This window comes from Pteronotus mesoamericanus, unplaced genomic scaffold, assembly GCF_021234165.1.
Source record: "Pteronotus mesoamericanus isolate MK-2021 breed Mesoamerican mustached bat unplaced genomic scaffold, CSHL_Meso_final contig_74, whole genome shotgun sequence".
Classification (NCBI taxonomy): Eukaryota; Metazoa; Chordata; class Mammalia; order Chiroptera; family Mormoopidae; genus Pteronotus; species Pteronotus mesoamericanus.
This window is the reverse complement of record NW_026555247.1, coordinates 28,125,256-28,197,344: the sequence shown is the minus strand read 5'-3', so window position 1 is coordinate 28,197,344 and position 72,089 is coordinate 28,125,256. Positions and strand designations below refer to the sequence as shown.

At 42.7% G+C, this 72,089-nt stretch overlaps 1 protein-coding gene across 1 annotated transcript; it reads left to right on the top strand.

Moving 5' to 3' along the window:
* The first annotated feature begins 25,765 nt into the window (after positions 1 to 25,765).
* On the top strand, positions 25,766 to 46,742 carry MEX3C (mex-3 RNA binding family member C). The gene is made up of 2 exons (XM_054583673.1): positions 25,766 to 26,486; positions 43,784 to 46,742. The coding sequence occupies exons 1-2, from the start codon at positions 25,766 to 25,768 to the stop codon at positions 45,004 to 45,006; spliced, it is 1,944 nt and encodes a 647-aa protein (XP_054439648.1). The 3' UTR covers positions 45,007 to 46,742.
* The last annotated feature ends 25,347 nt before the right edge of the window (positions 46,743 to 72,089 follow it).

Sequence of the window (72,089 nt, the reverse complement as noted above, 5' to 3'; positions counted from 1 at the left end):
TCTTCTGAGACCTTTCAGAGAAATTCAACCATGTTCAACATGGTTGAATTTCTTCCAAAAAAATCAAATGATTTGTCACTCCAACCAAGCTGTCCCACCTCCTTTGAAGAGTCCGTGCCGGGAGGCAGAAGCCTACCGTCCACAAAATTAGCATCTCCAGTGCAAGGCAGGGTCTTGGGCAGGAGGACATCCTGTGGAATGAGGCGGAGGCAAATGACCAGGAGGACCTTGTTGGAGAAAAGGAGGAGAGGGTCCCACGAAGGACCGGCAGGGCGTGGCCCTGGTTTATTCTTTCACATGAGGTGCCAGGAGACTTTTTGACACAGCGAACATTCCCCTTCTTGTCTTGAAACCACCCAGAAGCCTGCTCCCTGCCAAGAGGCACACAGCGTGCTCCGTCACCACCAGCACGCCACCCCATGCCACCCTGCGCCATGGCCAGGTAAGGCCTCGTTCGCTGTTGCTAAGGCACAGCTACTACACCGACCAGGCTGTAGGCATCTTAACTTCAGAGAGCTAGAAACATACTGAAACCTCATTAAATTCATAGGTTTTATCATTGTTGCCCCTAAAAATTGGACCCTTCAGATAAATAGTGGGGCAAAGTAGAAATCTGTTGATACTCAAGGCAAAGAGTTCCCTATGGCTACTCCGCTCTGTTGTTAGAGTACACACTGTTCCATTGACTGTCTCATGAATTAAACATTTGTGGGGCATCTGCTAAGAAGCACCAGACAATATGCTAAGTGACGCAAAGGTGAGAAAAATCCCTTTTCAATGGGTATGTTACCAACAGAAATAACAAGGTGGGCCACATATACAATTCCAAATTTTCTAGTAGCCATATTATTAACAGGTAAAAAGGAAACAGGCAAAATTGACTCTAATAATGTGTTTTATCTAACTCAGTAGATCTAAAACATTATCATTTCAACATGTAATCAATATTCTAAAATTATTAATGATATGTTTTACGTTCTTTTTATACTAAGCCTTTGAAATCTGTGCATATTAAACACTCACAGCCATTTTCTATTCAGACACTAAATTTTGACGAGAAAGATTTTACCTGTATTTAAATTTCATAAATTGTACAGTTGATAGATTCACATGCCCAAGTTGTTCCAAACATACCTAAAAGTTTTCTGCTAAACTTTATTAATTAGAATGAAATGAAATTCAACATTTCATCAGTCAGTTCAACAAGCCACAGGTGAAGCGCTCAATAGCCACATGCGGTGACCGGCTACTGTATGGAATCAATGCAGCTCTGGAAGGAAAGATAAACAGCAGTCAAATGAATTCATAAACACTGTGAGGCTCTAAGCGTGATAAGGGATGTGGAGTATAGGTATATAGTGTTGTAAGGATGCATAGTACTTAATTTTGCCTTGGGGAAGCAAAGACTTCCTTGAGGAAGTGCTTTTTAAGAATCTGAGCATTAATACACAAAGAGGGCACAGAGCAGAAAAGGGGCTTTCCTGGCCAAGGCAGCAGCATGTACCAAGGTCCAGAGGCAGAAGGGAAAATAATGAGGCCTGTGTTAGTCAGCATCCTGTGGGGAAGCAGATGGCCTTTTCCATCTGGGTCATTTGAGGAGTGTTTAATCAAGAGACTGGTGAACAAGATGAGGCCAGGGTACGGAGGAAGCAGGGCAGAATGGTGCAATGCCCTGGGCTAGCAACAGCAGGGAGACATTAACCACCACCATCACCACTATTCCCAGCACCCCAACTTCATGAGGCAGAGAAATAAGACAGTTATTCGAACCTGCAACAAGTAACTGTATGGTAAGACCATCTGACAAGAGCTGTAATCTTCAGTTGAAGGGGTGCAACCAGCCGACAGAGTCCAGCAGGGCAGTAGTAGAGGAAATAAATAGCCCAGCCTCACTTTCCTTTTGCCCTATCATCGTTTTGTATTGCACAAAGTCCCTGTAGCTATGCAAGGTAACATTCAGAGGTTTTGATGATTAGGACGTGGACATCGTTGGGGGGTCGCGTTATTCTTTCTACCACAATGTGCCAGGAAAGTGAAAGGAGGCCACGATGGTAGATGTAAAGGGCAAGAGAGGAATATGGAGAGTTAATGTGAGGAGCTGTATCAGCAAAGTTGTGTAGACCATGGTGAGGATTTTCTTCTGTATTTTGGTGAGGACTCCTAGGAAAGACAGTATCACTCCTTCTTGCTGTCTTGAAATCTGAGGAGATACAGGGTCTGAAACTGTTGCTACCACCTTGCTACTAAATAAAGTCTAGGACTCAAGGCAATAGCTGGCAAAAGAAAAAGATGGTGGGGAAAAAATATTTATGAGATCTTTTTTAACTCTAACTCCAGTTATGTCTGAAGATTGATCTAGCCACATGTATACTTTTAACTTAGATGAGCCAATAAATTCCCTTTTTGAATAAGCAAAGTATGTGCAAATGTCATTACAATGGAAACAATATTGAATTCTATGGGAAGATAAATTAAGTGTAACCCATGTGGAGAAAAATGCCTTATATATCAAGGTGGTCAGGGTGTTAACTAAAATTCTCATGTAATCATAAGAGCTTATGAAAACAGGTAAGAGAATCTTAAAAGCAGAAACAAAATAAAAATGTCAGAAGAGTTCCTATGTTCAAAGCTTCAATTTAAAGTAAAACACTAAGAAATAAATAGGAATATATCTAAAGAGAATTAAAAATTATAGTCTTAGACTATTTTAAAGTAACTTCTTTATTGTGACTAGAAATCAGATTCCAAGGTTATCTTGTTCTCTTTTGTCCTGAGTTTGTATCTTTCATGAGCCCTGAAATGGCAATTTTACAGATGCATGAATTATAATATTCATGATTTCCACAGCATTATAAATGTACTAAGTAATTGTAATTTTCATTGACACAAGAGTTACAGGTTCCTGGGATTTGCTCAGTAGAACTTCAGATCGCTGCTATGCACCTCACAAAAGTGATTATCCCCTTCATGTGAACTGAGGAATCTGACCTTAAATAACTTTTATATTTAGAAGTTATGTTTACTGGCCTTGTCTTCTCTGAATCCATTTAATAAAAACTCCCCAAAATGTGGGTCTGCCATGACTCAAGAGAGGAGAATGGATCCAGTAGAAGAAAACCCACAAACGTGCACTGAGCAGACAACATGCTCGGCACAACTCAGAGTCTTGAGGCACTGTTCTCATTCTCACAGACCTTGGAACTTGTGGTAGAGATAGGACACACCCATGAAGAGTCAAATATCAATATGAAGCAATACGTAATAAGTGATTTTAAAAGTGGTGCAAATGATAAGAATTTAAGTACTAGAAGAACAAGAATTCAGGGTGGGATGGATATGCCTTGAGAATAGGTACAAGTGAATGGGCAGAAAAGAGGTGAAGGGCTCTGTGGGCAGAGAGACCTATGTAAACAAAACATCAGAGGGGGAAAGACATCTGTAGGTAACTGTATCATAGAATAGTCTGGCTGCAGCAATGATCCTTATTGATTTGGGAGGTGGTGAAAAGGTAAGGAGGGCATGAAATAATGACCTACAAAGTTTAGGCTTTATCTTGCAGGAAACGAAACACTGAAGACTGTTGAAAATCAAGTCAATGGAAACAGATCACCTCTCTTCCTAAGTATCAAAGCTATCATAGCTACTGACACAAGAACCTGGACTTGGTTTGTATGTGAAATAATAAGCTTTTTGTTGATCAATGCAGTGTCAAATGAAAGGTGTAATGTGTAAACACTGGAGGGGGTAGGACTGAGTCATGGGAAACCTAGGCACTGTACTGATTGAGCTAGGTTTGCATTTTAGGTACCTTACTATAGCTGCCATGTGGAGGATGGATTTAATAAAGATGAAACTGGAAGGAACCCAGGTAGAAGACCATTGCAAAACCCTAGACGAAAGCTCATGAGGGCCTGTACTAAGGTCATGATGATAGAAATGGGAAGAAGGGAATGGGTTCAAAAAGTATTTAGGGCAACATCATGAGGGCTGGCGATTATCATTGATTGTCAGGGGTGATGGGAAAGGAGGATTCTAGAATGACTCCCAAGTTTCCGGGTGAGCAGAGCCATTAACCAGGATGCAGGAAGTACAACTTTGAGAGAGAAAGATGATAGGGTCAGTGTTGGACACTGTAAATTGAGATTGTTTGGGTGCAAGTCATGGAAGTTCACATCAAACTACTTTAGATGACTCCATGAATACCTAAAATCGGATGATGGGAAGGTAAGGGTGGGGAGCAAAGACTTCATGACTACATTCTAAAATCACCTGGACTTTCTCTCTGTCTGGTTTGATCTCTTTCCCTCTTTATGTTCTCCCTTTCCACTTGGCTTCTGCCTATAATCAGGGCTCATTTTCTCAAGGCACTCCAAGAGGCAAGGGACATGTCTGCCCACAGTTCTGGAATCTAAGAAGCAAGAGCTACACCTTCCACTGCCACTTTGAAAAATGCCAAGAAAAAGTCCCCAAGGAATAAGAAATGGAATGAGATGTTCTAAGTTCCTGCTGTTACAAAAGCAGAGAAACTTGAGGTCATCTCAGGTATCCCCAGAGGGCTGACCACAATCCAGGCACATAATAGAAGTTCAATACATGTTTATTAAATCAAAGGATAATTAATGAGCACTTTACATGAGTAAGATCATTTGGTTGCATACATTTTTGCCTATCACATAGACTACAGCAAAGCAGTTCTTCATTCCCCTCTTCCCCAACTCATGTGCCAAAACATCACATATAGGTTGACTTTTTTTTAGAGAGAAGGGTCAATTTCTGCAGCTATACTCCACTCCCAATGCCTGGGAGAGCTCTTTCTGGCTATAGGAGCCAATGGCTAGAATACACAACACACCTCTCATCAAAAATTCCTTCCTATCCACTACCACTACCACTGCCACACCCCCCCCCCACCATTGTCACCATTGAGATTTTGCCAGCGACTCACCTTCCACATTATTACCCACCACACCCTCAGTTAGGAGAGAAGGCCCTGATCCCCAGCAGACCACTTCTAAAGACCACAAAACAAATTTTAAACTATCACAGTAAAGGCTGATGTTTCCTCATAATTCTATTGAGTTCCTCTGAAGGCAAAGACTGAATGGGCACCTTCAACAGTTATGACAACAAATAATAAAGGCTAAGCTCAGCTTCCAAACCTTACACAGTGTGTCTTCAGTATTGCAGCACATGATACTTGTTTGCCTTTTGTCTAAACCTTAATATATTTATTTAGTGTTATCCAATTTAACGTTATTTGTTTAGTCTATCAGTAACATTTATTCAGAGCTACTTTATTATGCATGATGCTGCAGTAAACACTAAGTGATGTATAAAAGCAACCCAGTTTACCCAAAACACGACAAATAGAATGGCAAGAGCAATAATTATTTAATAAACCTAGATCAGACCCCCGCATGGCAATTTCTGCATCCCAGTGCCCCAGAACCTCTTTCTGATCTTATAGGACCCCATACCAGTTCATAAATGACTATGATATCCTTCCTCCTACTTTCTGGTGGTTTTCACCTTTTCATCATTTCATAAGGGATCTTGCTCTCCCTGCTGCTATTGTCAGACCTCCTGTTATCTGTCGCCAGGTTGGTGTGGCCTTGGCAATAGCTGCACATTTATTTTGTTCCAACTGAACAGTGGAATCACTCACACATGTGATGAACTCTATTTCTAGGCCACAAAATAACTCTACCCCTGGCCTCCATTTCACAGAACTCTAAATATACAGTTCTTTGTTCCACTTGCTTTTTATTACAACCCTTCTGCCAACGACTCTGGCACAAGTCTATAGAAACTGCCTTAATGTAATACTGTTAAAATCTCTAGGGACTGGGCCAAAAGACCGTCTGGAAACCTTCAACCCTACCACGTCTGAGCCCCTCTTTCTGCCCTGGTCACGGTCCTCACACCAAGTTCACTTCCACCCTTTCCCCACTTGCACCTGTTAGCCCTCTTGCGTGCTCACTCTAAGCAGGGTCCTGGTTTCTCTGACAGCTCAGAAGTCTTGGGCCTGGAGTCGGGGTAGAGCTGGCCAGGCCCTTCAAAGGGACCCACACATGTCTGGATTCTCAGCAGACAAAGAATTTAGGCCTATGCTCCTGGGGCTCCCTCTACAGAAGGAATTTATGGTCAACGGATTGCAACTCAGAGCTTTGTTCCCAAGGAAACAACCTTAAAAAGAGTAGGCAGGTGCCCAAAAGAACTCACAGAAGAAATTCGTTTGACTCACATACTTCATCTGAAGTTCTAAATGCACTCTAGAACCTACCTAACAATACACCATGGCTTCTATGGTGTCTATGGGAAATGAGCTCTGAGTTCCAACTGTGAACATACCCCTGCCTCTGCCATCAGCAGGAACAGCCCACTTTCGGCAGCCTGCCAACCCGATGGTAGGGAACCGACCAGGCCTGGAGATATATTTTTAAGAAAAGGGTGTGAAAGGGGAAAGTGTGTGACTCCAGGAGGCGAAACTAGGCTGAAGAGTTCAGAGGGGTTGGGGCTGGAGGAGCCCAGCTGCCTTCTGGGTCTTCCAGAGACTCAGGCTCCCTGCCCCCACCCCAGCTTTAACCCAGCAGGCAGGCCTGGTCTACACCACAGCTTTGCTGCTGCAGAAAACAAGAGAGTTGGGGATTCTAGTGGCAGAGGGGGTGGGGACTAAGGAAACTGTGAAGTAAGGAGTTAAAAAAAAAAACCTTTAAAAAACGAAACCTAGATCAGTAGCGTGATCAGTACTGTGTTTGCTAATGAGGTCAAATCAAATATAATACACTATATTGCAGCCTTCTGAAAAACAGTTCACAGAAACAGTGTTAGCCCCGCTGGGCACCATGCTCCTGTAGACTTGAGAGGATGCTTGACCTTTGTCTATGTCCAATCGCTCTCATTTGCATTTTAATTATTGGCTAGTGTGGAGTCAGGGTAAATTTACTTACAAATAAAAAAATTTAAGTGTGGCAAAAACAAGTATGAGCCTCTTACTTTCTGGGATCTGTTCAGAAAGGTCAAGAAAAAAATGTTTTCCTAGATGGTGGAGTAGGGGGAAGGGTGACAAGTTTGGTTTATTTTTATTAACCCCTGTTCAGAGGCTCAAACGTAATTTTTAAATGACTGTAGTAATGCAAAAGTATTCCTTTTCATTGCACGTGCGATTGGATTTAAGTAAGAGTTGTTTTCTTTCATCTAAATCTGCTCTCTTATTCAACATTTCAGATATTGTGGTATCAAATTACTTTCACATGTCCATATACCATAAGAGGAAAGTGAGAAAAGATAATTTAGAGAGTTTACCAGATTCAGGAAATGAACCAATGGGCTATTTTAAGTGCCAGAATCCTAGCGGTTTAGGTAATGAATTAAATAGTAACCGATTAATAGTTTGAAGATAACTACTTAGATTCAGCAATGCTTCCTGAGACGAGTATGTGCTAAGCAATGTAGCGTGGGGGAATGCCTACGATACACTGCATGGTCACATCGCTTGTGTAGCTTACAAGTCTTTATTCAGTTTACATGTTTGAAAAAGTAAAGAACTCTGACATGTAACCAACTCCCAAATCAAGTGCTCTCTGAAATGAGTGAAGGCATAGGAACCAAGGTGAGCTTCAGGAAATGCTTATAATTTGAATAGACTGAAAGGTCACCTTGGATGTGGGAATTAGCAAGAGCCCAAGTAAGGTTAAACTTAGCCCTTTCAAGAAGGAAGTAACTGGCTTGCTTGAAGCTGGGGATTTGTTTGTGACAATCAGGAAGCAATGAAAGAGTTCAGAGAGAAAAGATTTGGGGAAGATAAGCCTGTTGGTGGTGTGGTGGTTCACAGGAGAAAAATGTATCAATTATGAGTTCACTGCAGTCTTCTAAGGGGGAGGTGGCAGCGCTGGCAGTCGTATGGTGTCATGAAAAGGAAAAGAGAGATATACAGGCATTGCAAAGGAAATACAGGTGTAATGTGCAACTCAGTAGACTAGGTACGGAATGATTCATTTCCCTTTTAAATTTTGATCTTCCTTCTTCTCTTTCGAGCCATTTCCTCCCCATCTTTCTTTTTTGTCTTTTTTAAATTTTATTTTGGAAAATTTGAAAGATAACAGAAAGACATAAAGAAGGCACTATACTCTTACCCCTCAGAGATGATTTCCGATAACATTTTGATGTATTTTTCCCTACCTTGACCGATGCCTTTAGGTGTGATCGTGAACCAGGGTGGATTAGGTGGTGCGCAAAGAGGAGGCAGTTTGATTTTCCCCCACTGCCGCCTTCAAGTTTGCTGCCTCAGTTCTCCATTCTCTGCCCTTAGCTGCGATCCAGGCACCGCCCACAGCTTTCCTGTCACTTTCAGAGAGTGGAGCCATTTCAGGAGCCGGGAGTTAAAAAGTCTAGTTCAATCGAGAGCAAGTCAGTGCTTCTCTCTTCCCTAAGCCCAGGCCTTATTATAACCTAGGGACTTGGAGAGGAGGAGGTGGCAATGGTCTGGTCTCTCATTCTCCTTGCCCCGCCCCAGGCACTCCACGGAAAAATCGACATACCGTTGCCCAAAGGTGAAAGCAGAGCCTGTGTCCCCCCGCTGCCTCCTCTCTGCCGCGCCCACGGTGGACGGCTCCAGCACCAGGTGCCAGGGGCTGTGCCAAAAGCCACGCTCACTTTAAATAATCCTTTCTGAGAAATATCTGGTGGTAATAGTGATTACTAGGCTCCTTTTCTATTCCGCGCCCCACCCCACCCCCAATTTATAATAAATATTGTGGGACAGTGTCTTAAACTTTTTCTTGAGAATGAATGTAAAGTTACTTGTTATCAATTATTCTCAGCTTTGGGCTTTGGCCCAAACTTCAAAGCAATGGAAAAAGTCCCATTTCACATTCTAATAGATACACACACACACACACACACACACACACAAACACACACACAAGTAATAATTGGGACCATATCACCAAGCCAGATAAAAGACATGTCATCAAAGAGAAGAGTGTGGTTAACCCAAAGGAAAGAGTGGGGTAGGGCACTGGGCAGACAAAGCAAAACAATACAGAAACAAAAAACAAATGTCTGTTACAGGTTTTTTTCTTAGTACTCTCTTCTACGAGTTTGATGCTTCTCTCTTCATCCTGAAATCCATAAATTTTTCTTCCAGATTTTATTGTCTACATTCAGCTCCGTGTTCACCAAATCCCTTCATCTCTCCCCCCTGAATTCACTTCGTCACTTCCGCTGGCGTGGCCATAGCTCAGACGGTTAGCTCAGGGCCCCGTGTCTTTGTGTGCAATCGAATGCGCCCATTTTCCTGGTTTCACTCACCGCCAGTACACACATGTGCCCATTTATGGATTCATCCCGCACACTATCACAAAACTAATATTCCCAAAACACCATATCCGTCCCTTCAATGATGTCCTTTTCCTCTTCACATGCCCTTACTGTAGCCTCCGGGCCCCGCCCATTTACTAGAGAGGAGATGACAGCTAATGTGACAATGAAAGTGCTGTTTCCTGCAGCCCTCACAACTCTGCGTCGTGGGTATAATCTCCATTGGATAGAAGGGAAACTGAGGGTCTAAGATATTAAATCACTATGTAACATATTGTTCGTAGGCAGTGAGCTGTGATTTAATCCCTATTCAGCCTGAATCCTTACACAAGAAACCAGTCTCAAAATGGAGTCTAAATGACTTAGCCTTTTTCAAATTGCCAGGCTTTGCTTCCTCTCATTGCCGTACATCTATCTCTCACTTGCATCAAACTTACCTGCTCACCTCCCAATCCTACCAGTGGTACTCCAAGCCTGCCAGCTTCTTTGTTGCCTTCATTCCTTGGGGTATTTCTCACCAATACACTGCCTTCTCCCTTCGTTTCACGCATCTAGAGTTCACCTCCCCTACATCTTCACCTAATTTCACTTCCTCCATGAAGTCTTTCCTGATTACCTCACAAAAATACTCCTTTTCAAAATGCAGAAAATATGCCTCTCTGATATCCACTTAATTATTAGGTTATTTTCTTCCAAGCCCACATCTGTTTTAACTTTTAACCATCTTGCCAACTGGATTGTAAGCATTTTGAAGTCAAGTCAAGTCCCTGGTATATATTTTCTTGTATTCCCACATGCCTAGTCCAAGGCTTTATAAGAAGAAATTAGTCAATACCTGAGTTTTCCCCACGTCTTGATAAATATTAGTGCAGTTTTAAGACTTTCAAATCTTTACCTATTAGGTAAAGATCCTAGACTTACCTATTAGGATCAGGGATTTTCATGAGTGAAGATAATATGAATTGTAAAATTCCAAGATACACTGGGAAATTTTCACTAGCATACATGTAGCTTACCTTCTGATAAACATGCAGGGGGAACTTAGTGCTGTATTCCAGCATAGGGGACGTGTTACTGATATGCTTTAATAATAGTTCATAGCATCTGAGGAAACAGAAAATCAATTTTAGAGGACATTACCTTAAACTTTTTAGCATTATTTTTCACTTTCTAGTAGATTTTACAATGTTATTTGACATAATAAATAGAAGTTACTAGGAGGCAAATTGTTTTTGGAGAATGTGGAAAAATCATCTGAAGATTGTTTTATTTGGAGAGTTTAGAGCATCTGTTTCAACTGACATTGCTTTGAAAATTGCCTGAAACTTTGAAGATGATAAATGTTTACAATTTGCATCCACATTGTTACTAACACAATAGCCTGTTAAATCCCTTGCTATGAATATTAATAGACTGCAGGCCATTCACATTATTTATCAAGGGGGAAACAGACATTATTCACAAATTTTAATTGCTCTTGTGGCACCAACAGTCTGAAAATGAAACATAAAAAAATGTAGCCTCGGGGAAGTTTTGCTGTGCAATGACTTTAGTGCAAACCTGACCATAGGGACCAGTTCCTCTATCACAATTACGCAGGGACCTGAATAAAATAATAGTTTCAACCCAGGTCCTCATGGACAGTTGGCATATTTTAAAACTCATTATATCCACTATAAATTCAACAATTCCTACACATGACCCAAAATAAAGAAGTCAGAGACTGGACTGATATGGAAAGTATATTTCATGCTTATCCCTGAGAGGAGTTTTTCCCAGACAACATTCAAATATTCAGCTAAACACTAGAAGAAATGCTACCATATTCTTTATACCTAGAGCAATTAACCCTCCAATATTGCATCAAATTTTCTTCTGAAAGTTAAATTATTGTAAAATGTAATTTTAAGAAAAAGTAATTCTCATGAAAAATTAATTTCATGAAAACAATTTTAAGAAGAATGAAGAATGAAAATATTAGGGGCTTCCCCCCCCCCCGCAACTAGGAGTCCTTCCTGTTCTCTCAAGGACCAGTGGCCTGAGGGAGAATATTTAGCAGAGAGATTTACAAATTACGGTCTGAGTAACAGAAACCAGCCAATAGGATGCCTGGAAAATTAAGCTAAGACTAAGAGGGTTGCAAAATTGAAGAAGAAGGCTGGCAGCGAGACTCATGAGTAACTCCAAATCAGAGAACAGGCTTTGGGGTTCAAGCCACAGCAGAAGCCACTGAAGGTTAGGAAGCCCCAGAGTTATTTACCCAGACTTGCTTTGCCTACAGCACTCCCTGCTGATGGCATGACCTGGTTGCTCAGATCAAAACTTTGGAGTCAGCCGACACTGTCTTCAAAAATACGAAGTGTGCCCAGAAAGTATCCAGCCATGTAATCTGAAAAATAGACATTTATTGAAGAAGATACAAGAAGCATTATACAGAGGTCAATGATGCCTCAGTCCCCTTCAAAGTAGACACCTTGGAACCTCACACAGTTCTCCCAATTGCCATCAGCTGCCCCATTGTATTTTCCTGAATCTCAATAAAGGTCTGAAATCTCTTCCCTTTCTAAGGTGATTTTTGTTTTGGGAAAAGCCAGAAGTCACAGGGTGCCAAATCTGGACTCTAGCGGGGCTGAGTCACCAGGGTAGTTTGATGTTTCACAAAAAAACTCTGTATGAGACACGATGCATGAGCCGGCATGTTGTCCTGATGAAGCTGCCAAGCACCAGTTGCCCATAGCTGCAGCCTTCTGAATCATCCACATAGTGTCAGTGGAGGAATGTTCAAGCTTAACACAAAATCTGAGGCCCATTCATTGCTCTGCTCACTCGGTCATTTTGAATGTGACAGCCACACAGTACACATGATCACTCAGCAGTGTCTACTTCCCCCACTGACTGGTACAGTGAGGTTGTCATTCTTCACACATGTGCATTCCAGTCCAGTCTCTTTGGCTGCCAGGTTACATTGATGTGACACAAACTGTTCTCATTATATTAACAATGGCTGGAGTTTTTCTGGAAAGACCTATGTCCCAAATCCTACAGCTCTTTATGACCCCACTCCTATTCATGTTTCCTATAGTAAAAAAATCTCAACGCCTTTAAAAATATCACTACTTCACCTAAAACCCAGCAAAGGCTTTTCATTTCACACGGGGTAAAACTAACATCCTTAAAATGGCCTACAAAGTTCTGCATGATCAGCTCCCAACTTAGACCTTTGCCCCAAATACAACACTCTTTCTGGACCATTCTTCCCCCAAGTTTCCACCTGGCTAATTCCTTAATCTCCAGTCTCTGCTTAGACATTACCTTCTCAATTGCGCCTACCCTGACCACCCTATTTAAAACTGTACCATAACACAGGCTTCTGCAGTCCATACCTTCCTTACCCTTCTTATTTCTTTCTTTTTTAAAGCACTGTCACCTTCTAACATACTGTATAATTTACTTATATTTATTTTGTGTGCCCCCTTGATAGAATGTATACAGCCTGTAGGATGTAGGAACAGAAATTTTTCTTTTGTTTGCTAATATATTCCAGATACTTAAGACAGTGCCTGGGACAGAGTACAAGTAAAATACTAACCTGTCGAACGCATGAATCCATATTTATCTGTGAAGAAACAGAGACACAACAGGATAAGTGATTTGTCAAGTCGAAAAGTAGCAAATTCCTCTTTGTTTACCATTGTTTCCAGGAGATATATTCTGTGGGTTAGAACTTAGTGAGATGCTGAGTGTTGAATTGATGAACCTCAAAATTTAGAAAAACCAATATTTTACAATGATTAAATATTAAAGACAGGTAGATAATTAGAAATGGAGTAGACTTCTGACCAAGATGGAGGCATAGGTAGATACACTTTGCCTCCTCACACAACCAAAAGAAGGACAACAACAAATTTAAAAACAAAATATAACCAGAACTGCCAGAAAATTGAACTGCATGGAAGTCCAACAATCAAGGCGCTAAAGAAGAAACATCCATCCAGACTAGTAGGATGGGCAGAGACCAGTAGGAGGGACAGCCAGGGTGGAGAGGACACATGGCAAGGCAGCGGCTGGAGGACCAGGCGGGCGAGGTGGTGGCTGGAGACCACGCAGTCCCACATTCGTGTGCCAATAAACAGGGAGGGACAGCTGGGGAGCGAGACAGAACACACAACCCAGGGCTCCAGTGCAGGAAAAGAAAGCCTTAAAACCTCTGGCTGTAAAAACCTTTGGGGGTTGCGGTGGCGGAAGAAACTCCAAGCCTCACAGAAGAGTCCATTGGAGATACCCATGGGGTCCTAGAACATACACAAATCCGGGCACCCGGGAATCAGCACCAAAAAGGCCCAATTTGCTTGTGGGTAGTAGGGGAAGTGAATGAAAGCCAGCTGAGAGCTGAGCAAGCGGCCTTGTTCCCTCTTGGACCCCTCCCTCACAGTCAGCATTACAACTCAGTGACCTGGGTTGCCCTGCCCTGGTGAATACCTAAGGCTCTGTCCCTTCCAAAGTAACAGGTGTGCTGAGACAAAGAAATATGGCCCAAATGAAAGAACAGATCAAAGCTCCAATAATAGAAGTAAGAGATCAACAGATAGCCAATCTATCAGATGCACAGTTTAAAAGCCTGGTAATCTGGATGCTCACTGAATTGGATGACTATGGTTGCAAAATGGAGAAAAAAGTGAAGGCTATGCAAAGTGAAATAAAGAAAAATATACAGGGAACCAACAGTGAAGGGAAGGAAACTGGGACTCAAATCAATGATTTGGAGCAGAAAGAAGAGATAAACATTCAACCAGAACAGAATGAAGAAACAAGAATCCAAAAAAATGAGGAGAGGCTTAGTAACCTCTGGGACAACTTTAAATGATCCAACATCCGAATCATATGGGTGCCAGAAGAAGAGGGAGAGCAAGAAATTGAAAACTTATTTGAAAAAATAATGAAGGAGAACTCCCCCGATCTGGCCAAGGAAATAGACTTCCAGGAGACCCAGGAAGCTCAGAGTCCCAAAGAAGTTGAACCCAAGAGAGCACGCACCAAGGCACATCATAAGTAAGTTACCCAAGATTAAAGATAAGGAGAGAATCTTAAAAGCAGCAACAGAAAAGGAAACAGTTAAAAATAAAAAAAAGAAAGAAAGAAAGAAATGGAGTAAAACATAGTGAAGAATCCTAAGTCATTATGTCATCGAAAATAAGGGCAGATAGGCCCTGGCTGGGTAGCTCAGTTGGTTAGAGCATTGTCCAATGTTCCAAAGTTGTGGGTTTGACCACCAGTCAGGGCATATACAAGAAGCAATCAATGAATGCATAAATAAGTGGAAAAACAAATCAATGTTTCTCTCCTTCCCTCTCTTTCTCTCTTTTTCTCAAATCAATCAATAAAAAAATTTTAAGTAAATAAGGGTAGAAATTAAAGAATATAATTACTTATATGTTTATTAATCAAATTTCTTTACATACTTTATTATTAAACACAAACTTAAAATGTACTCAGATCATGTTTTTATTTGCAATGTATTATCAGATTTCCTATTTAATCTTATAAAGAGATTTTCTTTAGCTTCTCTATCAACTAACATTTATTTACTTATTCCAGATTCATTTCATTATTTTTCTTTTTCCATTTTCATATAAATTTTGGGGTCAATTCTGCTCATTCTTCTCCTTTTATTTTGAATTCTGAGTCTTTTTTTTTTGAAATTGTCTTCCCCTTTCAGTTCATGTTTGATAATTCCATGTTTAGCAGAGAGATTTACAATTAAGGTCTAAGTAAGAGGAACAAGACATCTGTATATCCTTTATTTCTTTTTCTTGCTTTATTGCTCTGGTTAAAACTCCCAAAATTATGCTGATTTAGAGTGATAAGAATGGACATCTTTGCCTTGTTCCCAATCTTAGGGCAAAAGCATTCAGTTTTTTACTATTAAGTATGTTAGCTATAGTTTTTTTTGTAGATATTCTTTTTCAAGTTGTAGAAGGTCCCTTCATTCCTAGATTCCTGGGAGATTTTACCATGAATGGGTATTGGATTATGTGATGTGCTTTTTATGCATCGATTGATAGGATTATACAATTTGTCTTCTTCAGACTGTTGATAAGGTAGATTACATCGATTGGCTTTTTAATTGAAATTTAATTAACATACAATAAAAGTCATGCTTGAAAGGTGTGAAATTTCCTGGTTAATGTATTCACTAGGTTTTGAACCATGACCAATTACTCCAGCAGACTTTCATCACCCTCAAAATAAAATCCTTACCCTTCAGCAGTTATCTCCTTTCTCCCTACTCCCTGATCCCTGGCAACCACTAATCTGCTTTCTGATTTTTATATATTTGCCTTTTCTGGATATTTATATAAATAAAATCAGTATACAGCCTTTTATGACTAACTTCTTTTACTTAGCATAATGCTTTCAAGGTTCATCCTTGTCCTAATGTATATCGGTATGTCATTCTTTTTATGGCTGAATAATATTCCATTGTAGTAATACATCACATTTTTTTTCATTCATTCATCAGTTGATAATATTTAGGTTTTTCCACTTTTTGGCCATTATGAATAATGCTGGAATCAACATAAGTTTTCCATTGATGGACTTCTAAATATTGTACCAACTTTAAATATATGAAAGAAATCCCACTTGATGATGTAATATTCTTTTTATATGTTGTTAAATTTGATTTTTTAGTATTTTGGTGAGGTTTTTGTATTGATATTCATTAGAGATTTTGGTCTGTAGTTTTGTTTCCTTTGTGTTGTCATTGGTTTTGGCATCTATACTAATCTCATAAAATGATTTTGCAAAGTATTCCCTCCTCTTCTATTTTCTGGAAAACATTGTATAAAATTGATCTTACCGTTTAACTATTTAATGTAACTCTCCAGTGAAATAATAAAATTCTGGAGATTTCTTTTTTATTTATGAGTTCAATGTCCTTAATTGTTTTAGAACTATTCAAATTGTTTATTTCATCTTGGTTAAACTTTGGTAGTTTGTAGTTTTTGAAGAACTGACCCATTTCTTCCAAGTTTTTGAATTTATGAACACAAAATTTTCTCCTTTTAATGGTCGAAGACTCTGTGCTGTTTGTTTCATTGCTGATATTGGTGATTTTTGTCTTCTTTGTTAGTCTTGCTAAAAGGCTTATCAATTTGCTCTGGCTGGTGTGGCTCAGCAGATTGAGTGCTGGACTGCAAAACACAAGGTCGCCAGTTCAATTAGTTAGGACACGGGTCTGGGTTGGGGGCCAGGCCCCAGGTTGGAGGGGTGCAAGAGGCAACCAATCAATGTACTTCTCACATATCCATGTTTCTCTCCCTCCCTCCTTTCCTCTCACTCTATAAATAAACAAATATTCCTTTTAAAGTTTTATCAATTTTGTTGATTCTTTTTGAATAATCAGTTTCTTGCATTGATTTTCTTCTCTACCGCTTTCCTATCTTCAATGTCATTTATTTCTGCTATCTATTGGTTCCTTTTTTCTGCTTTTAGGGTTTATTTTGCTTTTTTTCCCTTTTTGGGATAGGAAATTACATTGAGACTTTTCTTTTATTTTATTAAATTTATTGAGGTGACATTGGTTAATAAAATTATATAGGCTTCAGATAAAGAATTCAATAATACATCATTTGTATATTGTATTGTGTGTGCATGACTTTTCTACTTTTCTACTATGAGCATTTAGTGCCATAAATTACTCTCTCCACTCTGCATTAGCTGTGTTCCACAAATTTTGATGTTGCATTTCCATTTTTATTCAGTTTGATGTATTTTATTTTCCCTTGAGATGTTCTCACTTACTTATAAATTGTTTAAAATTGTGTTGTACAATTTCCAGGTACTTAGAAATTTTCTGTTCTCCTTCTGTTATTGACTTCCAGTTTGATTCTATTATGGTCAGAGCGCATACTGCATTTGATTTCAATTATTCTAAGTTTGTTTTACAGCTCAGGATATGGTCTATGTATGTGCACATTCCATGGGCACTTGAAAAGAATATCTAGTCTGGATACTCATAGACTGCTCTATGGAGCAGTCCAAGAGTATCCATTAGATTCTGTTGGCTGATGGTATTATTAAGGTCTATATTTTAGCTGATTTTCTGTCTAATGGTTCCATCAATTACTGAGAAAGGGATGTTGGAGGCCCCAACTATATTTGTGCATTTATTTATTTCTTCTATCAGCTTTATCAGTTTTTTGCTTTTTCATTTGTTTTCCATATATTTTTAAGCTCTGTTTCTTGGTACATACACATTTAGGATTGCTGTGTCATTTTGGTAGATCAATCTTCAGGCAAATAAACACTATCAGGCTCTGTGCTACAAAATGTGATAGTCCCCGGCAGCCTGAGATCAGAGCATACGAGTAATTTTAACTAAATATTGTAAATTTGTGAGAGGTTTTTCTGAGTTTTTTTAAGTAGATTATTTTTTAAAAAATCAGTTTTAGGTTCGCAGCAAAACAACAGATAGTACAGAGTGCCTTTATATGCCTTGACTCCACATGTGCACAGCCTCCCCCCTACCAACATCTTACAAGAGAGAGGTACAACTCTTACAATCTATGAAGCACGTCATTATCATCCAAAGCCTATATATAGTTTACAAGAGGGCTCCCTCGTAGTACTGTATATTTTATGAGGACGAATATATATGGCATGTATCTACCATTATAGCTATATACAAAATAGTTTTGCTGCCCTAAAAATCCTCTTTGATCTACCTGTTTATCCTTCCCTCCTCCTTAATCCCTGGCAACTGCTGAACGTTTTATTGTTTCCTTACAAACCAGAGACTTTTAAAAAAATATATATTTTATTGATTGTTATTAATGTTATCCCAACTTTCCCCCCCTTGACCCCCTCCACCCAGTACCCCCATTCCCTCCAGCAATCCCCGCCTCCCCATCAGTTCAAATCCATGAGTCATAAATATAAGTTCTTTGGCTACTCCATTTCCTATACTGTTCTTAACATCCTCATCTATTTTGTACCTACCAATTTGTACTTCTTAATCCCTGCACCTTTTCCACCATCCTCCCTCTTCCCCCTCCCAATCAATAACCCTCCAAATGATCTCCATATCTATGATTCTGTTCCTGTTTTGCTTGTTTGCTTAGTTTGTTTTTTAGATTCAGTTGTTGATAGTTGTAAATTTGTTGCCCTTTTGATGTTCATAGTTTTGATCTTCTTTTATGTAACTCCCTTTAACATTTCATATAATAATGGCTTGGTGATGATTTCCTTTAGTTTTATCTTGTCTGGGAAGAACTTTATCTGCCTTTCAACTCTAAATGATAGCTTTGCTGGATAGAGTAATTTAGGTTGTAGGTCCTTGCTTTTCATCACTTTCAATACTTCTTGCCAGTCCCTTCTGGCCTGCAAAGTTTCTTTTGAGAAATCAGCTCACAGTCTTATGGGAACACCTTTGTAGATACCTCTCTGCTTTTTTCTTGCTGCTTTTAAGATTCTCCTTTTATCTTTAAACTTTGGCATTTTAGTTGTGATGTGTCTTGGTGTGGTCCTCTTTGCATTCATCTTATTTGGGACTCTGTGCTTCCTGGACTTCTATGTCTATTTCCTTCACCAAGTTAGGGAGGTTTTCTTTCATTATATTTTCAAATAAGTTTTCAATTTCTTGCTCTTCTTCTTCTTCTTCTTCTGGCACCCCTGTGATTTGGATGCTGGTACATTTGGCAATGTCCCAGAGGCTCCTTAGACTATCCTTGTTTCTTCTCATTGTTTTTCCTTCTTGCTGTTCTGATTGAATGTTTTTTTCTTCCTTAATTTACAAATTATTGATTTGATTCTTGGCTTCATCTCCTTCACTGTTGGTTCCCTGTAGATTTTTCTTTATTTCATGTAGTGTAACCTTCATTTCTGCATGGGTCTTTTTTATGCTGTTGAAGTACCCAGTGAGTTCCTGGAGCATCCTGATGACCAGTGTTTTGAAGTCTGCATCTGAAATGTTGCTTATCCCCATTATTGTTTAGTTCTTTTTCTGGAGTTTTGTTCTGTTCTTTCACTTGGGCCATATTTCTTTGTCTCCTCATTTTGGCAGCCTTCATGTGTTTGCTTCTGTGTATTAGGTAGAGTGGCTTTGACTCCTTGTCTTAGTAGCATGGTCTACTGTAGGAAAGCGCACCTGTAAGTTGTATGAGGTAAAGCCTTAGATAATCACCAGCGCGTGGCAACCCGCATCACTGCTCTGTGGCTCCATGTGGGGAAGGGCTTAGAGAAGAGGCAATGCTGCTGCCTGGCCTCTGGAGTTTCGCCCAGAAGGAAGCTGTCTCCCAGCACTGATGCCAGTCACTTCACTTTCTCCCCATAAGCCACGGGCGCCTTTCCAGCTGTTGCCCTGGTGCTGAATCCCAGAGGGAGTGGGTCTGTGTAAATCTTAAGTCCGTTGCCAGCTCTTTAAGAGGAGTCTCCTCTGAGTCCCACAGTTTCTTCTGCTGCCCCAACCTCCACTGGTTTTTACAGCCAGAAGTTATGGGGACTTAACTTCCTGGCATTGGAACCCTGAACTGGGTGGTCTGATCTGGGGCTGGGATCCTTCGCTCCCAAGGTATCCCCCCTGATTTTTATCTACCACACATGGCTGTGGGACCACCCGTTCTGCATTTCCACACCTTTCCTTGCCTCTCTGCACCTCCCCGCACCTCTGTGTCCCTTTCTCTCCTACCTGTCTGGATGAATGTGCCTTCTTTAAATCCTTGGTTGTCACACTTCCACACAGCTCAATTTTCTGACATTTCTGGGGTATTTGTTTTATAGTCTAGTTGTAATTTTTTTTCTGTAGTTTTGTGAGGAGGCAAGGCATGTTTACCTATGCCTCCATCTTGACCAGAAGAAAACCAGGTATTTTTAACCAAGCATTTTATGTTTCTTAAAATAGGTTAACTGCTGTAATAAATGTACTCAAAAATACATACTTCAACTTGATAAAAAATTTTCCCTTACATAAAGTCTAAAACAGGTACATCCATGTGGTCATTCTGGTTCCTTTCACTTTGTGGCTCTGCCATCTTTAATATGTGGCTTCTATGGTCATATATTCATCTACACCACAGATGGGAAAGGAATATGGAAGAAAATGTGCAAAGGATTGTTAAGGATCAGGAATTGGTGTACGCTTGGTAAAGCTCAGTTTTATGGCTACCGTCAACTGCAATGTAGGCCAGGAAATGTAGTCTAGCTGTGTGCACAGGAAGTACAGGAAGCGGGTTAGCGAACGTGTAAGCCAGTCTGCGTCACAGGTCTATGGAGCCAAAGGGATCGATGGATGGACTTCAGTGGGTTGATTAGGCATCAGAAGATCTATGCAAAATGTTGCCCTCATGTGCATTTTCTTGGGGAGAGGGAAAGAAGGACTAGCCCCGACTGTATTGATTAAGAAAGTAGCATGGTGGCAGAAGTCACATTTAAACTGAGGCTTTAAAATTGGTAGAGATGAGCAGGGTGGGGATAGAGGGCGAAGGCAATCTAGTCAGAAAATTAACACAAGCAAATGCTCAAAGATGGGAGATTACAAAGTGGGTTGGGGAAATGGCCGAAAGCTCAGACGAGCTGAAGAATTGAGTTTATTTGGAAGAATATTTAGTCAGTCAGGAAGTACATACTGGCCCCTCCAACATGCCAGGGATTATAGCAGGCACCGGTTTTTCAAAGATGAAAACAGAGGAAGAGGTACAGGTAAACAACAAGGTATGACGAGTGTTTCTAGAGACAGAGCACAGTGGGACTGTGAGTGGGTAGAGGAGAGCCCTGTTCCAGGCCTTCAGGCATAAATAACATGTGTATGCAGAATGTGAATGGCTGCTCAGAGGCCTCTGGGGCTGAGGCCAAAAGTGCAAGAGGAAGAATGGCATGGAATGAGGCTGAAGAGGTAGACAGGGCCAATACAGAAGACCTTCTATTAGTTGTGTTAAGAAATTGGGATGTCATCTGAGGACAACAAAAATGGTTTTAAGCAGAGAAGTGGAAGGAGTAAACTTGAATTAAAGTTATTCCAGCTGCAGAATGGAAAATAAACTGGAGGAGAGCAAGACTAGATGTAAGAATGTTGTTTTGTGGGCTATTGTAGTAGTTCAGAGTCTAAATGGTCGTGGCCTAAAGTAATGGTGTTGAAGATGCAGAGACGTAGACAGATTTGAGAGGCAAGACCTGCAGGATTTGGTCTTTACAGGATGCAAGGGTTAGAGAAGTCAAGAATGTCTACTAGGCTTTTGGTTAAAGGAATTGAATAGATAGTAGTGCTGTCTAGTACGGAGCTCAAAAGCAAATTTTAACTGACGTTTCAGTTTGGGAAGCTGAGCTTATATTAAGGTTGAATTTGAATTGCCAAGTGGAGACAGTCATAAAACACAGGGATTTATAGGTCTGGGAGTCAATAGAGAGATCAGGAATGACAATACAGATCTGGGAATTATTAACAGGGCAACAGAGATCTTGAGAATAGGTGAGATTTTTAGGTCAGATAACAGAAATCTTGAAAATAGGTAAGATTTTTAGGTCCAGAGTATGGAGTAAACAGAAAGTAGACCCAAGACAGATTCTTGATAAATACCCCAAGAGATAAAGACACTAAGTTTGTAAAGGAGACTGAAGCAGGACTATAGAAGCAGGAAGAAAGCATAGGGAATGGAAAGGAAGAGAGCGCTTTAAGGAGCAATCGGTTAAGCTGGATAAGGATAAAAAGTGCTCATTGGATTCAGTACCAGATGAGGGTAACTCCAGTGAAGCAGCCAGAGCCCAGTGCATTGACATGTGCAGTAAAGGACAGCAGATGGCTATTGGAACAGATGATTTGAAGCATGAAAAATAGTGGTGACAGCAGAGATATGTGCCATCAAGGAAGAGTTTCTGTTGTTAATACAGGAGAGATTTAGGCATGTTTATGTAACAATTTTGAGCACTTGGAAAAATGATACCAGAGTGTGGAAAGCCTAGAATTCTAGGTAGGAGACTTTGTTCTTGTGCAGTTGGGAGCCATTTCAAGTAGGAGAATGACACTTTTATTGTCATGTTGTAGGAAGACTTATCTTGGAGCTGAGTACTTGGAGCTGATCCCAGGGGACATCCTACCCTAGAGAAACTTAATCCTGCCTGAAAATGAAGCAGATGTTTAGTTTTGGGTTCTAGGTGAGGCTGTCAGCGGAAGTTTTCACCACGCTTTTGTGGCAGTCTTTATGGCTTTGCTTCAATCTTGCCTAATTATCTCAGTTTTCTTACTAGGACAAACATTTGCTAAGCTTCGTTTAGTTTGCAATTGTTCCAACCTTCGTATCATTACAATCAGTTTTAAAAGGGTAGTTCTGCAGTTAACCTAGTAGTTGATAAAAATGTAGCTAATACTGTAGTTTTCTTTTTGTTTTAACATACTTAAAGCAACCCTCCTGTCTCAGTGTATCAACGTAAGTCATAAACAGCAGAATAGGAATGAAAGAGAAATCCCATTCAGGTGCAAATAATGTGTTGTGTGGCTGGAGGAGGGTAGAAGGGATGGTGTTATTTAATGGACTTAAATGAAAGAATTCCAGTCATATATTTAGAGCAAAAAGCAAATCTTAAATTTGCTTCATAAACAAGATTTGATACAAGACAGTAGATATAGACCCACAGGGGAAGGTGTGTGAGCTTCAATATCTCCTGACTTGTTCATAAATCAAAATATTGATCAAATATAAATTAATGCATGAATGTATACATTTGTGTATGGAAACTTATGAAACCTCATTTATTATGTGAGAATGAAGCAGAAAGCAGTTTTACATTATGAACACCTAAATCAAACCATTTAGCATTTTTTTAAAATCTTAGCTGAATGAATCTTATCTACATGAATCTATGCTTTACATCTCCCCCTCAAAAGAAAAGTGTATGAACTATCACTCCTCTATAGCTTTTGCTTTGGGTCCCTAGAGAGAGAGCTTAAGACCAAGGGAGGAACATTACATGACAAGTCTCATGAAAAGAGATGAAGAAAGGAACATCTGAGTTTCACTTGTAATTCTATCATCCATTTCCTCCTGATGACCAATATATTCTGGAAGTGGCCACTGTGCCTTTTATTTGACTTTGTCCCTTCATGACATTTGCTTTGCTAGATCTACCCACCAAATAATGGTTCCTGTTTAAACTGAAATATCACACAGCAAGAATATTTGTATATTCTATAAGTAAATGTCTAATTATATAAGCTATTTGCTGGTACATTTAAAAAGATTCAGTGCCTTTATAAGACACCATGAAATATTACGTTCTTGGAGCAGAGATATTGTAGGAGAATCAGTAAAAAAATGTGCCTGATTGGGAAGGTAGGGGGATGGAGGAGAACACTTTTCAGTAGAATCAATAGCAAGACTCCTTTGTAAACCCCAAACCCAAACCCTGGATCAGGGTTCTCAACCCTGACTGAACTTTCAAAGCCTCTGTGGCTTTTCTAAAACATGGCCAGATCCTACTCCACATCTACTAAATCCAGAGAATCCAGAGTTTCCTTCTCCCTGCTCTGCATTTATCTTTTTAAAAGCCCTTCCTCATCCTGATGCACAGTCAGGGCTGAAATCACTGTTCCAGAGCCTACTGCTACAAATGAGTTGTTTGAGAAGCAACATACAGAATTCTATGAGCACCAGGTCACCTAATAATAGGAAAGATTTGTGTAAGCTAAAATTCTCTAGGCCTTTCATTGGAGGAGTAGGATAAATTGTAGGATTGGGAACATGGTAGTAAAGGCACACGCACGAACAATAGAAGACATAGTTTAGTCTTCTTTTGGACGTCCTAGACAAATCCTAGAAATCCTAGGACGTCCTAGAAAATCGGTGCTCAAATTCACTCTTAAGAAACTTTGAGGCAGCAAGGCACAATAAATCCAAGGTAGAAAAAGTCCCAAATTACAATTCAAAAATCAAGAGGCATGGTGCTGCTAGAAGTTATTCAGTTCTTGATAATATGGTTAGTGTGAAGCGAAATGAATTGAGATATGCTGTGAGTCTATGTAACTGCAAAATACAATCTTCAAAGACTTAGCTTGGAAAAAACTACACGATATATCATTAATCATTTTATATTGCTTGAACGTTAAAATAATATTTTGTTATTGTACTATTTATTAAAACTGCTTCTTCTTACTTTTTTTAATGAGGCCACTAGAAACCTTAAAATTGCACTATTTGTACGCACTGTATCTACAGGACAACGCTAGTGGTTAACACTAAACTGGGGAGACTACCTGCATGGGCAGTACTGCAGGAAAGGCATCTTGAAAGAGAAAACGATTTAGTTTCTTTGAAAAGCCCCCAAGAACTTAAGCATTTAAGGCTCCCGAAGTAGCCAGCCGGCTGCACATTGGAAGCCCAGCCAGCTGGACGTGGGGGCGGGGCCCTGCCAGGGGAGGAGCGTTCCCGGGTCCTGCAGGGAAGGCCCAGGAGCCACGCGGCTCAGGAAACCACCCCCGCGGCTCCATAGGAGGACACCCCACGGCCCCCGCCCTCGACTCTCCTTAGGCCCTTATGGTGACAGGAAATCTCTTCCTTAACCGGGGAAATCAACACCCTCCGGCCATGTCTGTGCTTCACTCCAAGGCGATTCCCACAATATACTTTCAAAAAAAAACAAACACGACTCAGGTGAGCAAGAGGCTTGTGAGGAGGAAGCGGGACGAAAGAAACCCAGATCTCCGCTTCTACTGTACGCGCCTGCGCAAAAACAAAACCCTAGTCTCTAGTTTCAGCCTTGGCCATTGCTCCTTCGTCCCGCCTCCTTTTTCCCGCCCCCACCTGGGGGCGTCACAAAGAGTGACGTGTAAATCGAACAATCACAGTCCCTCTCGTGAGCCAGTAAAGAAAGGGGAGGGAGGAGAGGGGGGAGGGGAGAGGACTTAAGGAGAAGCCTTGGGTGCTAGCTCGTCCCAGTCACCCAATCAGAGAGCTCCGGGGAGGAGCGGGGCGGGGCCCGAGAAGAGGGTTGGGGGGGTGGGGGCTAGGGAAAGGACTTAGAAGGCTGCGGGGAAGAGAGGGCGGACTCCCAGAGATTAAAAGCGCCCAATCAGACGAGCGGGCTTCATTCTGAGAGCGGCGTGGGGCGTCGCCGCCGCCGCCGCGCGCGCCGGGGGCTGGTTAAGGCCATGAAACAAAAGAAACCCTGAGAGGGGAGCCGCTGCCACCTCCAGCAGCCCGCCCCGCTGCCGTCCCCACCCACCCACCCTAGTTACCTACCTCTACCTCCTACCCCAGCCCCTCCACCCCGCCCTCTCCGCTCTCCGGGCGGACCTGGCGCTCCTCAGCCCGGGTCGCCTGCCCTGCCACCTCCCCAAAGGAAAGGTGTTTGCGCGCTGAACAGGGCCCGGGCCCTGCCCGCCATGGGGCTCGCCGCCCGTCTCGCCTGACCCGGCCGCCGCCGCCGCCGCCGCCGCCATTGACAGCGCGCCGCCGCGATGCCAAGCGGCAGCTCCGCGGCCCTGGCCCTGGCGGCGGCCCCGGCCCCCCTGCCGCAGCCGCCCCCGCCGCCGCCGCTGCCGCCGCCCGCGGGCGGCCCGGAACTCGAGGGGGACGGGCTTCTGCTGAGGGAGCACCTGGCCGCCCTAGGCCTCGACGACCCCAGCCCGGCGGAGCCCGGCGCTCCAGCGCTGAGGGCCGCGGCGGCGCAGGGCCAGGCCCGGCGGGCGGCGGGGCTGTCTCCGGAGGAGCGGACTCCGCCCGGCCGCCCTGGGGCCCCTGAGACGGCCGAGCTGGAACTGGAGGAGGACGAGGAGGGGGAGGAAGCAGAGCTGGACGGAGACCTGCTGGAGGAGGAGGAGCTGGAGGAGGCAGAGGAGGAGGATCGACCGTCGCTGCTCCTGCTGTCGCCGCCCGCGGCCGCCGCCTCCCAGACCCAGCCGATCCCGGGCGGGTCCCTGGGGTCGGTTCTGCTGCCCGCCGCCGGCTTCGAGGCCCGGGAGGCGGCCGCGGCGGCGGGGGTGCTCTACGGAGGGGACGATGCCCAGGGCATGATGGCGGCGATGCTGTCCCACGCCTACGGCCCCGGCGGCTGCGGGGCGGCGGCGGCCGGCCTGAACGGGGAGCAGACGGCCCTGCTGCGGAGGAAGAGCGTCAACACCACCGAGTGCGTCCCGGTGCCCAGCTCCGAGCATGTCGCTGAGATTGTCGGTCGCCAGGGTGAGTGCGGGGAGAGGGCTTTATCTGGGCATGGCCCCGGGCGTGGGTGGAGAGGCAAAAGAGAAGAGCTTGAAACGGGAAAAAAAAACCCGAACCTGGCGAGTTCCCCAAGTCCACCGCGAAGGGGTCTGGGAGGAGCCGAGGGTCGACGAGAGGAGGTGGGTCACCTTTCGAAAACCCACGGTGTTCCGCTCGTTTTGCATGATAAAAGGTGTTAAGTTTCTCTAGCCACTGAATCCGGCGGTGTTCACTTTACTCGGCTGTATTCGTGGAACACCAGACTGGCGTGGGACCAAAAACCTCAGTGAGGTGGTAAAAGGTCGAGTCGATTGTGCATTCGGTGTTGTGCACGGAAAGCGCCGAGATTGCAAGTTTGCTCCCAGACTGCCTGTAAAAGCACTCAGTTCCCCTTACAATAGCTTGTTCAGATGAAGAAACTGACAGAAATGGAGGCTTGTAGAAGAAAGAGTTCTTTCGAGAGGGAAGGGGATGTTCTAGTGGGGGGTTTCACCACCATCGCCCCCCGCCCCTCCGCTATTCAGAAACTTAGCTTTTGAAGTGCAGCCTAACTCTCTGTTGATCTTAACTGTATTTCTTTGATGCATTTTAACTCTCGAAAAGACACAGTGGCTACCTTTTAGTACACTTTAGTATCCACGATGAAGAAAAATTGACCAGTAAGGTAGTTGAGTTAAGGAACTTTATGCATTTATACCGGTTTTTGTAAATTCTTTCCCTCACTTGCCAGCGCACCAGCACTGCAGACAGACTCCTCCCACATTGTTCAGACAAAGGACCTATGTCTCAGATTCCAGTAGATTTGCGAAGGTGGGGGAAGGGGATGCCCAAAGTACCTCTGTATCCGACATTTTTAGGGAAGGTCCAGCGCTCTAGTGTAGCTTTTTTCCCTTTATTAAATACAACTTGCAGCTGCCTTATTTCAATATGAGTTGGCCTGGCTGATGCTTGTCTCTTTGCTGTTAGGTCGAAAACAGTGTTGGGGTCAAATAAAAAGAAATGATGGCGCTGCTGCTTAAGTGATCTCATCTTTCCCAAGTGGTCTAAAGTACACATAAATAAGGTCTGTTGACATGGTGGTTTCAAATATCAGAGTTGGCTCATTTCTTATTTCTAGGATTTTAATAAGAAAAAAAATCTATCTGAAATCTGGATAGAGGAGATAGCTTATTTTAGACCTCCTGATGATTGGGACTTAAAGGCACTATAGTTTGGTAAATAACTTTTGCATGTCTGGTTTGAGGTTTTGCACTGCTTAATACTAATCAAGAAGAGAACTGTTTCCCTTCCATAGGAAAAAATTGTAACATCTCAGTTTATGGATGCAGAATGAGTTGGCCATGCAGTTAAGAACGTCGAGGAATTGCTATGTATCAAGCTTGAATTTTGCCCGGCATGGAGTTTAAGGCAGATGAGAATGTAAGGTTGATTCAGAGTTGCTGCCATTGAAATCTAGTAGTCTAACAAACAGTGGAATGGCTCTATTAATGTGTAGTGAGTTAATGGCACTAACTGTAATGTAGAACAAACAAAAGTCATACATCTGAGAACATCAGCCCTGGAAGGCCTTAGAGAAGGGTCGGGACTTCAAGAAATGGAGATGGAAGGCTGAGGAACAATGTGAGGAAAGGTGTGGAGGAATAGTCTCTAGGTATGATTGGAAAGTTGCATTTGGGGGCGGGAGGGGGAGTTGTTTTCCATATTTAGGATCTTTAAAGGGGAGTGGTGAAAAGGGACCCTGAAGGTGTGAGTTAAGGCAAAAAAACCCTTATCACTATACTAGGATGCCACTTCCTTAGCACAGGCTGCAAGTGTGCTTATGACAGTTTAGAATAACAAAGAACATTTACCTGCCAGTTTTACTAAGGGACAAGGTAATGACATCTTTTGTATATTTGGTGTAATACAAATATTTCCTTCTCTTTATTAGACCCTTTAAAGCACTATAAAATGGTCCTTAATTTCACAAACTGTTATCTCTATACAAATCCATTACTTAAAAGTAAACTGAATTCATTCTAAGTTTTTATTTCGTACTATCTATTAAATTGCAGATAAACTTTATTTTATTGGTTATTGATTAATAAGGAAGTGTGAATCTGTATCTTAGGACATGGAGACAAATTGCTGACTGTTCCTTTTGCACTTAATATTTTCCCAGAATTCACAGTACTGTTAAAAGTATGTCATCGTCCTATCTTATCTTAAGAGCGGAAAGTGTTGCCCTTTGCTGTTCAGAACCGCTCAACTAGATCACTGGCCCCTCTGTGCCCCCCCTCATTCCTCAGCAGCACAGTGATAAAACCTGTAAAGTACTTTCCCACTCCTATAGGAGAACTGAGCGACATCTAATGTTTGCATCCTTCTGTAGTGTGATAATTTCCCTTTCCCTGTAAGTGAATAAACAGGGCAAATCGTTCACTTTGTTTGCCTTAGACAACTAAATTTTCATTCTTAAGAATTATCTATTCCTTCCATTTTATTCATTACCTGAAGTCATAATTTTCTGTTTGACATCTCTTAATTGGTTTTGGAAATAAGTATGTCACAGATGGAGACATTTATGACTTGAGCTCTAAAGCAAACAGTAGGACAAATGGAATTCTGAGTCATATAGACTAGCAACTCATTTAGATGGCCTCTGGTTCCAGTGTCTTTCAAGAAAACAAACCACTGCTTTTACTAGTGATGAAAGTTGGCAATGTTGACCTCATATTTATACTCCCAGTTGTGTATAGTTGTTCACAAATGTTAAATTGGTCCCATTTTTTAAAGTACGTTTCATTTTTAAACCAACAATACTGTAAAATAAAGCCACAAACCAAAGAGGCTTATTGGTAATCAAGCTTTAGAATATAGACATCAAAAGTAAACCTAACAGATTTAAGACTTAACTTAAAAAAAATACAGTATTTGCAAGACCTATTCACAGTGGTTAATAGATTAAATTTAAGGCAAGGGACTTTGTTCCAATTTGCAGTCATTGATATCCAGCCAGTTAGACTAAAAAGTGTTTAAAGTAGAACAATACTAAGAGTCCTGTCTAGAAAGTGTCCACCCATGTGGTCTGAAAAATGGAGACATTGAAGAACATACAAGATGCAAGAAACATTGTGCAGAGGTCAATGATGCCTCAGTCCCCATCAGAGTAGGCACCTTGGGGCCTCACACAGTTATTCCAGTCACCATCAGCTGCCCCGAAGTATTTTCCTGAATTTCATCAAAGGTCTGAAATCCTTTTGATGTGATTTCACCTTTCCTTTTGAAGGTGATTTTAGTTTTGGGGGAAAACCAAGAAGTCACAGGATGCCAAATACGGGCTTTAGAGAGGCTGAGTCACTGGGTGATTTGATGTTTTAACAAAAAACTGTAGGAGACGTGAGATGTGCATGAGTGGGTATCATGTTGTGACAAAGCAGCCAATCACCAGTTGCCCATAGCTGCGGCCTTCTGAATCATTCACATAGTTTTTGTGGAGGAATGTTCAAGCTTAACATAAAATTTGATGCAGATTCGTTGCTCTACTTGCTCAGTCATTTTGAATGTGACAGCCACACAGTACACATGATCACTCAGCGGTGTCTACTGCCCCAGCTGACTAGTACAGTGAAGTCGTCATTGTTCACAGATGCACGTTCAGTCCACTTTCCTTGGCTGCCAAGTTACATTGATGTCACACTAACTGTTCTTGTTATGTTGACAATGGTTGGACTTTTTCCTCACAGGCCTCGTATACCCATTCTTAACTATATTATAAATAAATATCGGGATCATGAAAGTAGTTTTAAAAGACTTATAAGCCAAGGTCTAGTGTCACTGTTGAAGAAAATATTGTCTTCAACTACTTTCATTAGTGACTTTGTGTATGTGTGTTTTCTAGCCTCATAGTCTAGAAAAGTCATCTCCAGCTTTTTTTTATTGTGCCCCTTGTCAAAAGAATTTAAACTTGTACTCCCATTGTCTGATACTTTTGTATGTATGCTGATATATTATACACTATAAAACATAAAACGATTTTAAAGAGGTTTATGGAAAAATGGAAATTGGAGTCTATTTTTTTTCTGCACTCCAGTGGGTTTCCTTGCACCCTGCTTGGGCTATCACTGAGCTAGACCCTTTTGGGAAATGATTTTCTTTATTTAGCCACTCTGTCTCCGGTTTCATAGGGTGGAACCAAGTTATAACACAACTGAAATAAGTTATGTGCATGTTTGTCCAGGAGAAAATGAAAAGGCTTAGTCTCGTTATACGTACACTCCCTATTCAAGAAGAAATAACACATTTTATGAGGAGAAAGAGTTTCAGAATAATGCTAAGGTGCCCTGTCTAGTTGGTTGGGCCTCATTCTGCCAGGAAAAGGTCACCTATTCAATTCCCCATCAGGACACCTGCCTAGATTGTGGGTCCAGTCCTAGTCAAGCGCATGCAGGAGGCAGCCAATTGATGTTCCTTTTCCCTTTCTTCCCCTGTCTCTGGAATCAATAAAAGGGAAAAAAATGCTAAAGCACAGTTTCTCTTTCTTTCGTGGAAGTGGAGGCGGAGGGATTATTGGTTTTTTTTATGCCAGGTATGTTAAATGCTTTACTGGTGCCATTTAACCATGCTGGGCAGTTGTCCCCCATTTTACAGATGCAGTATGATCGACATCAGAAATAAAGGTCTCACTCTACACTGTTTCCTCAGTACTGAAGCATCCTGCTTCAGAAAGTCAATATTTTGGGTCAATTTCTGACATAATCATAACTGGGGATATTGTATTTTTAGTATACATAACCTAAAATATCACTATCCAAATTAACTTTAAAAAATTTTGATACCTCTACTACTCAGAAGTCAGAGTTGTCATTCTGACATTCTGGGTCTGTGTCTAAATAAAAATTTACTGTCATTTTTAGTTCAAAAGGTTAATTTTTGTGTATATACACACTAGCTATAAAAATTAAATATTGAAGCTTTTTTAGGCTTTAAAATTTAAATTTAGTTGATAAATGTAGTAGCTCTGGGACCATTGGGAAAGGTTCAGTTATAATTGTTTTGCAAATTGTGGGGAGTATACTGCCTTTTCTTCCTGCCTTACTCTGCTAATGAACTATTTTAATTCACTAGGGAGGAAATGGAATATAAAGTGGTAAATCAAGGGTATATTTCTTACCGTCCATTACCAACAACCTAAAAATGATTCAGGGAGTCAAGTATTTGAGAATTCTTATTGTTAGAGATTTTTATTTAGAAAAATTTCAACAATGTTTATGGATTGGAATTCTAGGTAGTTCCTTTTACATCTTAAGTTTTCAGATGACATTTAGATATAGCATGGTGCTTAATATTTTGTGGATTTGATTTTGAATGAACTTGATCTTTCTACAACTTAAAGACTTTAATAACTTTGCCTTAAACTGAATACAAAAATGTTTTAGAATGTAAAACATACATATTGTATAAATTATCCCAATTGCCCTTAAAAAGTCTTCTCATCTGTGGTATTTTGGAATGAGCCAGAAAGCAGAAATTAAAATTCCTAAATTGTGATTACTCTGTGCCAATAACTCACTTCGTGATCTGGGACAAGTCACTTAATCTCCGCAGGCTTCAGATTCCTCTAGCTGGGTGTAATCAAGAGATTCTGAATGATACACAAATAAATTGATATACGTGAAACTGTAAGTGATACGCACATATTAATTTTGTTCAGTTAAATCTGAAATTAATTTGAGCCTCTCTGCTTAATCATATTCACCTTTTTGTGGTTTGCTTAGCAGTTTCACCCATTGTATTCTTCTCATGTGATAGAACTAGAACCTTCGGATGTCTGAATGCTTGTTAGAATGCACTTCTGTCCAGATAGGCTTAAATTATGCTGTGATAACAAAGAACCCCAACATCTCAATATTAAAGCAACAAAGCTAGTTAGCTTGCTTGCTTGCTTTCTTCCTTCCTTACTCTCTTTTTTTTCTTTTAAGATTTTACTTATTTTTAGAGACAGGGGAAGAGAGGGAGAGAAACATCCATCAGTTGCCTCTCCCTTGCCCCAGGCAGGGGACCAGGCTTGCAACCCAGGCCTGTGCTGTGACCTGAAATTGAGCCAGTGACCTTTCCAGTTTGCAAAACCATGTCCAACCCACTGAGCCACACCAGTCAGGGCAACAAAGGTTTACTTCTTATTCACAAAGGCTCTGCTCATTTTAGTCATTCGGGGACACAGGCCAGTGGAGCAACCACCATTTCAAGTGTTGGTTGATCTCTTCCCTTGTGTCAGAGGGATAAGAGAAAGTAGCATAGCACGTGCTGGTCTTTAAATGTTAGCCATGGTGGTAATAATGATCAAATCTGTAAATGTTTCATTGATCAGAGCAATTCGTCTGGCCATACCTAACTTCAAGTGGTCAGGAAAGTGCATTACAACCATGGGCCACAGGAGAGAGCCAGAATATTGGTCAAAGATATGACAACTGTCACAGCATTATTTTTTAATCTGTGTGATTGCTCAAGGATTTTTTGAAATGTAATTTATGTCATGTAGCATTTGTAATTTAGAATTAAACTCAAAATGGCCCTGGCTGAGTAGTTGAGTTGGTTAGAGCATCATCCTGATACACCAAGCTTGAAGGTTCATTCTCCAGTCAGAGCATCAATGCATAAGAGTGGAGCAGCAAATGCCTCTGTTTCTCTCTCTCTCTCTGCTCCTCTCTCTCCCCTTTCCCCTCTCCCCTCCCGCCCCCCCTCCCCCTTTCCCCCTTCTCCCTCCCTCCCCCAATCAATAAATAATATTATTTAGAAAATTAAACTCAAAATAGAAAAAATAGATAATGTTCATCAGATACTAAACAGGAAAGCTTAAAAACTCTGCAGTTTAAAAACTCCTTTAGGAAACTCTGGATAAATTGTGGATATTGGATTTTAGAACCCCATTGATGTTTAAGTATGCTAAAGTTATTTTTATTAAACTGCATCTTAATGCTTCATGAATGGTTTAGATAGCATAATTTGTGAGTTTGCTTTTAACTTTTTCCCATGTTACCATTAGGTACCATATAGACATTTATAAAGATAAAATCTTGATATTTAAGCCTTTATAATAACTTTCTAATGCTATATTACCAAACCCAACTGTAAAATTGAATTATGCATAGCCTGATGCTGTTTGAATAGCATTCAAGTTCAAGTCTTTATTTCATGACTGGTTTTGAGAATTTAAGTTTCACACCATAACTGTGGCACCTCTTTCATACCAGTGTTTGGGATTTAAGAACAATTCATGTGGGCATGGTTTTGTTGCCTTTGTTCAATAAGCAAAAACCATAAGTAAAGTTATATCATGAAATAATAAGATTAGGCCTTAAAATAATAAAATTCTTTAATGAAAACTGCTGGTGTAGTTGAAGATAAACAGAAACTGGTTAGTGTTGAGCATAGTTAGAGGAGAGTAGAGAGGGAATTGTTGCAAACAATTAGAATATGTCCTCAAAAGGTTACCAGTATAAAGTAACCTTATAATCTACATTATATTTTTTAAAAGTTTACAGTGTCTTCAAATTTACTTAAAATCAGCTTTTGAAATGTAAATGGTAAACAGCTGAGCTAGTCTGGAAGAGAATTACTTTACAAATGAATTTAATTCATTATATGGTACCCACAGAGGTATTTCTAAGGCTTCTATTAACATCCTCTAAAGGGTATAAACCTAATTTAAAAATCCCCAGTTAGGAAAATTGTTCTGCCTTTCATCTCTAATTTATACCCTCTTCTGGTTATTGCAGCTTTAGTGAATGAAAGGCAAAATATGAACCCTTTTAAAAATTATTTCAGTGCTCTTAACTAAAGAGGTGAAATAAACAGGGGATTTTAGATTTAGTTTAACCTTTATTTTTAAAAATACCTTGTATATGCAGGGAGTTCTCCGCTCAAAACCAACTAGGAAAATAAGGGAGGTTGAGAGAATGGTATATTTAGGAGTCACTAGTTAATAACTTTAGGCAATTCTGAATTTCAGTTTTCTCTCATCTGTAAAATGAGATTAAACTAGATTATCTCTTATAGCTCTTATTTTTGTCCACAGAGTTCCTAAAATCATACAAAAGAATCAGTTTTCAAATTCCCAGTTAATTGACTTCAACATATCTCATCCCAATTTTGTAAGGTTTATGATATCTTAACAGGCTTTTCACAAATAAATTTTATCTTTACGAGCTATATTCTTTAAATGTTTTTAACTTTGTATGGAAAACTGATTCATTTGATTTTAATTTTTTAATAACAGCAAACATTTAAGTGTGTCAGGAGGTACATCATCTCATTTGATCTATTCTTGTTTCAGTACAGATAAGTAAACAGATCTATGGAAATAATAAATAACTTACTCAGAGTCTCAGACTAATAGAATTGGAGACCTCAACCCTTAACAAGTGGTAGAACAGGCAAATATAAAGTCAGCAAGGAAGTAGAAAAGCTTAACCACATCAGCAACCAACTGTATAAAAAAAAGAAAATGACAGATCATTATCGGTACATGAACATGTGTAGACACCAAATCCTTTTGGTACTTGAAGTTGATAAAAGTCAGTGAGGGGAGAACTGAATCCTAGTCATTTTTGCATCCTTAATGTCAAAGTGCCTGAAACAAAGTAGAAACTGTTGTTTTAATGAACTGAATTGTTGGATTAGAAATTTACCATTTTATTATTTAATTTACATATTGCAGTAATTAGGGTTTTCCTCCCTCTTGCTTTATCTCTAACTCTTTGCCTAAGCAGCCAGTCAACCTCAAGTTGTTGGGGACTTTGGTTTTAAGGGCAGCAGATGCTAATTGATTTGAGGTATTTGATGTCTGTATAAATACTGGTAATAATCAAAACGAAAATCACATTAATTTCTAACAAAAAAATTTTTTTTCGACTAGAAGAGCTTGAAGATGCACACTTGAACCCTAGAGTGGAAAGCTGTTATTTCTATATTGTGATTGAGGAATACACTGCATTGCTAATCAAAATAATTTTTTTTAATGTTGTATTAATAATACTGAGATTGATTGAGTCCCTTATAAAGTTAAAGATCTGGATAGTCGGTCTATGCTATTTCCAGGGCGTAGAGGACTTTATTTTATATAAAATCATTAAATAATATGACCCCCTTCATTGATTCTAACATACCATGAAAAATGAAATAATACGTTTCTTTACTGCTTTTAGAGTAAAATAGTATGCCTAATGAGAGGACTGAAGAATTAAGCTATCTTGGGTTTGAGATCTGACTCTCCAACTGGGAGATCTTGAACCATTCAGTTAAGCTCTTTCCTGCTCTTCCTAAAGCACTCTATTAAAGATAATTAAATGAGAATATAAATAGGAGAGTTTGGAAAACTGAAAAGTAATGTTACAAATTTTTATTATTTAATAGTTAAGCATATTGTCTGAGTTTACTCATGAAATACTTTAAGTAATAGGGTGGGGTAGATCTAAAAAGCTTCCCTTTACTGTGTACCTACTTGAATAACAGGCATTGTACAATAATAAGCATTTTTAATACGTTATTTTATTTTATTTTGTCCTTGCAACAACCGAGTGAAGGAGTGTCTTTAATCATAATTCCTCACCCATGAAAGAGACAAAGGTTTAATAACCTGTTAAAGTTCATAAAGCTGATGGTCTATCCAAAATCTGGTGTTTCCAACTGCTACTCAACATACCTTTTCTTAAGGAGGGAGGAATAGATATATGTATGTGAAATGTGGTATCTTAAAGAAGAGGTAAGGTGATCCACAAAAAATAAGCAATTGTAAAGGACCTTGAGGTTGAATGACCTAACATTGAAACCATGGGTAACTGGTGACAGGTTTGAACACAGTCCTGCAGATAATCAGTTTTGTGCTCCTTACATCGTTTCCCTTAAACTGGACCTTGGAAGATTCATATGTCGTAGTGTGGTAATAAGAGTTTTATACCTGTGTTTGTGTTATTCTTGAGTTTGCACATACACTCTCATCTTTCCAAATGGCCGTGTTTGTTACTCAGAAGATGTGAGGGGGTGGGTGGTGCTAGGAGGGGGTTCTGGGTTATGTAGGGAAATATCTGAGCAGAGATAGAAGCAGAACAAGGCATATGTAGGAGAGGATACAGTCTGGGAAAAGGTAGGTTATAGCCACTTAATGGGGAGAAGAGAGGTAGGGGTTAGTATTAGGCCAAGGAGTTATTATCTGGAAGTTAAAAAGAATTTCTCAAGGAGTTTCACTCCCCCTTCTCCTTTTTATTAAAGTATGTGTGTACACTGATTTCCTAATAGGATTCTTTCCCTTTCAGAGCAAAACTGCTTGTGGGGGGGGGTGGATTTTTGAAGAAAGGTATACTCAAAGAATGGCTGAACATGAAAATACATCACGCAGTTTTGGTGTTTGTGTGTAAGAGCTTTAGCTTTCTTCAATCCCTTATATACCAGGTGTGGCAAAAGTGGGGTTATAGTTGTAAGTACAGAAAACACAGTTTATTCTCATATTATTATTTATTAATTATTGTATTTTCTATACAAACAACTGTAAACCTACTTTGCCCCATCATTTAACACTGTATAGCTAATTTATGAAATGAATGAAAAAATACAATGAATTTAACTTCTAGAAAACAATATTCTCTTTGTCAAAAATCAGCAACACTTCATATAATATTTGGGGCTTCTTTCTTTAAAACAATAAAACAGATTCTTTGCACCTACCAAATTGAGCCTTCTACCCTCTAGTCACTTGAAGCTACCACAATACCAAGCCAGGTGTAGTTTCCTGACTGCCATCTTGTATTCTTGAATGCCTGCTTTGGCCCTTGAACCTCCCTCTGCTTCTTACCATCTTTCTTTAAGCCTAAATTCAAATGCTTTTGAAGCCTTCTTTCATTTACTGTAGGAATAAAGTCATCTCCTTTTCTGTGCTCCCACTCTATTTTCTGTAAAGCAATTGTATCAATATTGCTTACATGACTGTTTCCTCAACTGATTATGAGCTTATCATTTCAAACCAGCCACTGCACCTTTCTAGGAAATTTAATATTTGAATAGGTAAGCTTAAGCATAAGACTGCCTCTTGCACATCGCCAACTGGAGACCCCACCTACAACACAGGCAGGTGCCCTTACTGGGACTGATCCATTTTCTCATGATTGGTGAATGAATGTTCTTGGACTGGAGAAGGAGTGGTTTAGCTAGGAACACCTAGGCAAAAAAAAAAAAAAAAAAAGCCCTTAGGACAAGTGGTGGCCAGTTTTTACTGACTTGTGCATCTCCTACCAAATTTTTACTAAGCTCTCAACATAAACAATTTTTGTCAATATGATCACTTATGTTTTTCTTTTCTACCTATATTTTGGTTTTTAGCTCAATCCCATCCCCCTGTTCTAATGTCTATGATCCCCATACTTTTCCTGACCCCCTGTGTCTAGCCACTGCCCTGGGTTAGGGTTTAAAGTTTTCATGAGCAAAATACATCCATTTCTTGGTTCAAAAGCCAGGGACTTGGAAGAAAGGGAAAAATAACTGGAGGGTTGGAAAAATGGTAATGTAGTAGGCAGAATAAATCCCCTTCTCCCAAAGATGCCAACACCCTCATCCCCCAGAAACAGACTGTGTACATGGAGCATAGACCTTGAGATTCAGAGGATGTTTGAGATCATCTGGGTGGGCCTGGTGTAATTACATGAGTCTTTTAAAAGCAGAATCCTTTCCCAACTGAGTCAGAGATGTGAACATGAGATCCTCTATTGCCGGCTCAGAAGATGGGGCAGGGTGCGGGGGCAGTGGGGACACAAGCCGAGGAATGCGGGTGGCCTGTAGAAGCTGGAAGTGGCCCTCCGCTGACAGCAAGGAAATGGGAAGCTCAGTCCTGTAACTGTAAAGAACTAAATTCTGCCAGTAACCTGAAGGAAATAGATCTCCCTTCAGCAACAAAGGAACAGTCATGCCAGCCTCTTGATTTTTAGCCTTATTGCGCTCCATGTCACAATCTACAGAATTGTAAAATAAAAAATCTGGTGTGTTGAAGCCACTGTGTATGGTAACTTGTTTTGGCAGCATTAGAAAACTAAAGCAGGTAATAAGTAAAATTTAACCAAAGATTCCTAGAGCAAAGCCTCCATTTTCCATCTAGCTCTCAGCTCCTAGTGGCCACGTTGTGAACATAGGCAGTTCACAGCATGGATTGTTTGCTTTCTTCGAGGCTAGCCAGAGCACATCTCTCTGACTACTAAGACCAGCTGGAGAAAACCTTCACGGAATCATGGTTAGGGCAGGCCCACCCAGCCAATCTGGATAATCCTCCTCTTTTAAGGTGAATTGATTTGAACCATAATTACATCTACATTGCAGACTGTAATTCTACATCTGGTTCTTGTGTTATAACAAGTACATCATTCCACATGTTGAATGGATTTAAAAAGTGGCCTTAAAGATGACCCAGTGTAGAGTTTCACACTTTTCTGATTGTGACCACCAGCCCCACCCCCAACCCCAACCAAGCAAAAGAACTTTTTACATTGAAGCCCATTGTACACATATTTTACTGAAATATTTGTAACACTTTGAGTTCTTGTTTTGGAGCGGGGGAGGTTTTAATGCTGATTTCAACCCATTAAGTTGATACTGCAAACCCACCATAGTTTGAGAAACACTGAAGATACAGATACTATTCTTTCAATTCTTCTTTCAACTCCTCCCCCAGCCACAAAGGACCTTTCCTGTTAATTGCTGAGGCAGCTGGTGGGAGACACTCTTGACACTGGAGAAGCAAAGCAGGACCTTTGGTGTTCTGGCAAGTGAGAGGACCAGAATTCTGGCTCCAGCTTAAGGGTTTTAAGGTGAAACGCAGCCCCAAGCCACAGTGATACCGAAAGGAGAAATGGGTTCCTCCTACACCAGGGAGGTAAATTGGAGACTTCTTATTTGGGGAATTTACTTCCAAATCAAAATAAAAACTACAACTCTGAGAGCTGATGCAATTCTAGTTCTTAACCTCAATGCAGGCTCTTATAACTCTTGTCAAATGTTTGGTTTTTTTATTTGTAGTTGTAAGAAAATAATTGTTAGTCCTTATATCTTAGAAATAAAAAGCCTTGTTCAGCATTGAGGATATGAAATCATTTACCCTGCTGTTTATACAACTTAAAATAATCTCAGTACTAGCCAAAAGCCTCATTATATGCTAAGTCTAATAAAATGTATCATTTCTTAATGTTTAATTTTTTAAACTGGTCTAATTTAATCATAATTTTTCGAAAAACTAATATATTTGTATGGCTCAACACTTTTTTGAAAAATGGCATACAAGGAAAATTTTCTCCCTTCTACCTGGTCCCCATAAGTCAGCCAGTTTTATAACTGCATAGTATTCTGTTATATAGCTTTACAGACTCACACTAATATAAATCATAAGTGAGGAACATAGTACAAAGATCATTTTGTACCTCTGCAAGTATTTCTGCAGAATCAATTCTACAAGTGAAGTTGTAGGAGCAAAAGGATACCTGCAGTTGTAATTTTGATAGGATAGCTAAATATGAGGGTTTTGTGCCCATTCCTTCTTAGCACTGTTTTTGATATTTGACAGTCTTAGGTGAAAAATACCTCAGTCCACATGAAAATGGGAATTTTTATGTTCAGAGACACATATATTTCTTTTTCTGTGTTTCTTTTACCTATTTTTCTGTTGGGTTTTAGTGTTTTAATATGTAGGGTGAAGTATGTGTGTAAGAGAAAAATTAGCTATTTCTGATATGAGTTGTAAATGTTTTAACCTTGTTAGGAATGACTTTTGTAATGCAGCAATTTTTTTAAAAGCACAATCTAATTTATCGTTACTCATAGCTTCTGCATTTTATACCACTGTGAGATTATATATTCTTTTATGATTTTTTTTCAGTATCTTTGAATTTTCAAATACAAACTCAGTCTAAAGTACTCAAAAACTGTTTATCTCCACTTGAAAATTAATAAAACAAACTTTTCTCCTTTCATTTGTGTCACTTAATTAGAACTCTGCCTATTCAAATCATCCCCAACTTTAGAATGTACATATATTCTAGCAAATCTGTGTTCCTGTAAAACAATATTATGATTGATGAGGTTTTCTTGTAGTCCTAACCTGAGTTCAGGCTACCATGTTAAAACTATCTTAAAAAATTTAGGAGAGAGAAGAAATACTTACATTTTTGTTGGCAGTAGCTTAAAAGGAGCTATCTTTCTGTTGCCACTTTTCCCTGATGTGTAAAACCTAAGCACATGACCCTTTTGAGTAGTGTGAGGCCTACCTTACTCCCTTATCTCAAAAGTGGTCAATGCTCAAAACATTCGTTTTTCTGTCTGCCTAATAAGCCATATATTAAACACCTATTAATTAGTTCCAGCCATAATCCAGATAGTGTTCTATGTGCCTTTAGGCATATTTTCTTAGTTAATATGCCTTCCAGGTATTAAAGTATTCTACTAAGATGCAATTGACCTTTGATTATAGTCCCATAAGTATTTATTTAGAAAAGTTTTTAAATTCAACTTTCTAATGGTCACGATTAGTAAGGGTAGAGAGAGGCCATCCTTGGGCTAATCAGTTCTCCCTTTGTCCTTAATAGAAATTGCCCAGCAGGACCCTCTGTCAGGAATGTGATTCTAGCAAACTGCCTTCTTCCCTTGTTTGTAGCCCAGAGCGTAACAACAGTAACTCCCTTGAATGTATGATGTGAACAGTTATCAGCTTACATGTTCGTATCACTCCTTTCAGAATTTCTTAGACGTCTTTCCATCAGTCACATATGGGCCAGTGGGAAGTGGTCTCAGTTCTTGGCCCCAAGCATGACCTACTGTGCTGAGATAAGTAGATATAGAAGTTTCATTGTTCTGGTCTTCCAATTGACATATTGTGGAGCAAAAGCAAATAAAGTGTTTTCCTGTACTCAGAAGTAGCACTATCAGTTTAATCTGATAGTTCATTACAGATGTAAACCTATAGCAGCACTCTATTAAAAAAACTTCTGTGTTTTACAGTAGTATATATTTGACACATTATAGTAATTTCATCATAGCCCCAAACTACCCCCTCCCCTTGGTTCTTGTAACTTCATCCAGGTACTGCACTAAGTGTTTTCCTTGCATTTTGGTTTTGGCCATTTTTCCCTGTTGTAGTCTTTTCAAATGAATATAGCCTTCAGGTTAGAACAAACCTGACTCTAAAAGTGTTTTCATGATAGGTACCTAGGATCCAGCAGTGAGAAAGCAGCCATTTATAAGTTCTGCAGTTTGTTGGAAAGAGGAACAAGATCTTCATTTGTGGTTGAGATCTAAAAGTTCCATGGTAGGTTGAATATGCTATAATTGAAGTCAGAATATAAATTCTTTTTGAAAGGGTTGGATTAGCAGTATGGGGCCAGAATATGAAGTCTTGAAAAGCCCAGCAAAAAATGCTTAGCTACAAAGCAGTATGTATAAGAAAAGCCCAGTATTGTTATATAGAAAAACAGTGGTCCATGTTTCAACAAATGTTGTATGGCCACCCCATGACATATACTTACAGTCAAACCACTCGGTGCTTTGGGAATGCCTTGGAAGGGCACACAAACCACTCCTAAGGGAGAGGAAGCTCCTTAGAGGATGAGGCATCTAAACTAAAATCTTAAGGGCTAACAGGAGTTAAGCAGTCAGAACTGCAAGGTAAATATAAATAGGCAAGGACAGAGGAACATTCTAGTCATGGGAGCAAGAAGCATGGATAGGAGTTTAATAAGAGGGTGTACCCTGCTGAGTTGAAGAAGTGAGGAATGGGGAAAAAGACAAAGCCAGAGAGAGGTACTCTGGTGCCAGATAAAGAGAGGCCTTGTGTGCCCTATTTACCGTAAGGTAAAGAGGAGCCATTAAAGCTCTTTATGCAAAAAAAGTGATCCTGTGACCTGTGCTTATTTAGAGAAAACATCATTGGACTAAAGAAAATGGATGGAAGTGAGGCAAGACGAGGCAAGGAGACCTATTGGGGAAGGAGTGTTGTAAATTATCCAGGTTAGAAATGATGTGTATAAAGACTTAGCTTTAGTACATTATCAGTGTATTGGGGGAAGGAGTGAAAACAAAAGAAGGGGAAGTTTAAGAAAAAGACCTGCCCAGATTGTGATGAGTATCTTCAGCACCTAACTTCTTTATTTGGAGAAACTAGGAATAGCATGATATATTCATGGGAATAAATCTATTCTGGTAAGCTTCATGTTAAGATCTTTGAAAACTGCTGTGGTACTATATTTGACATTTTAGGTTACAGTTTGAAGCCCTCTAATCTTACACAGTTGGCACTAGTATGGGTGATTACTCCAAAAAATGATTAATCGTGTAGTTGTGCATATTGTCTTTAATGTTTTAACATAACCAATGCCCATATTCCGTACAACTTCCAGTGTTTCTTTTGAATTTAGCCAGAATTTTACTGAGTGCAACGTCATTCTATGTTACTTTTTTAATCCTAGGCTTTTACAGTTGTCTCACCCATACATATATAGTTCAACAGCACATTTTTTTTTCCCTTTAAGGTACTCATCTTAGTTGAATTTTTCAAAAATAACCAACTGAATTTTCATACAAATATGTTTTTTATTCATATTTCACTGGATTATGTAATAGTTCAGTTAGTTCACACATGAATACAATTAGCATAAACAGATGAGGATAAACACAACTGCTTCTTAGTCAGCCTGAGATTCAATTGATGTAAGCAAAAGTGAGATGGCTACTAGCCGTGAGCACTTTGCTGTTGTCATTAATTGAGTTTTGTGAGGAAAGAGAAATGGTAAAATGATAAGGCAGTTAAATGGGAGTTAAAGAACGTCAGTCATAGGGCATAGTTGTGTGAAATTTGAGTTCTTGGACTAACAAAATGATGGTAGATTTTCAAGTCAGTAGGTGTTTAACCCTGGCTCTGCCACTTACTAGCTTTGTGAACTTGGACAAGTGATACAGTTTTTCTGCATTTCATTTTCCTTTGCAGTTTAAAAGGAGTATAATAGTCTAGTTCTTAAGTTTATTGTGTAGATTAAATGAGACAGTGTATATTAAATGTCTGACATGTACATTAATGGTTTTTCTTTGCCACCAATTCCCTGCAGGGTCGTAAACTACTTACGTTTTGAAGGTTAGACCATTCATGGTATAGCTTGCCTGTATAGAGCACTCTAGCTGCCCAGAGCAGAGTTTAGCTTGAAAGGAGCGCTTTGTGATTTGTCTTTATCAGTATCATTGAAGTAGATGTTGATTCTTATGACATATTTTCTTTCTAACAGGCTGTAAAATTAAAGCACTGAGAGCCAAGACAAACACATATATCAAGACACCGGTTCGTGGGGAAGAGCCCATTTTTGTTGTCACTGGACGGAAAGAAGATGTTGCCATGGCCAAAAGAGAAATCCTGTCAGCTGCAGAGCACTTCTCCATGATTCGTGCATCTCGAAACAAAAACGGCCCTGCCCTGGGAGGGTTGTCAAGTCCTAATCTGCCCGGCCAAACCACTGTTCAAGTAAGGGTCCCATATCGTGTGGTAGGGTTAGTGGTTGGACCCAAAGGAGCAACTATTAAAAGAATTCAGCAGCAGACCCACACATACATAGTAACTCCGAGCAGAGATAAGGAACCTGTCTTTGAAGTGACAGGGATGCCTGAAAATGTTGACCGAGCACGAGAAGAAATAGAAATGCATATTGCCATGCGTACAGGAAACTATATTGAGCTGAATGAAGAGAATGATTTCCATTACAATGGTACCGATGTAAGCTTTGAAAGTGGCACTCTTAGCTCTGCGTGGCTCTCCTCCAATCCAGTTCCTCCTAGCCGTGCAAGAATGATATCCAATTATCGAAATGATAGTTCCAGTTCTCTGGGAAGTGGTTCCACAGATTCCTACTTTGGAAGCAATAGGCTGGCTGACTTTAGTCCAACAAGCCCATTTAGCACAGGAAACTTTTGGTTTGGAGACACACTACCATCTGTAGGCTCAGAAGATCTTGCAGTTGATTCTCCTGCCTTTGACTCTTTACCAACATCCGCGCAAACTATCTGGACTCCATTTGAACCAGTTAACCCACTCTCTGGCTTTGGGAGTGATCCTTCTGGTAACATGAAGACTCAGCGTAGAGGAAGTCAGCCATCTACTCCTCGTCTGTCTCCTACATTTCCTGAGAGCATTGAACACCCACTTGCTCGGAGGGTTAGGAGCGACCCACCTAGTACAGGCAACCATGTTGGCCTTCCAATATACATCCCTGCTTTTTCTAATGGTACCAATAGTTACTCCTCTTCCAATGGTGGTTCCACCTCTAGCTCACCTCCAGAATCAAGACGAAAGCATGACTGTGTGATTTGCTTTGAGAATGAAGTTATTGCTGCCCTAGTTCCATGTGGCCACAACCTCTTCTGCATGGAATGTGCCAACAAGATCTGTGAAAAGAGAACGCCATCATGTCCAGTTTGCCAGACAGCTGTTACTCAGGCAATCCAGATTCACTCTTAACTATATATATATACATAAATACTATATCTCTATATGGACTCATAAAGGCATGGGTATAATGGTACCCCCAGTAAACTTCCTAATGAATTCTTATGACTGTTATCAGGCTTTATTGGGATTAGGCTAAAGTTGTTAGTAAACTTATAAAAGGCTGCTATGGTAACACTAAACCTAAGTGGTCTCTTGTCTATTAGTTTGGTTTGAATTCTTAATATTATCCTGTAGACCCAGAGACATAGCTTGTATAAGAATTGCTAAAGCTGAAGTTCAACTCTATGGAGTGAAGATAATCATAGGTCGTGCGAGCCTATGAGAAAAGTATATACGTCTAAGATTTCAAAACAATGGGTCCCAAAGCCTAACCACATTAAGAGTTTATGGAGGGTACTTGGCATTACAGATGATTCAGACACTTCCAGGGCTGCCTTCTTTTACACTGCCAGTTTTGACAAAACAGGTTTGTTTGTTTTTTATTTTACAACAACTTATGCCTAATTCTGCAGGATTACAAGTAACTTTTTAATGCATTGTGAATTACTGGTAACAATAGGGCTGATGGCAGTTTACTCAATCACTGGTTATAATTTGGGACAAAAAACTGCTACATTGACCTTCATCTCGCCCAGCTGGTATGATCAGTGGATCAGGAATGCAATTGTGTCGATTGTGAATTCCTACCCATTGCCTCCCTCAGAGAATGTGGAAAGGGCCACCTGGGTTTTCCCATTTCAGGAAGGGCTTTGGGATTCACCTGTATTGGCTCATAATTGAGGATGTGAACATTCCATTCATTAGTCTGATCAAGCTATTGATTAATTTTTAGACTCTAGATCAAAATGTGAAACATTTTATGTTCAATCCATATTTGTCTTGCACATTATAAATATATTTTTATTTTTTAGTAATCTAGGGAAGGGGGAGGGAGAGAGGGATAATAATGCCCTTAGCATAATTCACAAAAGCAGCTGTGATGACCTCCAATCAGTTTACTTCATTTCAAAACTATTTCCAATCACAAAGAAAGATTTAAGATACACTTTTACATTTCACTTGTGGATGTCTATGATGCCATCCTCAGTATATTTCCAAATCTATGCTGGCATTGACAGGACAAAACATTATACTGGTGGGTTTTTCTACTAATTATTTTTTTGAAGCGTTATTTTCCCAACACAAAAAGAGCTTTTTTTTCCTCAGTATAACAAAAATTGAAATCCTATGTGTATTGAATAGTAAATAGACAAATTTTATTTTTTATTTCCACTTGAAGAGTTACATTTCGTATAAAAGTTTACAAATAACGGTTTTTATTTTGATTTTTTCAGTATAAAAAATTGCCTTGATGGCATATTATGATGTAATGCTAATTGCTTGTAGGATAGTTAAATGTCAGTATTGAAACCTAATCTTTAGCTGCCGTCTTGTAGATATGAACGAATGTTCACCAAGCATGTATTTTGTATTTTGTTGCATTGTACACTGCAACTAATAAGCCAAGGAATTGACATATATATTAGGTGCGTGTACTGTTTCTAAAACCACAAACTAAGAATGATAAATTATCAATATAGTTTAGTATTTGCTAATTTTACTACACTCTTTTGTTATGTATATGTAGGGAAGTCATAGGGATTATAAATTCAATTTGAGTAAAGTTTAAAACCATATATTTTATGATAAAGGGCCTTTAACTTAAGATGGCCAAAGCACTGATATTATATATTTGCTGTAAAGAGAATTATAAGAGTTTTATTTTTCTGATATTAAAAGTTACTTAATAAAGACTTGTTTCCATTAACTTAAATGTATTCTCATTTGGTGTTTTTCAAGTAATCATCAGTTTAGACTGGAAGATGCCTACCTATATCCAAAATTGAGTATTTCCTTTTATTTTCTTGTACAAAGTTTCCCTTCCGGCTACCTGTGTTCTTTCTTGAGTTTTTTTTAATGTGTTGTTAGTGTTCGATGTGTCACTCATGTTCCAGTCCAAATTTAGCCTTTTCTTTAAATGGTGTTACATCCCAGTAAAATTAGACATTTAGCTAGTTTTACATTTTTTTAGTTGCACGTTTGTGTAGTTGACCACAAATAACCACTATGAAGTTAATTATAAATAAAATAGAAAATGACTTTGTATACTTTAACTAAAACCCTGAATTCAACTTAGATTCTGGTCTCTTACCTGTTGTTGAACATTTTTATTTTTTAAATCACCAAATATAGAAAACAATTTTTTCTAATACGAAGGTACACGTACAGGATGGGACGGAGTAGGTTTATAGTTAATATGGGAAAATAGGTGAGCAGAAGTAGGTTTACAGTTGTTCATTTGGGAAAAAAGACATGCAGGTTATGATTATTTCAATAGCTTTACTAACTGTTCTGGATACTCAAAACTGTAAACCACTTTTGATCACCTTCTGTGTAATAGAAACAGCTCAGTTTTGCTTACTCACAACTGTAAACCTACTTTTGCCACTCCTGTATTTGCTAAGTGCCTTCAGAAAGGTTTTGTTATTGACAAAAACACTACTCCACTGATGAAATTGATTTGATGAAGCAGGTTGGAGTAAATTGTTGCTCTTTGTTAACAAGCAAGAATAAAGCTATTTCTAAGATGGTTCTAAAGAAACAAATTCTATTCGTTCTTAATACTGAGAGAGATTTATTACACACCCATAGTAAGTCTTTTTATTGTTGGTTTTGGCTAGCTTCTTAGGCCATGCTAGAAGACTGGAGTATATAGATTTGATGATAGGCAAGATCATTGCCCTAGAATTACTTTGCTGATTTAGGATTAGCCTCCAAAAGTATGAAAGTTAAATTATTTGGGTGTGTTACAGTATTTATGCAATTCCAGCATAAATGAATGACCAATAAATATGAATGTCTTAACCTTTACCCAACATAAGGTCAACATCTTTCAGAGGACCTTGAAAATAATCTACTTTGAAGGCTTTTTTTGGCAGAGGAAGCCAAAACTTTGTCTAAAACTAATGTTAGCCACGGTAAGCACTTAGAAAAATTCTAAGTCTGAACCTACCTTTTCTCTCGTGCCTGAGTCAATTTTCTTGCTTATGGAAGTATTGAGGGGGAAGGGCTCCTGGAACCCTGTAGGCCTGCATTTCCAGGGAATCAAAGCCCCACACTGGATAATCCACATGTGAATAATCAAAAATTAGGCAAACTGATTGAGAAGAACTCGACAATCTTCCATTTTTACAACCTTGGAGAATAGATGCCAACCTGAAAATATTTTGGCTAGCAGCTTAATTATGCTAAGGATATGTAATTCTTTCTATAAAGGATTTTAACAAAGGAATCCCCTTGCAAAATAAGTTTTTAGCAAGAGTAAAAAAGGCTAGGTAGAATAATTAATTAGGTTTAGGAAATTGGTATGTTATCACACTTCAAATTGTTATTAGTGCATCTGTACAACACACTGGTTCTCAATTGGCCACCTATTCTCCCCTCAAAATTCTACTTGTCTCATTCCAAAACTGTTTATAAATAGTGAGGGTTAGGGATGTTTATGATGTATCATGAACATTTTTTTCATGTTAGTATAGTTCCATAACATAATTTAGTGGTTGCAATAATACTGTTTTATAGCTGTTTCATACCTCAACCATTTTCTGTTAGTGCTTTAAGTAACTGTGTCCTCCACCAGCGCTGATGAAATAGGGAGGGACATTGAGAGACCTAATAAGGAGATTCCATTTAATAACAATTAGGAATAGTATTCTCTTTTAAACTGTTATACCTTCCTACTTGGATATCTTAGGAGTAATTATTTTCTATTGTGTCTTCAGCTGACCATGTGAAGTAATTGAAAATTATGAAAAAAGGTTAAATTTTCCTGCCATTTGGGATATTCTGTGCTGCCTCTACATTAGTATTTATCTGCTTTTACATTTTAAAGGTAGCGTTTGTACACCAGTGCAAGAGAATGCCTTCCATCTGGAGGAGGCAGGGTTAGATACTTTAAATAGTAAACAGTTTATTGGCCAATTCATTGCTGAGGATTGGAAGGCAAAAGAGGGAAATGGCTGAAGAGAATCCAGGCCTTCCAAATATTTTTTTAGAGGTCTCTGAGAAAATGGAGAAGTTTGTAACCTGATTCCCAAATGAGTTTCTGCTGTTTCTGCATTTAAAATTATAAGTTTGCAAATCTTTGTGATAGTGCACTTAAGTACCTTAAGTCTTAAAAAGGAGCTCTGATACACACAACAAACTGAAAAGCACTGGCTTCGTAATAAGCTTGCTAGTTTAAGAAGACAGGACTGAGATGATATAAATCTTTGTTCAAAGCCTATCAGCAACATTGCAGTATTTACCCAAAGCTTCAACAGGTTATGTATAATGTACCGCACACATTAATATTGAACATCAAAACGGGGAAAGTCAGTGTCACCATCTTAAGGGCTGTACAAAGAAACCCTCAAAGTATAGAGAAACCTGCATATGCCCCAGAGAGAGATGGAGGCTGTTAGAATGCTCTTGGGTGAGTTAATGATAGTTAGCTGCTATTCAAAATGAAAGTTGGGAGTTTTTAAAAAATGTGATCCTAGAACTGTAAGAATGTAGTAGTAGTTAAGACTTGAAAGTAAATTGTAGATGTTTGTATTTTAAGGCTCATATGTATTCCATGACATTTCCCAAGATCAAAAGCCAACACAGTGGAACTTTTGACATAATCTATTCCTGCAATTTCAGGGGAGTTACCAAGGCATTTTAAGAAGAGGCTTGAATTGGGGTAGTGGTTTCATGCCTATTTGAGTCATAGATGTAAAGTACTGAAGTATGGAAACAACATTGTACTTTAAAGATAAATCTAAAACTAGAGAGCTAAAATTTCAAAAAAGATTGAAGGAATACTTGATAGCCTGTGGATTTTGCTAATGTTGGACATTTGTAAATTACCTAGATTTTAAAGTTTGAGGTTCACTAATAGGTGACATTTAAAAGAATATGATAATAGAGTTAACAAATAGCCGTGCCTACTATTAAATTATTACTGAGGACTGTCAGTGAAGTAAGATTTTTTGAAAGGAGGACCAGAACCACAGGGAAATGAGATTAGCTAGTTAATTTCTTCCACGTTGCTGGGATCCACAAGAATTTATTGGAAATAATATTAAGAATTGTGTATGTGTGAAAATAAGTGGAAATATCGCAAAGCAACTCATAATTTAAAAAGCTATTTAAAACAGTCTACTCCCTTAGTTAAGGACTTCACCCCACCCCTATATCTGGCTATTTATTAAAAACCAAGAATGGACTATGAATGCACTCTGTTGTATTTGGACTAAATAGTAATTTTCCTATGTTCTGTACATTACAGAATTTTTACTTGGGAACTTTGCCCATTTTTAAAGTTAACCAATGGTGGTATTTAGGATGCTTCTTTTTGATTCTAGACATTCCAGTTATCTACAGACTAGACATATCTTAGGTTTGTCTTTTCTATACATGGATGAAGGTTCTCAGAATTCCTATACTGAAAAGCTGCCATCTCACGTTTTCTCTTTCCAAGCAGGTAATTTCTAGTACTTTTTTCAAAAGTAATCTTCATTTCAAAGATTGTATTTGTGGTCAAGATTTACAGAAATCATTCTGCTTTCACTTCCTTTGCTAGTTAGGCAAGCCTTCTCTCGACCTATTCCATTTCCTCAACCTTGCTCGTGAATTGGCCCTCTCTTTTTTAACTTTCCCCAGGAATAGCATCCTGCTCTCCCTTCCACCACCGCCCTTTGGTCTGTAAACCCTTCCCAGTAGAAGATGGACTCAGTTGGACTACAAACCTGTCTCTCCGAGGTCTTTAAATCCAAGGGAAGTACCGAAGGGGGTATTGAGTATGTCATCTTTTACAGTATATCTGACTTCAGTCATTTCCCATGCTTTTCCTGGTCATTTACTTTTATAAGGTGCTCCTGGGCTAGGCCTACAAAACTTACTTTACAGCTTTGGATTCTATTTCCATTCAAATTCCTTTCATTTCTGGCTTCAGTAGAGGACTTCTAATCCTACATTTTGCAGATTATGTACTTGGAGTCTTACTTTCCTTATCTGTAAAAAGGAAATAAAAACCTATGAGGAATCCATGAAATTCAGGTCAGACTGAGATCTAGAGATGCCGTGAAATAACTCACTTTCCTAGGTAGCATCGCTCTTGTTCCGTCCTTTTTTAAAACCCAATATGACCAGAAAAAAACATGGGAGTACTACTGAAGAGCAATACAAAGTAAATGTAAAAAAGCCTTTGGGTTTTAGAACATACCTCCAGTTGGGTGGCCCAGTTAGCGCAAAGTGATCTCAGGTGCATAATCTCATCTAATCTTTACTACAGCCCTGGGGTTGTAGGGACTATTATGTCCGTTTTGCAGAGGCGGGGAGGGACAGGTTTTCTATTCTGATGCTAATTGCTACTGCATTTTCACATCTTCCCCCCAAAATCTGTTTAAATCAGTGCATGACCTATGAGTTTCTAGGCATTCTGAGATCACAATTTCAACACGTACTGTGCTGGGGTGAAGGGTTCCCACACCACCAACTAGCAATTCTTAGACAAAAGTAGGGTGTCCCAAGATCTCAACTCATCTTTGATGCTATAGTTAAATAAAAAAATTTAAAATTCCATGGCTGGAATTCTTAAAGGAAAGGGTTTATTGAATCGTCGCTGAGGGGTTGGTATCTAAACCACCAGCCACAGTGCCAGGTGGAAAAGTTAGCATGCCTTCTGGCCTGGAGTTGGCAAGCGTCTCTACATCAAGTAGGGGGAGAAGGATGTAAGTTGTTCTGCGTGAATTTAGCTGTAGACACGGAGTGGGAGAAGGCGAAGCAGGGCGGGGAGCTCTGGGGAAGGAGCCTTTGCTCTTTTGAATTGGTGGTTGACAGCAATCCAGAAAACTCGTGCATTAGCAAGGAGCTGGGGTTCCTGGGATTTGATGGCGCCTAGCTATTAGGTAGTTGCAGAAATAGCCACCTGCAAACTCAGAGTTCCAACATGTGCTCAAAAATGTGAGCAGCCTTGTCAGCCGGCCCACAGCAATTTATTGACAGGCTAACTGTTGTGTCTCCTGCTCCAGCCCACCATAATGTGATTTAGAGGATCTCAGAAATTTTGTCACTGTCTGGCGGCAGCATCAGATCCCACAGGTTAAGGGCTGAGTCTCACTGCCCCCTCTCCCACCTCAGGTGCCAGTTGCAAGCCCACGGTCACCTGGCTGTAAATCAGGTGCCCACGCCCTCCTCCTCACGTTGTACTAATTTGCTAGTGTGGCTCACAGAACTCAGAAAACACTTTACTTACTAGATAAATGCTTTATTAGAAAACGATATAACAGGAACAGCCAAATGCAAAAGATGCAGAGGGAGGGTCAAGGTGCAGAGGGAGGGCACAGCGGCGTTTGTCCCCTCTCCATGCCCGTCACTCTCCACACCTCCTCATGTCCACCAACCCGGAAGCTCTCTGAACCCTGTACTCGGGTTTTACAGAGGCTTCATTACGTCATCATGGTTCATTAAATACCTGGCCATTGGAGATTGATTCAACCTCCAGTGCCCTCCTTAGATGAGGTCCAAAAGTCATGTCGTTAAAATAAGGGACACATTTGTCGCTTAACACTTGGGCACTGGGATGCCCAGCTTCCTCACCCCTGCTCAGCACAACTCCCTTGCCCTTGAGCACTTACATTCGAACTGAGATGCCTCTCGGGATCCCTGAGTCTCAGGCCCCCTGCACAAAGCTGTCTCTTACACTGTCCAGGGACTCTATAGATCTCTGCTGCCAGACCCCAGGCCACTGTTCTGGACCAGGGGCTGGCTTGATAGCTCACCAGGTCCTCCGGCTGCTTCACTTGCCACCCCGGAACGTGTGAAAGGTACAGGGTTTGTAGAATAATAAAGAGCTAAGTTGTCTAAGAACGCATGTTCTGGGCGCCAAGATTGTATTTGAGGATGGCACTTAGTGTCCACTTTTCAGTGGTTTTCCTGTTTGATCCTGGTTCCCTGAGGGAACCAGAGGTCTTCAGAAGCATCACCTCCAGGCTCCAGAAGGTGGTGGGGAATGCTGTCTTTATAGGGCTTTGAGAGAGAACCTTACATCGTTTACTCCCGCATTATCAAAAGATGGGGGAGGAGGGTAGAAAAAGCCACCTGAGTGCTTGGTCCTGTTTCAGGTCTGTACCCAGTGTGCCCACACTGTGCAGCGCCAAAGCCACTGCAGGCCAACCCGTGAACTCGTCCTCCAGGGCTTGAGGTTAACACTGGCTTGGTCCAGCAAAGCTCCAGGTGGATTTGTCACTCTGTCACTCAGATCTTGAGGAATCACGGGCTCATCTCCAAAGGGACCACACCCACTTCAGACCTTCCAGCCTCCTCCTGTGAGTATCAAGAACAAACACACCCACGAGCCAGAGCTGCTTAATCTCGCCTAAACTTTAGAGTCACTTGGGAGTGATTTTGGCTGCGCTGACGCCAGATCTGCCCCTTGAGGTCCTGACGCAGCGGCGACTGTGTGTTTAGAGGAGGTGAGGGTGAGGGTGTTAAGCCCTCCAAAGCCAGGCTTGTAGACTGAGCTGCAAGCCTGAAATTTCTTTAAAGCCCGTGTTTCAATTCGATCAATGAGCATTTTGCATTTTCTGAACAACATCCGTATTTGATATTGAGATACCTTAGACGACTTAAATCCCCGCATAACCTTCTAAGAGTAAAATTGAGGCTCCTGGAAGGTGCTTATCACGTGCCACGTACCTCTGGTGTGATTGCTTCCACCTGAGGCAGGTGGGATCCAGATCTTGAGAAACCCTTCTTGCTCTCACCACGTGTGAAGCTTTGTCATAAAAGGAAATCCTCCAGCTTCACGACAGTCGATGATTTTCCCTGGGCTTCTGGGAACCCCTTTCTCATTTAAATTGGTGCCTGGATTTCCCCAGGGTCAGGTTCAGGGGCTTCATAGGCTGCATAGTTACATTTGCTTCTAAACAAGTAAAAGAGGAACAAAAAGCTCTGTGCTTGAGTAACATTCTGTTTTAACCAGGAAAGAGGGCACAGATGGGCTGGGGGCGGGGGGATGGGGAACGACCTTGACAGAGTACACCAGGGGATACTGAGGCCCAAGCCAGGGAGAGACTCCCTCCCCCACCTCCAGAGTCCTCAGACTCTGGGGGCCCCTGGGGCTCTCTCTAAATGCCTCACTTTCTTATTCCTTCATTCCCGCGGGGCTCCTTATATTACTGCATTTGAGCAGTCCTGGGAGACAGGGCAGTCACCCAATTCTGCAGATGAGGCAAGAAATGAGGCTGCCAGGACAGGACGCCACGAGGCTCTGATGGCAGAACAAGGACTGCGGAGCTGAGCCTGTACTGGCCACTCAGTTGCAACAACCTCCCCCAGTGCCAACCTGCTTAGAGCTCTCTGAGCTCACAGCTTATATTACCTGTGGTAAAGCAAAGTTCCCTGGGTGTGAAATATTTCATTCATAAATACTACCTGTCTATTCCGTGGTGTTCACAGTAATCAGAGTCTGTTACTCTACACTGTCCTACTATCTACAAGGCCAGCCTGGCCCGCTTAGCAGGTACAGAGCTGCGTGGGGCCTCACTGAGGGTGGGCCTGGTCCCACATCTCTGCCTCTCCCACCCCCACCCTGTCTGCACAACACACCCTGGAGGCCTTATGAGGGACGGGCCTGGAGAGGAGCCTCATCCTGACCGACACATCAGCATGATTCTGAGGGATGTTATCATTCAGAGTTGAGATGCAGGCTGGCGGTGTAGCCAGCTTCCCAAATGAAGCCATGCAGGGGGCTGGCCATGTCTCCGCATGGTACCAACATGCGGAGCATCCCCCCAGAGTTTAGTGCGGGATCCACATGCTGTCTCAGAGGGGGGAAGAGACTAAGAGAGGAACAAATGTACAAATTCTGAGACTGACCAGGGGAAGACAGCAGAGATAAAGGTGACCTTCTGCCCAGCAGGCTAGATCCTTGACTGGAAGACCAATGAAGAGGACAGCTGGGCCCCATAAGATTTCTGGCCCAGGATGGGGGTCCTGGTAAAGGCAGGGTGAGGACCGGTCCTACCTGCAGCCCTGAGTGCCAGGGGCAGTTGGACCTAGCCAGGCAGAGGGATGGGGCTCTGGAGGTGGCCGCTGAAACCTCAGCCAGGATGCATCCTCTGGAGGGGCTGCCAGCCCCCGCTGTTCCCAGGCCCCTCCTCTCTCCCCAGCCACTCTTGACCGTTCCCTCCCACTAACATTGGCCAGCTGGGCCCAGCATCGAGTCTGGGGAAACAGACGCATAAAGAGGACTCTGTCCTCAGCCAGCGGGGTCCTCCTTCCCACTCCGTTCTCCCCTGGGGTTTAAGAAACAGGACTTCAGTGCATTCTTCCAATTTTGTTGATTGAATTCCTTCCATTTGGGCAGATTCATGTGCCCTTGGCACAAATGAGAAAAGGAGCAGGACGGGTTTTAAATAGCACACAACTGGCCAATTTGCACTGCCAGGGAGGCTAGCTATTATAAACAAAAACATCCAGGTGATGCAATCTGTTGCAACTGCCTTTGGCATGGGCTAGGGTGTGGCTTTGCATTTTTAAGAGCACATGTTGGGTTAATAAGATGGAAATAAACATCAAGTGAAAGTTCAGTTGCAAGCTCGGGGACCATTGCAGGGCGTGGTTGCCATTCAGACAGGCAATGTGCTTTGATGTCCAAAATGTGGTTGTCGTCCATCCATGGCCTCAGGCCCCCTCAGGTAACGTGTGGTCATCAGGTGCTGTTAAAATCAGCTATTTCTAGGAACTGGAAATGGAGACTGCAATAAAAGGAAGCCACTTCTTGGGGTTGCTCCAAAGGTGTGTATGTTAGCGCCTAGGAATGGATGCCATGGGCCAATCTCCTGATTGCGAATAAATACTTTACTGAGACTTTTGAGAGAGCAAACCTCATGAACACAGAGCATTTATTTACAAAGGAAGCCTTTAATCACTGTATTAGTTCCTATGCCTGTTATAACAAGGAGAGAACAGCCAGCTGTCCTGAGACAAGGGTGCTGGGCTGTCGACTAGTTTACTCAGTAGCCTGTGAGTAACTCCACTTGGCGCCTCAGCAAAAGCCAGATATGCCGCTCAGGGACCTTCTGGGTGACTTGGGAATGACTAAAATATCACTTGCACAAATGCTAAGGCTCTTGACTTTGGGTGAGAAGAGGGTCGTTACCCCTGCAGCCACCTTTGTTTTCCTTGCCTTGAAGAATGGATTTAATGGGGGGGGGGGGGGGGGGGGCAGGGTGCTCTAGAATTGGCCTAGTTTTGCATTTGAGGCCCTTGAGGTCTTGGGGCATCCCCACTACTGTCTTCCTTTTTGAGGTCAAGAGAGCAAGTCTTGGATGGCTGAGAGAAACACCAGGATTTAAGAGATTTTTTTGCTCGAAATCACATAATTATTGGTAAGTTGAAGCGTGAATTAGAAACTCTACTCTTCTATTTTGCATCCTGCTACCTCTTTGTTACCTGGCTCTAATCTTCCCCACACCCTCCCCTGGAAAGTTCGGCCAGAGGAAGCCATCTGTCACGGAGAGATGCCTAAATTCCACCCTTAGAGCCGCCTCTCTTTTGCTGAAGACCAGAGTGTGAATTAAAGTGCAAACGCTCCTAGAAGGAAGGTTTCTCTAAGTCAGGGATCAACAAACTTTCTGCAAAAGAGCCAGATAATATCTTAACTTTCGCAGGACATAGGATCTGTGTCGCAACTATGCAACTCTGCCAATGTAGCACAAAAGCAGCTGTAAGGTACTTAACAAATGAACAAACCACTATTCATGGGTACTGACATTTAAATTTCATGTGATTTTCACATGTCACAAATTATTCTTCTTTTGAGGGGAATTTCACACCATTTTTAAAAAGCATGAAAGCCATTCTCAGCTCACAGTCATACAGAAACAAAGGGCCAGACCTTTACTGTAAGGTGTCGTCGGTCGGTCGGTGGCTGTGCTCTGGGGGTAATAGCTCTGGTGAAAGGATTGGGTGGGGGGCTGAGTGAGCAGAAGAGCACCGAGGGCCCCAAGCAGGGAGGTGGGCGATGCAGACGGGTCGTGGCCATGTGTGGGGACTGTCAAGGCGCAGTCCCCTAGGCCCACCTAGAACGGGGCAGATGCCCCTGGGTTGTTTGTGCAGCCACCACATCTGAGGCACCTGCTGCAGCTGTTCAGACCTCACTAGGGCTGTGGCTTTAGCACTGGCGTCCCCTGGCTGAAGGTGAGCCAGATGTTCCTTGTCTGGCTCGCAGCTGCACCAGTATTCAGTTCCTTTTTCACCCCCCACATCCAGCTGTGAGGACCCTGCCTCACCAGAGTGAGGCTGGAAGGTCAGATGGCTCCCTGTGCCAGGGGGTTTCATTATTGCTTCCTTGTTTTTAAGATGTGCAAGCCACGTGGTAGACATTGGGTATAAGGTGCTGTGGACCTGAATGCACTTCCTCTTATTATCTCATTTAGTTTTCCTGAGCGGAGAGAAAAAGGAGATGTAATTATCACCATTTTGCAGATGGGAAAACTGAGGCTTGGAGCACTGGAAAGACTTCCCCCAGGCACAGAAAGGGAGCAGGGTTTGTATCCAGCGCTGTCTCCAAAGGCCTGACTCTGAAGCTTTCAGCGCACCAGCAAGACACGAGGGGGTAGGTGTGCACAGAAGAAAGGGCTTCTGCAGGGACCGAGCAGGCTGGCACCCATTCAGAGCGAGGGGGCTGGGCCCGCCCCTCCAGCCTCAGCACCCACCCTGCCTCCCTGTGGGCCCTTTGGCCTGGCAGCAACTCTGGTTCTTCTGCTGCTCTGTCTGGGGTGGAAACGGGCTTCAGTCCCCCGGCAGTGCGAGCTGCCTGCCCCCTCACCCTGTCCAGCCGCACAGTCCCCAGGGAGGCCCTTCCGCTTTTATCTCTATCTTTTCATAGACATGTATTAGTTTATTGTCTGACGATCAGTCAGCACTCAATATTTATTTGTTGCATGGACGAATGAGGGAGTTCATTCTCTTACCTTTGGGTGCCCCAGGAATGCCTGGATAAGATTCTCCAAGTTCCGCTTTCACAGGCGTTTTTTGGAATTTTGGCACATTGGATCGGCACACAGTACAGATACAAGGGAGCATGCAACGGGCACTTCCCCATATTCACTTCACTCTCTCGACCGCGTGCAGTCGGCTCCCTCATCACCCCTTGTTACAGAGCAAGGAGCTGAGACCAAGTGGTGGGGCGAGGATTTGGACCCATCTCAGAGGCTGAAAAGCCCTTTCTAGGCTCCTAGTCATGGCGGTAAAGGAGGCACCATAACCCTAAAGACAAAGCTGGAGCCCAGTAAGGGAGTGCTGTGGAAGGAGGGAGCCACCCGGGGTCCCCAAGCCTGCCCCAGGCACAGGCCGCGTTGGGAGGGGGCGCAGGGACTGCTCAGAGCTTGTTCCCCTCTCCTATGAGCTGCATGCCCGGGGCTGGAATTCTATTTGTCCCTGGTAGCCAAGGGGGCAGGTGCTGAAAACTGAGACCGCAGTCGGCCTTCCCTCGGAAGTAAGCAGCCTGCATGTACAGGGATGTGATTGGGGCCCCATATAAGGAACACGGGCTTTCTACTGCTCAGCCTGACCTGGAAATCCCATTGAAACCTACGTCCCTTGAGGTGTCACAGCTTCTGGCTTTCAAGTGTCTCCTATAATCATGCATTTTAAAAAAGAGGAAGAAAAAACTGGATGTGAATAGGAGCAGGAGGGAGCTGCAGGGCAGAGGGGCTCCCACCCTGTGCTGGCCCGGGACCTCTGTATTAGGCTTTGGCCACAAGATGGGAGATGCTGGACTCAGCCTCCCGTCCCTGCCCTAGATGGAGATGCATAGGGGACAGAGGAGCAGTGTGGGACCCATTCCCCACTGTTCACAGCTTCGTCCTCGCGGGACACTTCTGCTCCTTCAGGCTTCCATGCCCACCGCCTCACTGAGCCCGCAGCTGAGACCTGCCTTCTTAGAAGGCAGCAAGACAATGAGAAACACACGCTTTCTTTCCTGTGACGTGCCATTTCCTGCTGCACATGCACTACTGAAGATCTGAGGTCTACAGCTGGGGAGTGGCTGCACAGGGACTCCATCAGGCTCTTTGCCACAGGAGTCTGAGGGTTCCCAGCCCTGTGTCCTGGCGGGGTGCGGGGCAGGGGGGTACCGGGAGAGGGACCACCAGCCCCTCCTCCTCCCACCCCTGCTCCCAGCCCACCCCTGCCTCATTCCTTAGCATTCCTTTTAGTTCCCCCCTTTCTAGAGGCGATTGCAAAGCTGGGCCTAGGGCTCAGGAGTCCATCTATGAGGGCAACTTCCAAGCACCGTGGCAGGGCGCTCTGCAGGGCTCCTGGTCTTCACCAAGGCGAAGGTGGGGACAGCAGCCTGCTTCCCCTTGTGCTGCTGCCTTTCTACAGTCCAGCAGTCTGGTCCCCCACCCAGCAGCGTCACCCGGGAACCTGCAAGAAGTTCCAATTGTCACATCCCATCCCAGGCCTCCAGAGACAGACACCCCGGGCCTGGACCCAGCGACCTGTGTTTTGACACGGACCCCAGCAGCCCCCAGGCCCGTGAGAACGACTGCCCCTCGCCCGCCGCCCTCCGGTTTCCATGTCGCCCTCCCTGAGTGGGCTGTTCACACAGCGACACATGTTCTGATTATTTGTCTTATTTTGTAAATTATATCTATACACTATTATTATACTAGAGTGTAAAACATCCGAAAAAGAAGATTTAAAAGGATGAGGTTAACACTATTTCTTAATGTCTTGTTACTCTCTTGTAGTACACAATATACCCTCCGGCATGAATGATTACAGATGTAAGGTTGCATTTTATTTAGTCGTCTGGATAATTTTGATTTGGGCCACTCTTGGTCAGCTTTTTTTAAAGCGCTGTTGTTTCCACCTCATAGCCTGGCGGGCAATGACTCACACCAGGCAAGGAGAAGAGTCCCAGGAGCGAGCAGTGTGCGTGTGAGCGTTACCTCCCACGCAAGCTCCCCTCTCTGTAGTGTTTTAAAGCCCCTTATTCTTTTTTTGTGACAGTTTACTTTAAAAAAAGAAAGAAGATAATAGGATCTGTCGGTTCCCTTCAATGGGTGCCCACTCCCCACTCAGGCCACCTTCCCACACGACAGTCGAGGTGTGTCAGCATTCACCACAAATAATAGTGTGTGGCTTTCCCTCTCATTTTTGAAGCAAGACATTAAATAGATGAACTATTATTTTCTTTCCTCGACCCCATGGATCGTCCACACGCTCTGGGATGTGCGTACCCCACATTGGAGACCACTACCCCAGTCTGAACACAGCAGCCCTCCTCTTCCTGAAAGCTCCATGGAGACCTCATAATGTGACAGTGTCAAGAGATCTGCCAATAGCTCTGCAACCCAACAAAGGATGGCTCAGCATGGGTGGGTTTCAGGGGCCGCCGGCCCCCTTCCCTCTGGGAGCAGCCCTCCCCGAGGTTCGCACCGGGGAGTGCGGAGCCTCTCGGAGGCCAGTCTGGCAGGAGCGGCCGCTGGACAGCACCAGCCAGGCCACACTGAGCCCGGACCCACCCAGAGCCACCAGTCCCAGGGTCTCAGGGCAGGCCTTGGGGCTGGGGCTTTCCCTGGGGCTGGGCCCCCCCCCCCGCCCGGCAGCCAAACGCAGGGGGCAAGACAAGGGAGGGGCTGCTGCTCCACCAGCTTCATTGCGGCATTTCTGAAACCTCATTTCCTGTCACAACTCCGAGAGGCAGGTGTTTCTGTTTTTAAATGTCTGCCGTTGCTATTCCGGTCGTGTGAGTCGCTCGTTTTTTCCAAGGACCGAACTATTTTTTCCTCTGGTGGAGGCATAGTTAGCAGCCAGTCCACCCCAGCCGGGATCAGCTGGGTGGCAGAGGCCCCTCCCACTGCCAGCCCCAGCCCAGAGACCTGGGGACACTCCACAGACAGCTGGGGCCCTAGGGGGACGGGCAGTGTTCTCTCGGGCAGTTGAACAGCCCTCTGTGCTTTGGTTCCATTGCACAAGTAAAGTGCACCTGACCGCACGCAGGAAAAGCAAAACAGAACAAGGCAGGTCCCTGCACCGTCAGGGGGACCCCGGCCCACGGGGTATCAAGAGGAACTGGAGGTCAACTCGGGCCAGAGGGAGCTTCTCTCACATGAAAGCCAGAACCTCACGCCGGGGTTTACGAACACCCTGAGAGGCACCAGCCAAGTTCAGGAGTTCCGTGACCCCTCTAATGAGAACTTCAATCTTCACTTGAACGACCATCTCGAAAGTTTATTTAAACATATTCCACATCACACAGAAGATTCTTTCGTAACCGCCTCTAGAGATTTCAGCTCTAAATAGTGTTAATTTTTCAAACAAATGGAGGAGAAGCTTTTATTCATAGACATGATGATGTTCTGCACACGTGAAATGCTTGCAGTTTTTCCAGCGGAGAAAAGACGTGGAAGAAGCGTGTCATCGCACCTTGGGGTTGGTGTCACTGGGCACGCTGTTCCGTGTGTGGGTTCAGAAAGGCCGTGTGGCAGCTTAAAGTCGGCGTGATTTCTTTAAAAAAAAAATCGCTGTTTAAAAAACCAAACTTACGCAAAGTTATATGTCAGTCACATCAATTTTTAAAAATCACTGTTAAATGTGCTACCTTGAGTTGCAGTGATTTTGCAGGGACTTTTTGTATTTTATTTGTACACTGATTTCAGTTTTACACTTAGGTAAACACTATTAAGAATCCACAGTTTACATAATCTTGTTTTCCCACTTATTTAAGTAACACGATAAGCAAAATAATTTAAGTCAGCCCTGGGGGAATAATAAAACTTTTGGTTTCATCTCTAAATATCACCATTTCGGTATTTGAGTGAGATATCTAGAATTATCCGCAATGAAGGTTTCTGCTGGAAGAATTATGGAACAGTCTGTCAGGGTTTAGGGCCAGCAAAGAGACAGGATTTATCACTCGACACTTACTAAGAGCTAAGTTTAAGCAGACTATTTATTACCAACATCATTACTTGTGCCTGAAACCTTAGTTTCTAGCACGCTGTGGTCAGTAAGTAAAAAGTGAACTTCATGTATGTGCTGTTGCCTAATGAACCAAGTGAAATGTGCCTTGAACACATAGGCACAGTCTCCCGGGAGCAGCTGCAGGCAGGTGAGGTCATCACTGCGGTGCAGCCAGGGGCGGGGGAGCGTGGCGGGGGGGCTGGCGCCTCGCCTGCCCCTCCTCCTCTCTGGGTGACTGAAGCTCAGAGCCCTCACTGGCCTCCCTCCCTGGTTGGGGTCGTCATGGCCAGGAGGACAAGGGCCACAGCTGGGATTGGGTTGTTGCTCAGACTTCCCAAGAGCCCCAGCGCCCACAGGAGTAAAACAAGAAACACAGCAGAGCAAGAGGCTTAGAGTTGCAAACGGTGAGCCCACGCAAGTCACGAACAGGCCTACAATGCGGCCAAGTGTCCCCGCTCTCCGCAGTGTGGGGACCCCACTTGGAGCTGGTGCTGCCAGCAGGGCCGGGAAAGCCGGAGCAAGGCCCCCCTTGGGACAGAAGCCCCAGAGAGCTGAGCTCCCTGCCTCCCGAGACAGGGACCTGCTAGAATCCTCTCGTTTGGAAGGGGTCATTTGTTAAAGGAAAATAAAATAAGGGTGGTTAACAGGCCCGGACACAAATGGAGCAAACGGAGCACTGGAATGCCTTTTTCCAAAGCCAGGTGCCTCAGAACCAGGTAGGTGGAATAATGGCGGGGCAGGGGGGTTGACTCCAGGACAGGGCTTCTTACCTTCACCTCCCTGTCACTGGGCAGGGTTTGACTCCACCCCAAGTGCCTATGTTTGCTAGGCTGGCAAAAATGAAGTACTAAAGACTTGGGGGCTTAAACAACAGGAACTTATTTTCTCACAGTTCCGGAGGCTAGAGGTCCAAGATCAAGGTGGCTTCTTTTTCCTGAGGCCTCTCTCCTTGGCTTGGAGGGGGCCATCTTCTTGTTGTGTGTTCACATAGCCTTTTCCCTAGGCATATGGATCTCTAGAGTCTCTCTCTCCTCTTATAAGGACACCAGTCCTGTTAAATTAGGGACCAGCCACATGACCTCATTGAATCTTAATTGCTTCTTTAAAGTAATTAATCTTCAAATGCTGTCACATTCTGAGGGGGTATTAGGGATTAGGACTTCCACATATGGATTTTAGGGGAACACATTTCAGTCCCTAGCACCAAGAAAATAACATTGTGCGAGTTGCAGGCGTTCCAGACCCAGGCTACGTCCTTGCCAGTGAAGCCCATGCAGAGTCCCCACCTGCCAAGGTGGCTCCATTCATATTCACAGGACTATGCTGTAACTCCAGGAATGGGCTGTCCCTCACCTTTGTTTCAGCCTCAGACGAGGATGGGCTGACTCTGACCGTTGGCCCAGACTCTTGTCTTTGAACTACAGGCTGTTGAACAAGCCCTGAGCACTTGTCGTGTTCATGTCTGCGAAGGTGGAACAAAGAGGCTATTTTCATATTGACTGTAGAGGCCAGGTAGGCCTCAGTGACACTGGGCCCTGGGCACTGGTCCAGTATCTGCTCAGGACAGCACAGGTCACCTCAGGTGTCCTTTTGGGTCATGTTTACTCAGACAGCTAAGCAATATGTGCAGCTCCCAGGACTGGCTGACACACACGCCCGCCCCCGGGACATCACATGCCGGGCCAGTGAGTCAGCTTTCCCAGGCACCGAAGATGCTGAAGAGCCATGGGCTTTAGACTACTAGCAGCATCACCTGCCTCCATACCTGCTCAGTGAGTCTTCATCTTGTTGAGTGTAATTAATAGCACTAGACATCCACTTCCAATTGTTCTTGGGAAAAATAGTTGGTCTGATTTACCTGTTCTGCCAGAAATGGAAAAGCTGGACCAAATATAAAAATTATTAAAGGCATCAGAGTGCTAGCAGAAGAGTAAAAAATTAGTGGGCCAGGATCTGACAGAGAACAGAAACGTAGGTGGATAAGGTAGGTGTTCAGAGCCTGGGTGCACCAGCTGATGATACAGAGAGCAGATGAGAGACTGGACACTGCTTGTGGGAGCTTCGTGGCCGCAGGGCCAGCCTACAGAATAATAGCATGTACATCAGACTTGGAGTAACGGGATTAGAGTTTTCCTAAGGTACTCATATTGTCCAAGGAGAGATGAGAGTACTCATTTCTTTTAGAATTTGATAACAAAAAAGTATTGTAATATCCCTGTTTGACCACTAAAATTATATATTTATAAAAATATCACTGCCAAACTAAGAAAGAGAAAGATGAAATAAATTTTAAAAACCATTAAAAATTAAAAAAGAAAGGAAAAGGAAACAGATTAATTGGGACAAAAAGAGCAAATAATAACATTTAAACCCAAGCAAGTCAGTAATCATATTACATATAAATGGACTAACTGCTCCGATTAAAAAGATAAAGATTGTCTGATGATAAAATATAAAACCCAATTATAAGTTGCTTACAGGAAGCACACCTAAAATAAAAAGATACAGAAAGGTTAAAGTATGGAAAAGGATATAACAACAAAAACCTTAAGAAAGTTGAGGTAGCCATATTAATATCAGAAAAACGAAATTGAAAGCAAGAAGCATTAGAGGTAAAGAAGTATTTTATAAATTAAAGGGTTTAATTGGCCAGAAGGATCTAGCAAATCTATATTTGTATGTACATAATAAAATAGCCACAAAAATGGGCAAATCCATAACTATAGTTAAAGATAGTAACACATTTTTTCCAGAAACTTTGGGGAAAACCAATGAAAATTCTGAAAGGAATGGAAAGGACACACCACTTAACCGGTGAAATTGACCACAATGACCAATACCAAGACATATTCTAGTAAAATACTGAACTTTAAAAATAAAAAGGAGAATCCTTTGGACATCCAAACAAAATGCCCAAGTAACTTATAAGGAAAAGAAAATTCAAGTCCTGAAAAACATCTTGATGGCAACATGTTTTGCTGGCAGAAAATGGGTAAGATATTTAAGATGCTCAAAGACAGGAAATAAGACCCAAGGACTTTGATCTAGCCAAACTGATTTTTTATTATAAATACTACAGACAACAACACACAAACATTCAGGGAATATTGATTCTATAGTCCTGGCCTGGGAAACTGGTAGAGAACAAAGCTTGGACAACCCAACTGGCAACTCTGTGTGTATGTGTGCACGCGCGCACACACGGGCACATGCTTTCATCGTACACCACTTCCCGCTAAAAGAAGCCAGTGCTTCAAGGAGAAACGTCTGGGACAAAAGTGGTACCAGATGGAGTATCTTGTCACAGGGGATGGAAAAGAAGCTATTAAAGACACAGGAGCCCAGCAGAACTTCGGCTGGCCAAATATGGGACACTTTATTAGCAAGGGTCTTTACCAAAATGGATGAAACACAGCAATCAGATTCTGTTTTCTGGGTACACACACACACACACACACGTAATTTTTTTCTTCTTTTTTTTTTAATCCCTGCACAAGCAAACAAATAAGTACTCCCCAGATCTGGGGGCTCAAACAGAAACCCTGCCCCGGGCCCCAGGTAGCTTTTATTTTTTTCACTTGCAGTGTTTTTGTTTGTTTGTTTTATAATATATTGAATTGATTCAAAGGGCTTAGAGTCCAGCTGGGGGAGATAGGTACTTATAAATAACAATCTAAGAATTCCTGGGAAATGTATGTACTCACCGACAGACCAGTCTTAAAGGCGTCACAGGCAGTAGGAGTTGAGGACAGAGTGTCACTGTTTCTCAGAGCTGGAGCAGAAAGACTTTGGGCTCCTAACAAAAAATTTGGGGTTGCCTCTTGGCTCTGCATGACCTTGGGGAGGTCCATTCCAGCTTTCTGAGTCCTTGTCAAAAGCTTCAAAGGCTCTTGCTGAAGCTATGTCAACAGAAAAGGCTTACAGGCTCCTTGGTTGGGACAGCCTGGTTTCCATACAGGCTGGTGGTGGCAGAGGGAGAAGAAAAAAGCCAGAGGACTCACAGAAAAGCTCTGAGAAGTCAAACAGGGACAGGCAGGGTTGCCTCCCTCTCAGACAGGGCTTTCTAACTGCCCGGGCTCCTGCTGGCCAGCTGAGCGGGGCAAGATGATCCTGTGCCCAACAAGTCGTGCCTGCTCTCCACCCCGTCTGCCCACTCGGCATTCCTCAGCCTTCATTAAGGAGGATGCAGTGGATTCTGCATCTGTGGGCTGCATCTAAGTGCTCCAATGACAGTGCAAGTTTAACTAGTCCTAACTCACCATCCAGTCTGGCAGGGTCTCCATATTGAAATCTGGACCAGGAGCCTACTCTCCAGACTTACAATTGCACAGCCTGATGAGTCCAGCTCTAATGCTGCCCTCATTTTCTAAGGTAAGTGACTATACAGCGTCTTATTTACTCATCAGCAAGAAGGCCTGGGAGAACCAAGGGAAGCATATGTGTATGACAAGGAATGGCAGGAACCCGGCTGAGCGACATCCTTGAGACACACGGGATGGCTGTTCTAAAATCCCATTGGCTTGGTATCCTTTCCGTTTTTTTTAATTGGAAAATTCAATTTTGAATTTATGAGTTTTTTCAAATTGATTGATTTTAGGGAGAGAGGAAGGGAGGGAGGGGAAAAAACACCAATTTATTGTTCCACTTATTTATGCATCTACTGGTTGATTCCTGTATGTGTCCTGACTGAGGATTGAGTCCGCCACCTTGGTGTATCGGGACAATGCCCTACCCAGCTAAGCTGCCTGGCCAGGGTGAATTTATAGTTTGAGTCCTGGCTGAGCTGCCAAGCAATGGATCAGGCCACCGTAAACTCCTGCTTCCTCATCTCTATCATGGGCCTAAAATGCCTGCTACTATGTTATGGAGAGAGAAGAGCAAAATCATGTAAGGAAAGCACTTTGTAAACTCAAAAAAGTGTCTGACATTATCAGCCTATTTCTTTAGCTAGTTCCTGCAGGACCACTGAAAAAAGGATTTGCTAATCAAATAAAGCGGAGGGGGGAGCACCTGTATAGAGGTGCAGCCCTGAAAACTCCTCTCCCACACTTCAAAAGAAACATTTGACCTCCTCACAAACCATTCCTGATTATTCTCCCAGGTCACTCGAGAAACCCTGCTGGGCAAGGGCCGCGCTTCACCAAGCACCTATTGGAGCGCCCATAGCCGCACCGCGTTAGACATGCAACACTGCTGGGCTTTCGCAGAATCGCAGCTGGGAACCCCAGCCCAGAGCCTTCCATGAGTCAGGCGTTTTTGGATTTGTATCCTCAATGAGCCTGGTTTCTGGAAGCCAGATCACACAGTGGTTGCGGAGCTGAGTCTGGTCACATCTCGTTGACTGTGTGTCCTTGAGCAAGTCACTTAGCAGTCACCTCAGCAAGCCTCAGGTTCTCGTCTACACAGCAGGGAACTGATAATCCTTCCTTGCAGGGTTGCGGTGAGGATTAAATAGTTCACACAAACCATTGAACAATACCTAGCGCAAGGGAAGTCTTCCAAATGTATTAGCTAATTCACTCAGAATTAAAAAATCAAAACCATAGGTGAAAGGCATGATCCTTAGAGAGGCGGAGCTGCCCACAGAGAGAGACCTCCTTTGTGAGCTTCAGTGCAGATGCCGACTCAACACGGATCATGGCTTTTCTCTCCTGGGCAGCTTCCAGACCTGAGAAGGGGCCATCAGATGCCCATTGATCCAGGGCTCCAGCTTGAGGGCCAAGTCCATCCCCTCACACAGCTGGAGCTTCCCTCAAGGAGGCCAGAGAGGTCCCTTTCACACACATGCTAGTCACTTAACACACATGTAACTATTCCACCAATCGTCCCACAGCACTTCGGGCAGAAGTGTGGGGGCCCCGCCCCAGCCTTGGCCACCCTGCCCCAGGTGGGATTCAGTGTTCGGGCTTATTTATGAGAGACCTTGGGTTCATTTCAAAATGTCAACTGACCCTTGGGGACTAAGGGCCCCTGCTGTGCTCAGCATCTTCACTGGGGCTGCCCTGCACTCTGAGGTTGTCTGCATTTCGGGAACATCCGTCTGGACGTCGTGAGGAGCTACTGTATCGCCAAGTCAACCAAAAAAGTCTGGGAGCCGAGAGCCTGCAGGGGTGAGCAATGGGGAGCCCCAACCCGAAGGCGCGTCCCCTGGGATGGAGAAGGCCGTGGTTGGCAGACGGGACCATGGAAATCTAACCACCCGGAAAAAGCAACTGGACAAGCGGGTCCCATGGGGGTGTGCTCAGAAAACAACTTTATTTCACAATTGTTGTCTATAATGTACCCGTTGAAATATGCTGGGGGCCGGGGCAGGGGACGACTAGCCCTGAGCCTACCCATAAGCGAATCTCTGGCAGGTTCTGTGCCTCTCCAGTTCACTCCCAATTTAAAAAAGCCCTCTTGGTCACTGTTTAAAATTTTGAATTATGGAAATTTTTACACATGACCAAAAAAATAAAGAAAATGGTGTGATAAACCTCCACGTAACCAGTCACCCAGCTGCAACAGTTACCAACTGTCAAGCTTGTTTTATCAAGTCTCTCCTCTCCCCAAACACACACTCTTTGTTTTTGCTGGAACACTTTAAAGCAAATCCTCTGATTACTTTTAGAAACAAAAATAGCCTTTCTTTAGTAATGAAGAAGCCCAGCCCAGGGAAATAATCCAGGACTTCCAAATTTCAAGTTAAAGCTTGCCCTCCCTCCCCAGGACCCCGGCCTCCACCCGAGGCTGCTGCAGGCTGGGGGCTTGCCTTGGACAGGGGCTCGGGTGGGTGTCCCCTCTGTTCCCTGCCTGGAGCACCTCCTCTTCCTCCCATTCACAGCTGCCTCCGGGGCCTTCAGGGCTGGGCTAAGGGACAGGGGAGACGTTCCCCTGGTTCTCACAGGCACAGGCAGTGCTCAGCTACAAGTCCAGAGTGGGCTCCTCATCTCTCCCCTGCAGGCCTTGCCTCATCAGAACTGTCCCCAGAGCAGGTGGATGGACAGAGGAAATGAACACCCCCCCGGATACCTGGGTCAGACAGCAGTGCATGCTGGGTAAACTGAACATGGCGCCGCCGCCCCTCACTGTGAAGACATTATTTCAGTGGAATGAAAAATTCAGTGGGGGAAGAAAGATATGCACGGCCTTCGCCCACTAGGTGAAAGGCAGGATCCTCCTTCCCATACAGGTGACCTAGCCTCTCACTCGGAAATGGGGAATCGTCGTCACCTCTTGCCTTGGAGCTGCACTGTCCAGTGTGGTGGCCACGTGTGGCTACTGAGCACATGACATGTGCTATAAGTGTCACACTGGGTTTCCAATAATGTAAAATATTCCAATAGTTTTTATATCGATGACCTGTTGAACTGACATTTTTATTTTTGCACTAAATCAAGTGTATTAGTAAAATTAATTTTACCTATTTCTTTTAAACTTTTTTATGTGACTACTAGAAAATTTTAAATGACGTCTGAAGCTAACGTTCTATTTCTGGGGGACAGTACGTTCTTAGACTCAGCTAAAACCATGCGTGGAACAGTTGCGTTTCAGTACACGTTCCAAAACTCCCTCCTCCCCTGGAAAGTTGGTCCTAGAGCCAGGGAAGGTTTGACCGGGATGAGCGTCTGTGTGGACCCCTTCATTCCACAGATGATGAGACAGGCCCAGAGAGAAGCGGCTGGCTTGGCTTGGGGTCCCCGAGCGTCACCGCAGAGCGTGGAAGCTCTTTCAAACTGCTCCCACGAACCAGTGCAGAATGAAGTCTTCCCGTGTGTGCTGGCTGAGCGGCAGCTGGGAGCGAGGAGGGCGAGCGCTGCCGGCCGCAAGGGCTGGGCGGGCGCCAGCAGACAGCACATGCCCTGAAGAGGTCTGGCTGTGAGGTCAGCGCGCTGGCAGCCCGAGGCCGAGATCTGGCCCTCAGGTCTGTTTTGATTGGCCCGCGACGTTTTACAATTTTTTGAATCATTTGCCAACATTTCAACATTAGGAAACGGCAATAAAAACAGGGGTTCCAACTTCTGAAAAATTATAATGGCCCCATGGGCTTGTTTTCCTGCCTGGCAACAGCCTGCTGCCTCCCCGCAGCTGTGCCTCTTCCCATGGGGCCTCAGACCCCCGGGGTCCCCACAGCTTCGCCCTGCGCAGCGTCCCCCGCGCAGGGGCCCGGGGCTGGGTAGACTGCGGTGATCGACCTGCTCTCTAGAGGTAAGAAGAAAGTGTAGTGGTTCCCTTTCCCCGCCTCTGTCAAAAGGGGAAGAAATGAAAGCTAAGCCAAGAGGGCTGCTTTTCAGAGGAAAAACAGTTTTTACCCAGCTGCTCCACCCGTTTGCATCACCTTCCTACTCCCCACAGACCCTTGAGTTTGCCATTTGATCGAATTTGTTTCTTTTGCACCCTGTGACCAGAGGGGAGGTGGACGTTTTGGCCATTGCCACGAGGAAACTGAAGTCCTGCGAGGCCGCCATCCACTGAACCCGAGGAGTGGCTGTGGAGGGGGCCCCGAGGCCTGGGGTGTCCTGAGGTCTGGGGCTTCTTGCCAGCACTCCAAGGCTCCACGGCCAAGTCACCAGGATTTACGGGCCAGGGCTGCGGGCGCTTCCGCCCCAAGGACAGATCGTGTATCTCTGGGAGGCAAAATCTGATACGGCCTTGGGGAGGCTGTCTGGCTTCTCCCAAGGGCCACATCCAGGCACAGGAAGGAGACCCAGATTAAGCCGTACGGAGGGCAGGAATCAACGAAGAGGCTGGAGAGCCGGTCAGCTTGTCATTTCTGCTCCTTTCCCAGCTATCAGGCCACCCTCTGTCCCTGACAGCATCCCGTCTTCGGGGGCCTGGAGCCCTGTCTTGTCTCCCAAGACGGCCACACCCAGACGCTGCGAGCTTTCAGAAGTGAAGTCCCCGACGGGCCGCTGGCCTGTTGGGGGCAGCACCCTGACTGGAAGCGGGTAGCCCCCTGAGCCCGGGGCCCTCTCAGCTCCCCCTCTGAAGGGCTTGGAAGCTCTTGCCTGTCCTGGGAAACCTATGAGGTGTTTCCTGCAGCCAAATGAGCAGGCAGGAGAGGGCACGCTGCCTGGGGGAGGGAGAAGAGAAGAGGGAAAGAAGGGAACTGGGCTTTAAGATATAAACAAGGTTGTTTCATATTGTTAAAAATTAGTCTCCTGGATTGGGGGTATGGGCATGATAGCAAGTGACAGTTGCGCAGCAGGTGAAGCAGAAGCCCATTCACATCTATCCCCAAAACTGATGAACCAACATGGAGACAGATACTTGCCCAGTTGCCTGGACTGGAGAGCAATGCTTGCTGGGTAAATGGCAAAGGATGGGAGCCCTGCGTTCCCTGGGGAGTGAGTGGAGAGGAAGGCCTGGCGAGGAGGGAGGGGGCCTGGCTGCTCTGGCCAGTCAGGTGAGTCCTAGGTGCTGACTCCTCATTCGCTTGCTCCTTCGTTCACCCCGGCATTCACACTCCTACTTGTTGCCCTTTCTTTGTTCATTTAGGGGGGAAAGCTCTCACAGGGACCCGGAAGGATTGGTAGGTGAAAAAAAGGAAGGGAAGCCCTGCCTTTAGAATGCTCCCTTTATGGTAGAATGGGGGAAAGAAAGAATATTATTCAGGTTTGCTGGAATTTGCATGAAGAAAATACGGAAGGAGGGTACAGAAGAAACTAACAAAAGTGGTTGCTGAGCAACAAAGGAGGAGGAGTGTATTTCAAAATATACATTTTGAAAATAAAATAAAATTTTACATCAATAAAAATACCACAACTTCATAAATAGTTGAAAAAGCAGAGGTGGGTGACCCAACCTGATCTTACCGCTGTGAAAACAAAAATATATTCCCCTGTGCTTATTCTCTTTCTGTTTTTAGCCATATGCCCTCCCCCCAGTTTTAGTGAGAAGGAATTGACACACATTAATGTATTATCCATATGTTTGATAATTTATATACGAATACAATCATAGGGCTCATAAAACTGTCTCCTAATTGTTTCACTGACCATCACAAGTGTTTCCCAGGTTGCCAGGTTGAATATATAAAATGCCATCAACTTTCTTGTTTCTAAAGA

What these genes read in the sequence shown, in the direction of transcription:
- MEX3C (XM_054583673.1), top strand. Translation starts at nt 25,766, where the DNA reads ATGCCAAGCGGCAGCTCCGCGGCCCTGGCCCTGGCGGCGGCCCCGGCC. An exon ending in TGAGATTGTCGGTCGCCAGG is followed by an intron (nt 26,487 to 43,783) that starts GTGAGTGCGGGG and finishes TCTTTCTAACAG; the next exon opens with GCTGTAAAATTAAAGCACTG.